The following is a 72,089-nucleotide window of genomic DNA, read 5'->3' on the forward strand; positions in this document are numbered from 1 at the left end:
GCGTGGCCTGGTACATAAATGCATATAAATCAGTCAAGGATATTCATATTGTAACACAATTTGGTACATATGTTGCAAACACTGTCAAGATTCAACATATGCAAGAACATTCATATCAACCACATTGTGGCGCTATAACGGGGACATGTTTATATCTCTTGATCCGTTTGACTCAGAGTGCTGAAATTTGGCACATAATGTCAGGTACATGAGTCTAGCTAACCCACACAATGTCTCAGACACCGCTGGCCTAATTAACTTTTTTTGGGGCGTAAATGATGCGTAGCAATCCATATTTTACTAAATTACACTTATTTGCCCAAGGGGTGTGCAGCATCATTCGTGAGGGACTACATGTTTACTGTTGCCTTTTTTGATCATGGTTAGTGATACACCAAGCAGTCATACGAGACAGAACTTACCAAGCTGTCACCAAGTTCTCTCTCGCAAGACTAATTGGAGAGGTCGTGTAGAGGGCTCTGTCCTTTTTATTTGGCTTATTTCTTTCTTATTTCTATTTTCATTGTGTTCTAAAGCACTGTTATTGTGCCCCCCAATGAAAATCTGAGAGGGGAATATGGATCGGTCTTCATCCGTTCGTACGTTAGTCACACGCAATATCTCAGACACCACTGGCCCGATTTTGACAAAACTTGAGTGAATTATGCGTCTTGCCATAGAGATCAGGCATTTTCAAAATAACACCCATAGGATCAAGGTGAACTGAAACTCAAAACTTTTAACAAGCATATCTCCTGCCTTTTACCTGGCTGTCAATGTAAATAAGATTTTGTTCTTAATTGAGTTGCCTGGTTAAAGTGGAACTGACAGCATTTTAACTACTTTGCAGATATGAAACAAACAATCATAATATCAGTCAAAAATATCAAATTCCCAGTTTGTGCTACAAAACCAACTTTATAAGAGGTTTTAAAAATAGGTTCTATTTTAATCAACATTCCATGATGTACAGTAAGGTATTGTTGGCAGAATAGATGGATGCAGTTCAATGCATGATTAATATAATTCACCAATACATTTCTTGGTAGTCCCAAAAATATTGCTATCAGGTTGTAAATCCCAGCTGGCCTGGTCATTGTTTGCTGCCTCCATTCGGGATGCACTGTTTCAGTTTCAATGACTCAATATTTTGGACAAAAACTGACGAATGTAACTAAGGCTGGGAATGTCAATACAACCAAACTAGCAAGGGCAATGATCACAAGTCAGTCATAACGTGGCTAATATCTAGCGTATCCTTTTATGTAGCAATCAAAAAACACAAAACCTAGCGTTAGCTAGCTAGCTGCTAGGAGGATGTCATGTCATTGCAGGAGTGGGTGAGTGACTGACTGACTTCTTCCCTCATATTGTTTTCTGTGGCTACACAGCTAGAGATTCAGGTGTCTTTTGCTTAGCTAGCAAGAAATGTGAATCGCTTTGCCAGCTAGCTAGCTAGCTATGCTGAACTTGAATGACTGTTACCCAGTTAGCATATCTCTTGCGTTCGCAAATTCCCTCTGGCTATCTACTCCGATTTCAGAGCACTCTCGTCTGAGTGTGCCAAAGCACAGAATAACTGATGAATTTACAAACGCGTAACACACGCTGAATAGGACCGGTGTTAGTAAATGTAGGCAAAAAAAGTAATTGATAGTCATGAATGCTCTAGATAACATATAAACAGCCTAACCAGCTCTGCTAGGTTGAATAAAATGGTCAAAGTGAGGTGTTCTCTGGAAGTAGCTAGCTAGCAAGCTAGTCAGCTTTAGCCAGTTAGATTGGGTGCTTGGTTTGGACAAGCATGCATATGGCAGGCAAGCTGCAGAAAGACGAGCTGGCTATGTACTATTCCCCATTGTTTATCAGTGCAATTTTGACGGCCAACTAGCTGAAAAAGTTTGAGAGGGTTTATCTAATGTTCCTTTGTTAGATTTTAGCTCATCTTCCTCTGGCTAGCATTCGTTGTTCATCTTGTTGTTGTTGATGTGCATAAAGGGAAATATAGCTTACCTTTTTGTGGTTGTTTGATCAATAGGACTGTAAAGTTCCAAAATGTAAGGGGATTCCCGTGTTATTTACATATTTGCAGAAATCCATTCAGGTGTATTTTGTGGCTTCGCCAAATGCGTTCTAATGATCTAAAGTCGCGCTGTTGCAACGGTCTGTAAACACACAGGTCAGTTCAAAGTGAATGATGGCCCTTGTGGCAAATGGCTTGTTTGCGTAACGGCCAACTGTAGCTCTGATTGGCTATTGCGTAACTGTCTGTGTAGACACCTAATTATTTTATTAGGTTTTATTTACTGCAGTGTCTATTAATTGTCCAAACGCACGGCCGCTTTCCCACTCTATATTTTCTCAAATGCCTTAATATACGTAATTTATGAAAAAGTTAAAATCTAAGTGCTCACTTGTCAGAAAATGTAATATATATATATATATATATATATATATATATATATATATATATATATATATATATACATTCTTATGAACAGAGTTTAATAAGATTTAATGTTGCTAAAATGCTGTCAGTTCAACTTCAAGTAAAGGTTAAATAAAACAATATAGGCCTAAATAGCATTATTGATGTTATATGATTACATTTCATTTGCTCTGTTAAACCTACCCTTTGGAATTACTTCGATAGCAACAGTGAATCTATTTAGTTTTTAAGTGGAAATCGCTCAACATCATTCTCACGATAGCATGTTGGTAATAATCAGTGACAAATATCATAGCTAAGCAGGGCTTGGTTAAAATCATGGATGGGAGACCAAAAGGTTGCTGTAGATAGATCAATTCTCCATTAGGAGGTGCTGCCCAGCTTATTGTTTTTTTCTGATAGTGGATTTTACTTTGAAGATCTGACATTTTAAAGGTACAAATTCAAAATATTTTATAGAAGGTTTGTCTATGTTGAAATGTGGTTACCATAATGACATAATCATGTGGTTGAAATGTCACCCTCAAAACAAGTTTACATTGATGACTTTTTCGAATCCAATGTATTTTCCACGTAGATTCCACGTCACAATAGGTTGACAAAACTGGGCACAAACTGTGTTGAAACAATGTTGATTCAACCAGTTTGTGCCCAGTGGGATGTAATTAAACAAAGACAATTGAAAGTCCTTCAACTCACATTTCAAGTGTACCCATGGCAGCTTTTGTTTCACTGTTATGTCATCAGACGTCCAATGAATCTGAGCATTGTCTTTTTCTTAAAGCCATATTTCATATTGGCACATAATACTTCAAAGATTCATGCCTCATATTCTCACAAAATCTGAAAAGGTACTAAATAATGACAGCCAGAACGAAAAGGGAGTAAATCGATAAATAAGGAATGCCTCCACTTTGATTGATGATCATCTGAAGTTATAGGGAAACCTTCCAGGCTACCACTCCTTTAGCATTTTACACTTTTTTCCTGCAGTGAATTGGCTGGATTGCTTTCAAGGCTATCCAAGGGGAAAAATCATTAGTCGAAGAATAAGTCACCTGGCATTTTATGCCAAACACTGGAGCGAGTTGTGCTCTAGGGTTTGTTGTGACTTTAATATATTATTCTGTTGTCGGGCAATGTTGCCTTGTCCAAGTTTTTTACACAGATGAATTGCAAAGGCTCACTCAAGGCAACATTTCTTAGAATGTATGGCTATCCTGCTCTCAAATTACAGGATAAGAAATCCTCTCAATACACTGAATGGAACATCCTAATGAGATATTCTGTGGTTTGCATGAAGCATTTCCTTTTCATAGAAGAGATTGATATTGAAATATAATCTTAACTGACACACTTCCATTTATATCCCTGTCATTTTGTGAATTGGTGTTAATTGACAGGATCTGGAAATAACTTTATTTTAGTGTGTCTCTTTTTGTGCCAGTTGCATCAAATATGATATAATCTAGATTAATTAACCAAAGATCAAATATAAATATATTTATCATACATAGGTTCTCTGATAAAAATAGACATCTAAACTATTTACAGACGGCACATAAAAATGATTTTTATTTAGTGAATGAGCAAATTCAGAATGTTTTCATACATCATATAGACACTGTTTCATAACTGTTCACAAACGACTGCATTATAAAAAATAAAAGTAACAAACATACTAGCCATTGCGTTTATCATGTTTTATTTCTGCATGTCTGAAGTATTGTACAACTCTAATTTTACAAATATGTGAAATAGAAAAGCCTGTGTGGGAATTTAAACTTAAAACAAGGAACATTTGATTTCCTTAGCGTCTCATTTTGCTCTGGACACATGAGGTGGAGTGGGATTCAACAGCAGAGTGTGAGAATAAAAAAAAGGTGTGTTCAATAACAAAGTGAAGGACTTAAGTAAAGCCATGCTGGTGTCAAACCAAACACACTGTTGAGATAACACTTAATTATCAGCAAAGGTTTCACATTTTAAGTGATTATTGAGATCTGTGCAATCTATGGGCAACATATCAGTGATGATATTTATTTCCATCACGGTCAGAAATCAACTCTGTTTCTTATTCTTATCATGTAAGAATAAGCCCCCTTATGTTTCTATGACACAATATATAATTTTACATTAATCCCGATGAACAGAGCTCAACATCATAACAACAACAAAAAATGTCCCTCAGTGCCTTACAAAATTGCTCTTAACTGTAATCAGGTCAGTGTGATAGCAGCACAAGCATCTGTGTAGTTGGACTCCGGCCCCTTATTAGCTACATAATTTGGTTGTTTCGTATTCCATGGAGTTCGGCTGTTTTGCAGAGAAAACCTGCAATGCTGCCTGTATTCGGACAACATCTGTGGTGGATAATTTCAGGCGGTGGCGCAGCAGGCAGGAAAAGAGGTCCAGGAGCTGAGGTCCAGGAGGGGACAGTCTGTTGACCCGGTCCCTGATCTCCAGCAACTGAAGCAGGGCTGAGTCCTGCGATCCCTGAGTGTACGGGTAGTCCAGCTGCAGAATCAGGTCCTGGATCGCTTCCGGGTCAAAGTGCATACTGTAGCCAAACACCTGGATGCTGTTTATTTTCATGTAGCCCAGGTTCTTACCAGGCTCCAGGAACTCTAAAGGTTCGTAGTAGAATGAGGCGTTCCCTAGGGGCGACGGAGCACTGATCCGGCTCCGCAAGTAGAAGTGGACAGTCTCAAAAAATGTTTTCCACTTGTTGCCCAAAGTCAACGTCCAGTTGTAGCAGTCCAGGGGAATGTCTAGTTTAGTCCTCTCCCAGTCGGGGTAGCTGTTCTGGTGTATGGGCATGATCCAGCTCTCAGAGTGACTGCCCCCAAAGGGGTTGATGTAGACAGACAGCACTGGCTCCAGGGTGCTGTTCTTAGTAAGGCAGATCTGCAGGGTCATCCCGAGGAGCATGTGGACGTGGTTGGACTTGTACTTGTTGCTCTTGAGTGTCAGCAGCATCCTCTTCCTCCACGACGGGTCAAACCAGTTGTTGAGCCGGACATCGTTGCTGACGAAGATCCCATGGATGCCAATACGGGTGTCTTTCTTCTGCAGCAGGTATCTCAGCTCCAGGTCCTGCATGTCCATCTCAAAGCCTATGTAGTGGTCTGTGGAGTCCGGCACCTCGTTGCGGCAGACCCCCTGGCTGAGCATGTACCCAGGATTGCAGGTGGCACAGCGGGAGCGGTTGTCGTAGGAGCAGGAGGCGCAGAAGGAGCCCTCGCCCATGGTGCAGGGGATGACGCCCTGGCAGGACGGGTGTTCGTAGGGGCAAGAGCAGCTTCTCGTTTCCTCCAGGTATGAACCTATGTGGTTGTTCTCACTGCAGTACATGATGGACAAGATATAGTTCAGCCAGTAAGGGAAGGACCTGCAAAACACAGACAAACACAATGAGGATAAACTTCCAGACTGTTTCTTTTCTTCAGGAAATGCACTTAGTATGGCCATACACTTTGCAGTTCTGGGAACACTATCTGCACTACGATCAAATAAAATTATATTTGTCACATTGCTTCGTAAACAACAGGTGTTGACTAACAGTAAAATGCTTACTTTGTCCTTTGTAAATGAGTATGTGAATGTGTGTGTGTGGGGCGTCAGTATGTGTGTGTGAGTGTGTGTGTAGGGATGTCAGTGTAAGTATGTGTGAGTGAATACAATTTTATTTGCCACATGTGCCGAATACAACAGTGAAATGCTTACAAGCCCTTAACCAACAATGCAGTTTTAAGAAAAAAATAGATAAGTAAAAATATAAAAATAACAAATAATTAAAGAGCAGCAGTAAAATAAAATAACAGTAGGGAAACTATATTCAGGGGGTAACGGTACAGAGTCAATGTGTGGGGGCACCGGTTAGTCGAGGTAATATGTACATGTGGGTAGAGTTAAAGTGACTATGCATAGATAATAAACAGAGTAGCAGCAGCGTAAAAGAGGGGGGGACAATGCAAATAGTCCGGGTAGCCATGTTTAGCTGTTCAGGAGTCTTATGGCTTAGGGGTAGAAGCTGTTAAGAAGCCTTTTGGACCTAGACTTGGCGGTACCACTTGTCTATGACTAGGGTGGCTGGAGTCTTTGACAATTTCTAGAGCTTTCCTCTGACACCGCCTGGTATAGAGGTCCTGGATGGCAGGAAGCTTGGCCCCAGTGATGTACTGGGCCGTACGCACTACCCTCTGTAGTGCCTTGCGGTCGGAGGCCGAGCAGTTGCAATACCAGGCAGTGAAGCAACCAGTCAGGATGCTCTCGATGGTGCAGCTGTATAACTTTTTGAGGATCTGAGGACCCATGCCAAATCTTTTCAGTCTCCTGAGGGGGAATAGGTTTTGTCGTGCCCTCTTCACGACTGTCGTGGTATGCTTGAACCATGTTAGTTTGTTGATGATGTGGACACCAAGGACTTTGAAGCTCTCAACCTGTTCCACTACAGCCCCGTCGATGAGAATGGGGGCATGCTCAGTCCTCTTTTTTTTCCTGTAGTCCACAATCATCTCCGTTGTCTTGATCACATTGAGGGAGAGGTTGTTATCCTGGCACCACACGGCCAAGTCTCTGACCTCCCTATAGGCTGTCTCGTCGTTGTTGGTGATCAGACCTACCACTGTTTTAGTATTTGGTATTTTATTAGGATTGCCATTAACTGTTGCAAAAGCAGCAGCTACTCTTCCTGGAGTCCACATAAAACATGAAACATGACATAATACAGAACATTAATTAACAAGAACAGCTCAAGGACAGAACTACATAAACATTTTTAAAAGGCACACGTAGTCTACATATCAATACATACACACAAACTGTCTAGGTCAAATAGTGGAGAGGCGTTGTGCCATGAGGTGTTGCTTTATCTGTTTTTTTTGGTTTGCTGTTTATTTGAGCAATATGAGATGGAACAGAGTTCCATGCAATAATGGCTCTATAAATACTATACGCTTTCTTGAATTTGTTCTGGATTTGGGGACTGTGAAAAGACCCCTGTTGGCATGTCTGGTGGGGTAAGTGTGTGTGTGTGTGTGTCAGAGCTGTGTGTAAGTTGACTATACAAACAATTTGGGATTTTCAACACATTAATGTTTCTTATAAAAATAAGAACTGATGCAGTCAGTCTCTCCTCAACTCTTAGCCAAGAGAGACTGGCATGCATAGTATTTATATCAGCCCTTTGATTACAATGAAGAGCAAGACGTGCCGCTCTGTTTTGGGCCAGCTGCAGCTTAGCTAGGTCTTTCGTTGCAGCACTGGACCACACGACTGGACAATAATCAAGATTAGACAAAACTAGGCCCTGCAGAACTTGCTTTTTGGAGTGTGTTGTCAAAAAAGCAGAGCATCTCTTTATTACGGACAGACCTCTCCCCATCTTTACAACCATTGAATCTGTATGTTTTGACCATGATAGTTTACAATCTAAGGTAACGCCAAGTAATTTACTCTCCTCAACTTGTTCAACAGCCAAACCATTCATTACCAGATTCAGCTGAGGTCTAGAACTTAGGAAATGATTTGTACCAAATACAATGCTCTTAGTTTTAGGGATGTTCAGGACCAGTTTATTAGTGGCCACCCATTCCAAAACAGACTGCAACTCTTTGTTAAGGGTTTCAGTGACTTCATTAGCTGTGGTTGCTGATGCGTATGTGGTTGAATCATAAGCATACATGGACACACATGCTTTGTTTAATGCCGGTGGCAGGTCAATGGTAAAAATAGAAAAGAGTAGAGGGCCTAGAGAGCTGCCCTGTGGTACAACACACTTTACATGTTTGACATTAGAGAAACCCTTTGAGTTCTATTAGATAGATAGCTCTGAATCCACAATATGGCAGAGGTTGAAAAGCACAGGTTATGGTCAATAATATCAAAGGCTGCACTGAAATCTAACAGTACAGCTCTTGGAAAATTCCAGAAAATGATGTCATGGCTTTAGAATATTCTGATAGGCTAATTGACATCATTTGAGTCAATTGGAGGTGTACCTGTGGATGTATTTCAAGGCCTACCTTCAAACTCAGTGCGTCTTTGCTTGACATCATGGGAAAATCAAAAGAAATCAGCAAAGACCTCAGAAAAAATATTGTAGACCTCCACAAGTCGGGTTCATCCTTGGGAGCAATTTCCAAACGCATGAAGGTACCACATTCATCTGTACAAACAATAGTATGCAAGTATAAACACCATGGGACCACGCAGCCGTCATACCACTCAGGAAGGAGACGCGTTCTGTCTCCTAGAGATGAACGTACTTTGGTTGAAAAGTGCAAATCAATCCCAGAACAACAGCAAAGGACCTTGTGAAGATGCTGGAGGTAAAGGTACAAAATTATTTATATCCACAGTAAAACGAGTCCTATATCGACATAACCTGAAAGGCCGCTCAGCAAGGAAGAGGCCACTGCTCCAAAACTGCCATAAAAAAGCCAGACTACGGTTTGCAACTGCACATGGGGCAAAGATCTTACTTTTTGGAGAAAAATCCTCTGGTCTGATTAAACAAAAATAGAACTGTTTGGCCATAATGACCATCGTTATGTTTGGAGGAAAAGGGGGACGCTTGCAAGCTGAAGAAAACCATCCCAACGTGAAGCACGGGGGTGGCAGCATCATGCTGTGCGGGTGCTTTGCTGCATGAGGGACTGGTGCACTTCACAAAATAGATGGCATCATGAGGAAGGAAAATTATGTGGATATATTGAAGCAACATCTCAAGACATCAGTCAGGAAGTTAAAGCTTGGTCGCAAATGGGTCTTCCAAATGGACAATGACCCCAAGCATATGTCCAAAGTTGTGGCAAAATGCATCACAAAGCCCTGACCTCAATCCTATAGAAAATGTGTGGGCAGAACTGAAAAAGTGTGTGCGAGCAAGGAGACCTACAAACCTGACTCAGTTACACCAGCTCTGTCAGGAGGAATGGATTCACCCAATTTATTGTGGGAAGCTTGTGGAAGGCTACCCGAAACGTTTGACCCAAGTTAAACAATTGAAAGGCAATGCTACCAAATACTAATTGAGTGTGTGTAAACTTCTGACCCACTGGGAATGTGATGAAAGAAATAAAAGCTGAAATAAATCATTCTCCCTACTATTATTCTGACATTTCACATTCTTAAAATAAAGTGGTGATCCTAACTGACCTAAGACAGGGAATTTTTACTAGGATTAAATGTCAGGAATTGTGAAATACTGAGTATAAATGTATTTGGCTAAGGTGTATGTAAACTTCCGACTTCCGACGAACCAGTAAAAGGCCGCTTTACCATTCTTGGGTAGCGGAATTACTTTGGCTTTCTTCCAGGCCTGAGGACAAATACTTTCCTCTAGGCTCAGATTAAAGATATGACATATAAGAGAGGCTATAGAGTCAGCTACCATCCTCAGTAGCTTTCCATCTAAGTTGTCAAGTTTGATCGATTACAATAATTCTTCCACCTCTCCCACACTAACTTTACAAAATTCAAACTTGCAATGCTTTTCTTTCATTATTATGATTTTTTTATGCATGAATACGATGGCTCACTGTTCATTGTTGGCATTTCCTGCCTAAGTTTGCCCACTTTGCCAATGAAGTAATCATTAAAATAATTGGCAACATCAAATGGTTTTGTGTTGAATAAGCCATCTGATTCGATGAAAGACGGAGTTGAATTTGTCTTTCTGCCCATAATTTCATGTAAAGAACTCAAGTTTTTTTTTCCATCATTCTTTATATAATTGATCTTGGCTTCATAATACAGTTCCTTCTTCTTTTTGTTGAGTTTAGTCACATAAGTTCTCAATTTGCAGTAAGTCAACCAGTCAGATGTGCAGCCAGACTTATTAGCCACTCCTTTTGCCCCATCTCTTTCAACCATACAGTTTCTCAATTCCTCATCAATCCATGGAGCCTTAACAGTTCTAACAGTCCGTTTCCTAACAGGTGCATGTTTATCAATAATTGGAAGAAGCAATTTCTTAAATGTATCAAGTGCAGCGTCTGGATGCTCCTTATTAATCACATCAGACCAACAAATATTTTTTACATCATCCACATATGATTCACAGCAAAATCATTTGTATGATCTCTTATTCACTATTTTAGGACCAGCTGTTGGAACTTTGGCTTTCCTGGATATAGCCACTATATTGTGATCACTGCATCTAATGGGTTCGGATACAGCTTTAGAACAAAGTTCTACAGTATTAGTAAAAATGTGATCAATACATGTGGATGATCTTGATCCTGTAGTGTTTTTAAACACCCTGGTAGGTTGATTAATAACCTGAACCAGATTACAGGCACTGGTTACAGTGAGAATCTTCCTCTTGAGCGGACAGCTTGATGAAAACCACTCAATATTCAGGTCCCCAAGAAAGTAGCCCTCTGTTTACATCACATACACTATCAAGCATTTCACACATATTATTTAGATACTGACTGTTCGCACTTGGTGGCCTATAGCAACACCCCAAAAGAAAAGGCTTTAGATGTGGCAAGTGAACCTGCAACCACAACACTTCAATAACAGTTTACATAAAATATTCTCAAAGCATTACAGTGATATGGCTCTGAATATATACAGCAACACCTCCCCCATAAGCATTTCTGTCTCTTCTACATATGTTATATTCTTGTATTGCTACTGCTATATCATCAAATGAATTATCTAAGTGAATCTCAGAAATGGCTAATATATGAATGTTATCTGATGTTAGCAAGTTATTGATTTCATGAACCTTATTTCTAAGGCTACATATACAGTGGCTTGCCAAAGTTTTCACCCCACTTGGCATTTTTCCTATTTGTTGCCTTACAACCTGGAATTAAAATGGATTTTTTTCGAGGGGGTTGTGTCATTTGATTTACACAACATGCCTACCACTTTGAAGATGCAAAACAAGAAATAAGACAAAAAAACTTGAGCGTGCATAACTATTCACCCCCCCAAAGTCAATACATTGTAGAGCCACCTTTTGCAGCAATTACAGCTGCAGGTCTCTTGGGGTATCTCATCTCTATAAGCTTGGCACATCTAGCCACTGGGATTTTTGCCCAATCTTCAAGTTGGAGGGGTTCGGCTGGTGTACAGCAATCTTTAAGTCATCCCACAGATTCTCAATTGGATTGAGGTCTGGGCTTTGACTAGGCCATTCCATGACATTTAAGTGTTTCCCCTTAAACCACTTGAGTGTTGCTTTAGCAGTATGCTTAGGGTCATTGTCCTGCTCGAAGGCGAACCTCCGTCCCAGTCTCAAATCTCTGGAAGACTGAAACTGGTTTTCCTCAAGAATGTCCCTGTATTTAGCGCCATCCATCATTCCTTAAATTTCCCAGTCCCTGCTGATGAAAAACATCCCAGCAGCATGATGCCTGCACCACCACCATGCTTCACTGTGGTGGGTGGTGTTCTCGGGGTGATGAAAGGTGTTGGGTTTGCGCCAGACATTGCATTTTTCCTTGATGGCCAAAAAGCTCAATTTAAGTCTCATCTGACCAGAGTACCTTCTTCCATATGCAATGGCTTTTTTCTGGCCACTCTTCCTTAAAGCCCAGCTCTGTGAAGTGTACGGCTTAAAGTGGTCCTATGGACAGATACTCCAATAATGGATTTAAAGGTGCTCCGTGGGATGTTCAAAGTTTCTGATATTTTTTTATAACCCAACCCTGATCTGTACTTCTCCACAACTTTGTCCCTGACCTGTTTGGAGAGCTCATTGGTGTTCATGAAGCCGCTTGCTTGGTGGTGCCCCTTGGTTAGCGGTGTTGCAGACTCTGGGGCCTTTCAGAACAGGTGTATGACAGATCATGTGACACTTAGATTGCACACAGGTGGACTTTATTTAACTAATTATGTGACTTCTGAAGGTAATTGGTTGCACCAGATCTTATTTAGGGGCTTCATAGCAAAGGGGGTGAATACATATTCACGCACCACTTTTCCATTATTAATTTCTTTGAATCTTTTGAAACAAGTGATTTTTTTCATTTCACTTCACCAATTTTGACTATTTTGTGTATGTCCATTACATGAAATCCAAATAAAAATCCATTTAAAAACGCCAAGGGGGGTGAATACTTTTGCAAGACACTGTATTAATATGGGCTATTTTCAACCCTTTCCTGTGTAGCTTATCAGGATAGACATAATACTGAAAAGAGCAAACAAAGCAAGATAAAAAAATATACATTCAGCAGTCCATTAATCAATAGGTGTGTGTGTGTGTGCTGCGGGGTTGAAGCTACGAACCCATAGGCTTGGCTCTCTCTTCCCTTCCAGGCTCACATGTGATAGAGAGACACCACTGTCCTCGACAACTGTACTCCCACTGGCTTTGGGCTTTGTCGTGGTAGAAGCTAGCAACTCTTCCTCATTTCGCGTTCAACGGGAAGTGACGTGACAGGATGGGGCCATCACTGTTGTGTCGTCGGCAAACTTAATGATGGTGTTGGAGTCGTGCCTGGCCATGCAGTCATGGGTGAAAAGGGAGTACAGGAGGGGACTGAGCACGCACCCCTGAGGGGCCCCCATGTTGAGGATCAGTGTGGCAGATGTGTTGTTATCTACCCTTACCACCTGGGGGCGGCCCGTCAGGAAGTCCAGGATCCAGTTGCAGTGCGAGGTGTTTAGTCCCAGGGTCCTTAGCTTAGTGATGAGCTTTGAGGTCACTATGGTGTTGAATGCTGAGCTGTAGTCAATGAATAGCATTCTCACATAGGTGTTCCTCTTGTCCAGGTGGGAAAGGGCAGTGTGGAGTGCAATAGAGATTGCATCATATGTGGATCTGTTGGGGCAGTATGCAAATTGGAGTGGGTCTAGGGTTTCTGGGATAATGGTGTTGATGTGAGCCATGACCAGCCTTTCAAAGCACTTCATGGCTACATACGTGAGTGATATGGGTTGGTAGTCATTTAGGCAGATTATCTTAGTGTTCTTGGGCACAGGGACTATGGTGGTCTGCTTGAAACATGTTGGTATTACAGACTCAGTCAGGGACATGTTGAAAATGTCAGTGAAGACACTTGCCAGTTGGTCAGCGCATGCTCGGAGTTCACGTCCTGGTAATCCGTCTGGCCCTGCGGCCTTGTGAATGTTGACCTGCTTAAAAGTCTTACTCACATCGGCTACGGAGAGCGTGATCACATAGTCATCCGGAACAGCTGATGCTCTCATGCATGCTTCAGTGTTGCTTGCCTCGATGCGAGCATAGAAGTGATTTAGCTCGTCTGGTAGGCTTGTGTCACTGGGCAGCTCGTGGCTGTGCTTCCCTTTGTAGTCTGTAATAGTTTGCAAGCCCTGCCACATCCGACGAGCGTCGGAGCTGGTGTAGTACGATTCAATCTTAGTCCTATATTGACTCTTTGCCTGTTTGATGACTCGTCGGAGGGCATGGCGGGATTTCTTATAAGCGTCCGGGTTAGAGTCCTGCTCCTTGAAAGCGGCAGCTCGTGCGGATGTTGCCTGTAATTCATGGCTTCCATGGCTTTTGGTTGGGGTATGAACATACGTACGTACGTACAGTCACTTTGGGGATATCAAGTTCACTAAAATAACCGCAATGTTGGCAGATATTCACATTCCCCAATACAAAGTTCCATCTTCTTTGGGTTCATATCATGATACAGCTGTATTTTCCTGACGAAATAACAATATATTAGGTTTTCCCCTGTAGCATTTTATGTCTGGCCATGTCAGTAGGTTGTCGCAGAGTGTTTAATTCATATATATATGCAGGCAGGGTGTCACGGTATTTTCAAAACCCCAGATGAGACATACTGTAAACAATGATAAATGCAGTATCTATGTGGGTATATGTGCACACAGCAACAGTTTATGAAGAATTGACGACAGTTTATGAAAATATATGGAAGTGGATAAGCAGAAAATAAAATGTTCTCCTTTAAAACGTATCTATAATGGGTTATTTATCTATAAGACATTTGGCTGTGTATGTTAATCAATTCTCTTTATAGCTTCAGAAACATTTATATCTACTGGGCCTGGTCTTGTCGCCCACATGGGTATTGTGCATATCTCTCCTCACTGTTCTCCCACCAAGCCGACCCAAGAATACTTCATGGCAGGGGATATGTAAATACTGCTGGAGTCGTATTGCATGAGAGATGGGGTGAAGTGAAAGAGAAGGTGGGTGGCAACTGAAGAGGTGTTACATATAGCAGTCAGTCTGTCAGTACCAGGGGAGAACGACTGCCCCCTCTCATTGAAGCCACGGAAGTTGAAGGCCGACCGCGGTACTGCAGGCATTGTTAGCAGAAAACAGGATCCCCCCATTATAGTGAATGGAAAAATTGCAACCTTTGTGGTCAATCTTTGTGTAAAAAATAAAAGAATGTAAAGACAATAATGGTACCAATAATTTATTCTAATACACCAGAAAGTATTCACACCCCTTGACCATTTACACATTTTGTTGTTACAGCCTGATTTTAAAATGGAATAAATTGAGATTGTTTTGTCACTGACCTACACACATTACCCCATAATGTCAAAATGGAATGATGTTTTTCAAATTAATAAAAAATCAAAAGCTGAAATATCTTGAGTCAATAAGTATTCAACCCCTTTGTTATGGCAAGCCTTAAATAAATTCAGGAGTAAAAATGAACTTAACAAGTAACATAATAATTTGCATGGATTCACTCGGTGTCCAATAATAATGTTTAATATTATTTATTTTTGTACTTTTTACTCCTTTTTCTCCCCACTTTTGTGATATCCAATTGGTAGTTACAGTCTTGTCCCATCGCTGCGACTCGGGAGAGGCAGAGGTCGAGAGTATGCATCCTCCGAAACATGACCCTGCCAAGCCGCAATGCTTCTTGAAACACTGCTTGCTTAACCCGGAAGCCAGCCGCACCAATGTGTCGGAGGAAACACCGTCTAGCTGGCGACCGAAGTCAGCTTGCAGGCACCCGGCCCCACCACAAGGAGTTGCTAAAGCGTGATGGGACAAGGAAATCCCGGCCGGCCAAACCCTTCCCCAACGACGCTGGGCCAATTGTGCGCCGCCTCATGGGTCTCCCGGTCACGGCCGGCTGTGACACAGCCTGGGATCGAACCTGGGGCCTTAGACCGCTGCACCACTCGGGAGGCCTTTAATATTATTTTTGAATGACTAGCTCATCTCTGTATCCCACACATGCAATTATCTTTAAGGTCCTTCAGTCGAGCAGTGAATTTCAAACACAGATTCAACCACAAAGACCAGGGAGGTTTTCCAATGCCTTGGAAAGAAAGGCACCTATTGGTAGAATAAAAATAAAGAACAATAAAAAAGCAGACATCGAATACCCATTTGAGCATGATGAAGTTATTAATTTCACTTTGGATGGTGTATCAATACTCCCCGTCACTACAAAGATACAGGCGTCCTTCCTAACTCAGTTGCTGGAGAGGAAGGAAACCGCTCAGGGATTTCCCCATGAGGCCAATGGTGACTTTAAAACAGTTACAATGGCTGTGATAGGAGAAAACTTAGGCTGGATAAACAACATTGTAGTTACTCCACAATACTAACCTAATTGACAGAGTGAAAAGAAGGAAGCCTGTACATAATACACATATTCCTAAACATGCATCCTGTTTGCAACAAGGAACTAATGTAATACAGCAAAAAATGTGGCAAAGTAATTTACTTTTTGTCCTGAAATCAAAGTGTTATGTTTGGGGCAAATCCATACCACATTACTGAGTACCACTCTCCATATTTTCAAGCATAGTGATTGCTGAATCATGTTATGGGTATGCTTGTAATTGTTAAGGACTGGGGCGTTTTTCAGGATAAAAAGAAAAACGGAATGGAGCTAAGCACATGCAAAATCCTAGAGGGAAACCTGGTTCAGTCTGCTTTCCACCAGACACTGGGAGATTAATTCACATTTCAGCAGGACAGTAACCTAAAACACAAGGCCAAATATACACTGGAGTTGCTTAACAAGAAGACAGTGAATGTTCTTGAGTGGCCGAGTTACAATTTCGACCTAAACCTGCTTGAAAATCTATGGCAAGACCTGAAAGTTGTTGTTTAGCAATTATCAACAACCAATTTTACAGATCTTGAAGAATTTTGAAAAGAATAATATGAAAATGTTGCACAATCCAGGTGTAGAAAGCTCTTCGAGATTTACCCAGAAAGAATACCAATTGTAATCGCTGCCAAAGTTGATTCTAACATGTATTGACTCAGGGGGTTGAATACTTATCTAATCAAGATATGCATGTATTAGTGTTTTATTTTTCAAATGTTGGAATTTATCTTCCACTGACAGAGTATTTTGTGTAGATAAAAAAAATAACACTAAAATCAATTTTAATCCCACTTGTTAAAATTTTTTTTGGGGAAAAAGTAAAGGGGTGTGAATACTTTCTGAAGGCACTATATGTCCTTGAACCGATAAAAAAAAAAAAGTTAAAGGATAATTTAGTTGCTAATGGCAGCCCGCAGTATCCCGGCCGGCCTTCAACTTGAGTTACTCAATTACATTTACGTCATTTAGCAGTGAGCTAGTATGCACTGAGGGGGGCAGCACTGAGCTAGCATGCAACGTCACTTCCTGGAGTAGCTCAAACTGCGCATGTTATGTCTCCATGAGATGCCATCGTAACCAACTTTATTTGGCTTCAATGCGCAATTGAGTCTTCACATAGGAATGAATGGTGTCACGTGATCAATGGTTTTGTCTATTCATATATACAGTTTATACAGTTTATTGGTCAGCGCTTTTCACAGACACCCAACAACAGAGACAGGGGATGCCTCGGTGGGCTCTATTTTATTACAGTGAGGGAAAAAGTATTTGATCCCCTGCTGATTTTGTACGTTTGCCCACTGACAAAGAAATTATTAGTCTATAATTTTAATGGTAGGTTTATTTGAACAGTGAGAGACAGAATAACAACAAAATAATCCAGAAAAACGCATGTCAAAAATGTTATAAATTGATTAGCATTTTAATGAGAGAAATAAGTATTTGACCCTTCTGCAAAACATGACTTAGTCCTTGGTGGTAAAACCCGTGTTGGCAATCACAGAGGTCAGACGTTTCTTGTAGTTGGCCACCAGGTTTGCACACATCTCAGGAGGGATTTTGTCCCACTCCTCTTTGCAGATCTTCTCCAAGTCATTAAGGTTTCGAGGCTGACGTTTGGCAACTCGAACCTTCAGCTCCCTCCACAGATTTTCTATGGGATTAAGGTCTGGAGACTGGCTAGGCCACTCCAGGACCTTAATGGGCTTCTTCTTGAGCCACTCCTTTGTTGCCTTGACCGTGTGTTTTGGGTCATTGTCATGCTGGAATACCCATCCACGACCCATTTTCAATGCCCTGGCTGAGGGAAGGAGGTTCTCACCCAAGATTTGACGGTACATGGCATCGTCCATCGTCCCTTTGATGCGGTGAAGTTGTCCTGTCCCCTTAGCAGAAAAACACCCCCAAAGCATAATGTTTCCACCTCCATGTTTGACGGTGGGGATGGTGTTCTTGGGGTCATAGGCAGCATTCCTCCTCCTCCAAACATGGCGAGTTGAGTTGATGCCAAAGAGCTCCATTTTGGTCTCATCTGACCACAACACTTTCACCCAGTTCTCCTCTGAATCATTCAGAAGTTCATTGGCAAACTTCAGACGGGCATGTATATGTGCGTTCTTGAGCAGGGGGACTTCAGTTCTTCACGGCGTGGTGTGTTACCAATTGTTTTCTTGGTGACTATGGTCCCAGCTGCCTTGAGATCATTGACAAGATCCTCCCGTGTAGTTCTGGGCTGATTCCTCACCGTTCTCATGATCATTGCAACTCCACGAGGTGAGATCTTGCATGGAGCCCCAGGACGAGGGAGATTGACAGTACTTTTGTGTTTCTTCCATTTGCGAATAATCGCATCAACTGTTGTCACCTTCTCACCAAGCTGCTTGGTGATGGTCTTGTAGCCCATTCCAGCCTTGTGTAGGTCTACAATCTTGTCCCTGACATCCTTGGAGAGCTCTTTGGTCTTGGCCATGGTGGAGAGTTTGGAATCTGATTGATTGATTGCTTCTGTTGACAGGTGTCTTTTATACAGGTAACAAACTGAGATTAGGAGCACTCCCTTTAAGAGTGTGCTCCTAATCTCAGCTCGTTACTTGTATAAAAGACACCTGGGAGCCAGAAATCTTTCTGATTGAGAGGGGGTCAAATACTTACTTCCCTCATTAAAATGCAAATCAATTTATAACATTTCTGACATGCGTTTTTCGGGATTTGTTGATTGTTATTCTGTCTCTCACTGTTCAAATAATCCTACCATTAAAATTATAGACTGATAATTTATTTGTCAGTGGGCAAACGTACAAAATCAGCAGGGGATCAAATACTTTTTTCCCTAACGCAATGGTAAATCTTAGCGCTGGTGGTAGCAATATAGATTCGGGGGTGTGTCAGAAATATTTTTGCTATTTTCACAACCGGAATGATGGGCGTAGTAGCTGGCGGTAGTGTGAAAGGGCTGGGTTTTGATGAATAAACAATTTGTGGGATTGTCGAGGCTTGGCCCCTCACTGGCCAAACAGAACGTGCTCCATGGCTAAATATGTGGTTGCTTCAAGCTGTGTATTTATGGTTTTTTATGTATTGCATTCTCCTCAACCCCAATTAGAATATTAGTCCGTTATAGCCTAGTTTGTTAAATTGCCTGCCCCATATTCGCTAAATATGTCGAACAAATTCTCATTTACAGCAATGACCTGGGGAAAAGTTACAGGGAAGAGGAATGAGCCAATTGGAAGCTGGGAATGATTAGGTGGCCATGAAGGTATGCGGGCCAGATTGAGAATTTAGCCAGGACACTGTGGTTAACACCCCTACTCTTATGATAAGTCCATGGGCTCTTTAGTGATCACAGAGAGACAGGGCTCCCGTTTAACATCCCATCCGAAAGACAAGTACCCTACACAGGGCAATGTCCCCATTCACTGCCCTGGGGGATTGGGATATTTTTTTTGACCAGAGGAAAGAGTGCCTCCTGCTGGCCCTCCAACACCACTTCCAGCAGCATCTAGTCTCCCATCCAGGGATCAACTCTGCTTAGCTTCAGCGGCAAGCTAGCAGTGGGATGCAGGGTGGTACTGCTGGCTAAAATTACAGTCTGGACATGCCAAATGTAGTCAATAAGCAATATTAAATTCACTTGGCTATTGATAAGGCCTGAAAAGACTGTATAATTAAATTATAACAAAAACAAAACAACAACTTGTTTGAAATAGGCTATGTCTAAATACAGTTACAGGCACCATCATTTCTCCCTGTGGGCATATAATATAGACAAGGCAACTTAAACTACGTAGGGTTTAACACACACCCAAACTTTTCACAGGAGATGGATAAAGATCCAATATAAAGAGAACGGGGAAATGTCCACTCACTGTTATACTGCTCGGAAATGTAATGTTTTATAAACATAATGGAACCATCTTACAGATCATATTTGCACTTATCCAGAAATAGCAGCCGAAATTACATTGCATTCGAGCCATGTACCCTACCGTTCAAATGTTTGGGGTCACAATGAGTTTGAATAGGAAATATAGCAAAATGCATAGGAAATGTAGTAATTGACAAGGTTAGAAATAATAATTTTTAATAGAAACAATTATTGTGTCCTTCATACTTTGCATTCGTCAAAGAATCCTCCATTTGCAGCAATTACAGCCTTGCAGACCTTTGGCATTCTAGTTGTCAATTTGTTGAGGTAATCTGAAGAGATTTCACCCCATGCTTCCTGAAGCACCTCCCACAAGTTGGATTGGCTTGATGGGCACTTCTTACGTACCATACGGTCAAGCTGTTCCCACAACAGCTCAATAGGGTTGAGATCCGGTGACTGTGCTGGCCACTCCATTATAGACAGAATACCAGCTGACTGCTTCTTCCCTAAATAGTTATTGCACAGTTTGGAGCTATGCTTTGGGTCATTGTCCTGTTGTAGGAGGAAATTGGCTCCAATCAAGCGCCGTGCACAGGGTTTGGCATGGCATTTCAAAATGGAGTGATAGCCTTCCTTCTTCAAGATCCCTTTTACCCTGTACAAATCTCCCACTTTACCACCACCAAAGCACCCCCAGACCATCACATTGCCGCCACCATGCTTGACAGATGGCATCAAGCACTCCTCCAGCATCTTTTCATTTGGTCTGTGTCTCACAAATTTTCTTCTTTGTGATCCGAACACCTCAAACTTCGATTTGTCTGTCCACAACACTTTTTTTTAAATCTTCCTCTGTCCAGTATCTGTGTTCTTTTTCCCATCTTAATCTTTTATTTTTATTGGCCAGTCTGAGATATGGCTTTTTCTTTGCAACTCTGCCTAGAAGGTCAGCATCCTGGAGTCGCCTCTTCACTGTTGACGTTGAGACTGTTGTTTTGCGGGTACTATTTAATGAAGCTGCCAGTTGAGGACCTGTGAGGCATCTGTTTCTCAAACTAGACACTAATGTATTTGTCCTCTTGCTCAGTTGTGCACCGGGGCCTCCCACTCCTCTTTCTATTCTGGTTAGAGCCAGTTTGCGCTGTTCTGTGAAGGGAGTAGTACACAGCGTTGTACGAGATCTTCAGTTTCTTGGCAATTTCTCGCATGGAATAGCATTCATTTCTCAGAACAAGAATAGACTGATGAGTTTCAGAAGAAAGTTATTTGTTTCTGGCCATTTTGATCCTGTAATCGAACCCACAATTGCTGATGCTCCAGATACTCAACTAGTCTCAAGAAGGCCAGTTTTATTGCTTCTTAAATCAGCACAACAGTTTTCAGCTGTGCTAACATAATTGCAAAAGGGTTTTCTAATGATCAATTAGCTTTTTAAAATGATAAACTTGGATTAGCAAACACAACGTGCCATTGGAACACAGGACTAACGGTTGCTGATAATGGGCCTCTGTACGCCTATGTAGATAATCAATTTTTTTTTAAATCAGCCGTTTCCAGCTACAATAGCCATTTACAACATTAACAATGTCTACACTGTATTTCTGATCAATTTGATGTTATTTTAATGGACCAAAAAATTGCTTTTCTTTCGAAAACAAGGACATTTCTAAGTAACCCCAAACTTTTGAACGGTAGTGTATGTTCTCACCATAAACCAATGGACGGTGAATCTTTCTAATAAGTTTTGTTTTTTAATCAAATTAAATGAAAAACAATCAATCAATCTGTTTTTTAAACCAACAACAATGTCTAAATAGGATCGAGTCAGAAACATATTATAAATCGCTTCTCTCGTTCCATGGCACTGTGTGCACACTTAGGCCTAAATGTCTTTACGCATAACATTCGCACGTCTACAAAAATACTAGGCTCCTGTCAATTGTACCGTTGCCTATGTGCGAGCCAGTTTTTTATTTTTTACGCTGTTGATATGCCATTATAGGAGGACTGAATAGTTTGGAGGAGCATGTCTTTGGTAATCGGACGAGGGGATGGATAGCCTACCATTGATCCACATCAACGGGACTGCAGTAGAGAGAATCACGAGTTTTACGTTCCTCGGAGTCCACATCACCGAGGACCTGTCATGGACAAATAAAACCACCACTCTTGTCAAGAGGGCACAACAGAGTCTCTATTACCTAAGGCGGCTGAAGAAATTTGGCATGCTGCCCTTTGTCCTCTACAAATACTACCACTGCACCATAGAGAGCGTCCTGACCAGTTGCATCAAAAATATTTCAAAGCACTCTCAGTAGACCATTTAAAACCCCTTTATTCAAAGGCTACTTGGCTAATGGCAGGATAAAAAGACGTAGCTATGCGATGCTGCTAAACCAGCCTTGATTAAGGGGAGGGTAGGCTATGCTTGTTTTTTTAATCAAATTAAACTAAATATTTTTTTCATGTTTCTAAATACGAGATTCACCGGCAAAAAAGGCACATCTCTCCTTCCATGGGTACTGTGCATCATGGCTGGATAGGCTGCGCTACCGCTCTCAAAATCCAGTGCATCAGTTTTTACATTATTGCAAACTAACCTGCGCCTCCTTAGCACCAGCCGAAAATAGAGCCCTGTGTCTCTACATCTCTGTGCTGGCACCCAATTCTCTGTAAATAACTGGATTTACTTAATGAATTGCGTCCATGAAACAATTTGGTGAAACACCATAAGGTTGAGAAACCTTATGGGAAATGGAAGGGGCAAAGAAACCTATAATGGAAATGGAAAGGGTAGAGAGCAGCTTGTATTGCTTTACTAAAACCCATTAAGACAAATATGTCAGACTCTTCATGTAAACGATCACTTCTGTGTTAGAGCCCCAATAGCAATAGTACTAGGAGACTAGTACTAATTTTCTGTGGCTGTATTTTCACAGCTTATGAGAACCTCATGGCCACATCCATTATAAGTAGTTTAATAAAAAAATAAGCAAATATAGTCCTTGACAGCGAAAAATAAGAGTAAAAGGAAAGCCATATGAAAAGGATGCTCTCTCAATGGGATTTTGTATCTAAATAATAAACATTAATGAATTATGACATGAATTATGGCTGACCGTATTAGTCAGAGTATCAAGCTAGGTAACTACTGTATTCTCTGTATGTGGTCCTCTGTAGCTCAGCTGGTAGAGCACGTTGCTTGTAACGCCAGGGTAGTGGGTTCGATCCCCGGGACCACCCATACACAAAAATGTATGCACGCATGACTGTAAGTCGCTTTGGATAAAAGCATCTGCTAAATGGCATATTATTATTATTATTATTATTATTATTATTATTATTATTATAGTCTGTGAAAATAAAAGCAATCTCAGTATATCTAATGTATGAAATAGAGTTTAAGTTTTATTAATCAGTCCTCTATGCTTGTTAAAGTTGGATGAATTTTCCCATGACAAAGAAATATGGGCTGATTTTGCCAAGTGAAACGTTTTCTACAACAAATTTAGAAGAAAATGAAGAAAAAAAACACGAGCACAGCAGAGTTTCACCCGACAAGTGGGTTGGTGAAATTGGAGCTGCTATCTCATGTTCTGATTGATTGCCTGTGAACTCTTTTGAACATAAGAAACATAAAACATCAGTTCAGAAATGTCAAAGCAATATGCAGAGTACAGAATTTCTCTCCCCTCACCTATCAACAATGTGTATGTCTGAACAGCAGCCATTTTAGACTGGGACATTCACAACATCCCCGAGTCTATTCAGGCACAAAAGGGATACTCAGGGGGATTGCTTACAGGGCCTGGATGTTTTGGAGGGAGCCTAGACCGGGACCAAGTCATCAGCATCGGAACAATTATTTTTCAATTCTACAAAAGCCCTTCTCAGGTCTCTGCTGAAAGCAAAGTGTCGTGTTTATTACCATGTTATTAGTTTGAAACCCCATCCAGAGATAGCACAGAAATAACTACCAGTTTGAGGCTTGAATCTTCATCCATATTGATGTCATTTAAAGGTCACTAACGATGTTTATCATAGCATCTTCTCACCTGTCTCTGTCACTCTCTCCCCCCCCGATTCTTCATGCACATCCATGCCTGCTAAACATCACTGGCAATGTTTATCATATATCATAATATATTCTCACCTCTCTCTCAGCACAATGACTTTAGGCTGTGTCCGACACCTCTTGCTGAGGGTGAAGAGTTTTTTGACAATTCGTCTGGATTTGGCGATGAGCTGTCTGCTGCTGAGCTCCAGCTGTCTGTAGCGCTGGTGGACGGCCGGCTCCATCTTCCAGAAGTACTGGATGGCAGATGTGTTGAGGGCGTAGAACGTCGGGAGTCTCCGCAAAAAGTTCTGGAACTCCTCTGAAAGGCAGACAAGTGTGGAGAGGTTTAATGGCCCCTCGTCGTTCTGCTCCGCTTATTTATTTATTTATTTATATGATTCTGTTCATTTTGGCTGATAAAGTCAGACGACATTAAGGGATCACTTTAGAGAGAGCACATGGGACTTGGTTTGCCGGGCCGCCATGGGGGAGAATGGAAGTGATACTGTGTGACGCATATGTTAATAGAAAGAGGCAGAACTAAATGTGGGTCTGTGTCTCTGTTTGAAATACCAAGACCCCAGCCAGCTCCTGGCAGAGCAAGCTCATGTGTAGAGGCACAACAGCCAAACAGAAAAGCAGCAAAAAATATTACTTTGCTTCAGGGTAAGTGTCAGGTTTAACGAGTGAAAGGGGGCATCGCAGGAATGAACAAAAATCTATTAATATATACTTTCATGATAGAATTCAATTCTGAAAAATATATTCAACCTAATCTGTAATGAGAAAGTGACAGTGATATTTACAATTAACAGTGATGTTGATTATATCTGATTACAATCGTCATTCGCTCTCAGAGTGATTAGCCATGGTGTAATATGTACTGCTGTGAAATGAATTACACTAACACAACAGAATTTTTGATAAACCAGCGTTATATTAGGAGAGAGATCTCAGATTGCAATTAGAAGAAAACATAGTAATGTCTTTACGGCCATTAGATTCCATGATGTGCTTGGTAAAGGATGTTTACATGTTTTAAATCATCAGCCTCCAGCTGTTGTATTCAGATGAATTAGAGTGCTTCATTGCACCCTGAGTAAACCTGCTTAGGCTGGCACCATTCCCGGGACACAACCAGAGAGAGAGAGAGAAAAAAAACTGTCCGTTCCTGCCAAGAAAGAAACGCTATTTCACTGCAACGACAATGACACCTCATCCCTGAAAGTCAGGCCTCTTCCCACCATTATTATCTTGTCAGCGGCTGAAAACAGCTAGGTAACAATGCTTCCCTCTTAATGCCTTCCCACAGCTCTGCTCTGAGACGAACCACTGCAGAACTACAGGTACTGAACCAGGGCAAATGAAACACCTCACATCAACAAAGCAGCAGGGCAGATGGTGTGGAGGGTATAATTGGTCCAACTGGCTCAGACAGTTACACTATAATGCTGCCAACATCAAGGTTGTGGGTTTAGTCCCTCGCATGGGCCATGTGAATTAAACATACAGTGCCTTCAGAAAGTATTCATACCCCTTGACTTATGTTGTATTACAGCCTGAATTCAAAATTGATTAAATATTATTTTTTCCTCACCCGTCTACACACAATACCCCATAATGACAAAGTGAAAACATGTTTTTAGAAATTTATTGAAAATGAAATACAGAAATATTTCATTTACATAAGTATTCACAACCCTGAGTCAATACATGTTCGAATCACCTTTTGCAGCGATTATGACTGTGAGTCTTTCTGGGTAAGTCTCTAAGAGCTTTGCACACCTGGACTGTACAATATTTGCACATTATTCTTAAAAAAATTATTCAAGCTCTGTCAAGTTGGTTGTTGATCATTGCTAGACAGCCATTTTCAAGTCTTGCCATAGATATTCAAGCAAATGTAAGTAAAACATGTAACTAGGCCACTCAGGAACATTCAATGTCACCTTGGTAAGTAACTCCAGTGTATATTTGGCCTTGTATTTTGGTTAATGTCCTGTTAAAAGGTGAATTTGTCTCCCAGTGTCTGTTGGAAAACAGACTGAACCAGGTTTTCCTCTAGGGTTTTGCCTGTGCTTAGCTCTATTCTGTTTATTTTTATCCTACAAAACTCCCTAGTCCTTGCCGATGACAAGCATATCCATAACATGATGCAGCCATGCAGCCACCACCATGCTTTAAAATATGAAGAGTGGTGCTCAGTATGTGTTGTGTTGGATTTGCCCCAAACAGAACACTTTGTATTCAGGACATTAAGTTAATTTCTTTGCCACATTTTTTGACATTTTACTTTAGTGCCTTATTGCAAACAGGATGCATGTTTTGGAATATTTTTTATTATGTACAGGCTTCCTTCTTTTCACTCTGTCAATTAGGTTAGTATTGTGCAGTAACTACTATGTTGTTAATCCATCCTAATATTTCTCCTTTCACAGCCATTAAAATCTGTAACTGTCACCATTGGCCTCATTGTGAAATCCTTGAGCAGTTTCCTTCCTCTACGGCAAATGAGTTAGGAAGGACGCCTGTATCTTTGTAGTGACTGGGTGTAGAAAAGCAACTTCACCATGCTCAAGGGATATTCAATGTCTGCCCTTTTTGTGAGGCATTGGAAAACCTCCCTGGTCTTTGTGGTTGAATCTGTGTTTGAAATTCACTGGTCGACTGAGGGACCTTACAGATATTTATGTGTGGGGTACAGAATTGAGGTATTCAAAAATCATGTTAAACACTATCATTGCACACAGAGTCCATGCAACTTATTATTGGACTTGTTAAGCAAATGTTTACTCCTGAACTTATTTACGCTTGCCATAACAAATGGGTTGAATACTTATTGATTCAATACATTTTAGCTTTTCACTTTTAATTAATTTGTACTTTGACATTATGGGGTATTGTGTGTAAGCCAGTGTCAGCAAATTTCAATTTAATCCATTTTAGATTCAGGCTGTAAAACAACAAAATGTGGAAAAAGTCAAGGGGTGTGAATACTTTCTGGAGGCACTGTATATGTTTACAGACTTCTCAAGAGTGGCCTGACATTTAATATGAATAATTCAGCCTCTAAATATGCACTACCAGTCAAAAGTTTGGACACACCAACTCATTCAAGGGTTCTTCTTTATTTGTAAAAATCTTTACATTGTAGAATAATAGTTAAATATGTATATAAATATGCTAGATTCTTCAAAGTAGCCACCCTTTGCCTTGATGACAGCTTTGCACACTATTGGCATTCTCTCAACCAGCTTCATGAGGTAGTCACCTGGAATGCATTTCAATTACCGAGTGGCACAGTGGTCTAAGGCACTGCATCACAGTGCTAGCTGTGCCACTAGAGATCCTGGTTCAAATCCAGGCTCTGTCGTAGCTGGCCGCGACCGGGAGACCCATGGGGCAGTGCACAATTGGCCCAGCGTCGTCCAGGGTAGGGGAGGGAATGTAGCTCAGTTGGTAGAGCATGGCGTTTGCAACCCCAGGGTTGTGGGTTCGATTCCCACAGGGGGCCAGTATGAAGAAAATAAAAAAATAATATATGCACTCACTAACTGTAAGTCGCTCTGGATAAGAGCGTCTGCTAAATGACTAAAATGTAATGTAAATGTAATTAACAGGTGTGCCTCTTTAAAAGTTAATTTGTGGAATATCTTTCCTTCTTAATGTGTTTGAGCCAATCAGTTGTGTTGTGACAAGGTAGGGGGTATACAGAAGATAGCCCTATTTGGTAAAAAACCAAGTCCATATTATGGCAAGAACAGCTCAAATAGGCAAAGAGAAATGACAGTCCATCATTACTTTAAGACATGAAGGTCAGTCAATACGGAAAATATCAAGAACTTTGAACGTTTCTTCAAGTGCAGTCACAAAAACCATTAAGCGCTATGATCAAACTGGCTCTCATGAGGACCGCCACAGGAATGGAAGACCCAGAGATACATCTGCTGCAGAAGATTATTTCATTAGAGTTACCAGCCTCAGAAATTGCAGCCCAAATAAATGCTTCACAGAGTTCTAGTAACAGACACATCTCAACATCAACTGTTCAGAGGAGACTGTGTGAATCAGGCCTTCATGGTCGAATTGCTGGAAAGAAACCACTACTAAAGGACACCAATAATAAGAAGAGACCTGCTTGGGCCAAGAAACATGAGCAATGGACATTAGACCGGTGGAAATTTGTTATTTTATTCTGGAGTCCAAATTGGAGAATTTTGGTTCCAATCGCTGTGTCTTTGTGAGACACCGTAAAGCATAGAGTAGGAGGTGTGATGGTGTGGGGGTGCTTTGCTGGTGACACTGTCTGTGATTTATTTAGAATTCAAAGCACACTTAACCAGCATGGCTACGACAGCATTCTGCAGAGATACGCCATTCCATCTGGTTTGGGCTTATTTGGACTATCATTTGTTTTTCAACAGGACAATGACCCAATACACCTCCAGGCTGTGTTAGGGCTATTTGACCAAGAAGGAGAGTGATGGAGTGTTGCATCAGATGACCTGGCCTCCACAATCCCCCGACCTCAACCCTATTGAGATGGTTTGGGATGAGTCGGACCGCAGAGTGAAGGAAAAGCAGCCAACAAGTGCTCAGCATATGTAGGAACTCCTTCAAGACTGTTGGAAAAGCATTCCAGGTGAAGCTGGTTGAGATATTTATACTTTTTTGATTACTACATGATTTTTTATGTGTTATTTCATAGTTTTGATGTCTTCACTATTATTCTACAATGTAGAAAATAGTAAAAAATAAACTTTTGATTGGTACTGTACATGTGAACCCATAGACAGCAGACGTCACACTGATTTCCGTGTTGTGTAAGGTTCTGTGGCATACCTCAGAAGACTGAAAAGATTTAGCATGGGTCCCCAGATCCTCAAAAAGTTCTACAGCTGCACCATCGAGAGCATCCTGACCGGTTGCATCACCGCCTGGTATGGCAACTGCTAGGCATCCGACCGTAAGGCGCTACAGAGGGTAGTGCGTACGGCCCAGTACCGGCGCAGTACATCACTGGGGCCAAGCTTCCTGCCATCCAGGACCTATAAACTAGGCGGTGTCAGAGGAAGGGCCAAAAAATTGTCAAAGACTCCAGTCCCCCAAGTCATAGACTGTTCTCTCTGCTACCGCACCAAGTCTAGGTCCAAAAGGCTCCTTAACAGCTTCTACCCCCAAGCCATAAGACTGCTGAACAATTAATCAAATGGCCACCCGGACTATTTACATTGACACCCCGCCCTTCGTTATTACACTGCTGCTACTCGCTGTTTATTATCCATGCATAGTCACTTTACCCCTACCTACATGTACAAATTACCTCGACTAACCTGTACCCCCGCACATATACTCTATCCCGTACCCCCTGTATATAGCCTCGTTATTGTTATTTTATTGTGTTACTTTTCATTTTATACTTGAGTTTATTTAGTAAATATTTTCTTAACTCTATTTCTTGAACTGCATTGTTGGTTAAGGGCTTGTAAGTAAGCATTTCACGGTAAGGTCTACACTTGTTACATTCGCCGCATGTGACAAATAATATTTGATTTGATTTGACATAGCAGTACATTTGTGCAAGTATCTTCAATGTTACAAACTCTCTATATACGCCTCTGTGAGTGTATTGTCAATGTCATACTTCCATACCCGACTCCTCAAAGTCCTGGTTGGCCATGTTCCAGGTGTCCCTGATGTGCAGTAGGCTGGCCTCCATGGCCCTCAGGTCCACGTCGGGGCAGTTACACTGGGGGAAGCCTGGACTGCAGCGGCACCAACAGTCATTGTCCCGGCACACAAACTGACCCTCCTCGTTACAGCCGATGTAGCTCAGAGCCGCCTGGACGAACCTGGCCCTCAGGTACTCTGGTAGGATGGCCTGGAGACCTGGGGAGAGGACAGAGGAGAGGATATGGTACAGTTTATATATGACAATACTGGCTAAACTACAAGACAAATTACTGTAATAATGTAAACTAGACTCAAATACTGTAGTAACTATAGCCTTTCTACTGTAAGTTACTATAGGACAGAAGAGGAGGTACTCTCTGGTCACTTTATAGATACATTTCCACTGGCTTGTTCATACATGTCTACAAATCCCTGTGATTCACTTAGGAATCCAGGGGTTCGGTTTCCAATGGCAGACAAAGACGGATTGAAGCTATATTCCTTCTGACACTCTGGTGCCTCTTGTCTAACGCTTGGCAGAGAATATAAACTGTGACAATTCCATCAGAACGTCTGGGTGGGTTCAATTATGGATGGCCGACCTTGCAGATGAATCTTGTTTTCAGGGCTCTGAACCAGAACAGAGCTGACTGAGTCCAGGTTGTCATAGTTACTGCATCCAAGAGGGCCTGTCCTGGTTTCGGTCACCTAACGGGAAAGAAAGAGGCACATGGCAATACTCCACTACACTGTGAGAGAGAGCCACTAAAGTCATAAAAAATGTAGGGATGCAGAGCTGAATGTCATGTGGAATGAGATTAACAACAACAATAGTACACTCACTCACTTCCTACCATCTGTACTTCCACAGGACTAAATATTTTACACCTTATTGAGACACGTTTAAATGTTCACATCGACAAACATTACAAGTAGTCTAGATACAGTAGTTTAGTTATTTGGTGTATGATGCAACACCAAGGTTATGCATTTAGACATATTTACTATTCAGTATACTCTGCTCATAGGCCACATGATGTTATATCCAAAAAGTATGGTACATGAAGAAGCTTAAGGGTGAGAGTGGGTTTCTTGTCTATGCAGAGAAAGTGATGACATACAGTAGCAATGCAACCCAAAAGCCCTGTCATCTGACACAGGGGAGAGAAGAATGTGGAGTCTGCAAAAAAGTAAAAGAAAGAACTACGTATGAAGAAAAAGTAACAAAAAATAAAAAAGAATAACTCCTTCCAATTTTGCTTTAAGTCTTGAAAGATGCAGTTACATGCAAGCCTCACATACATATCACTAGATTCACGCTGACAAATCAGAAAGACACGGGGATGTCTGTTCTCCTCTGAGTGAGTGGTTAGATCATTCACAATCACAGCTCAATCATCCTTGACAAAAGGATGATTTAAAGCTCCCGTATATCAAGGTTTCTCTGCCACCCTTCCAAGACAAACTGGCAGCCTGCGGGCCTATCCATCTCCCTCCTCGTCACTTGCAAGTTATTCTCCCCTAATGCCACAGTGGCTCCTTCTTTTAATATTTCCCCAAAGGGCCGATAAAAGTAACCACATCACCAGTGTAGATTAATGAGGAACTATGGTTCTACATCCAGAAGAAATGGGACACTTTTCCTTTCCCTCTGTGGGCAGAAAAGTTAGCATTCTTTGACACCTACTTTAAGGTCACTGGGAAAACAGAGTGAAGGGTGAGACACAATAAAGAAAAAGAAGAAGAACAAAAACTGAACTGTATCAAAAGGTGTGCATTCAAAGCATTAAGACACCAGAACCATGACCAACCTTCATTATATAAGCATCAGTGATTCATTATAGGATAATCACATAATATTATTTTTCATTTTCATTCAACATTGAGGTCTGAGTTACTTTGAAATGGAGAGGGAGGGGGGGAAAGAGAGAGGATTGGTGGGTAGGTGAAAAAGAGAGAGAAAACCACAACTTCAGCAGGCCTATCGACGGCATTTCCATTCTTTTTTTTGTGATGTTTCGACGCAAATAATTAAAATCCGAGAAATGTCTAGAGGGGTGGGCAGATTAATTTCTAACACAGACAGATGTCCGACTTAAAGGGACTTTTTTAAATTTAAATCTGGGTTTTCTATGCATAGCAATGAGACCATCTGCAACAAGGACCAAGCGAAGCCAAGCATATGCACACTTAGTCCTTTCTATAAGAAATGGATTTAGAAAAAAAAAATACTCTTAACAGTTGTTTGTATAAAAGTATGTTCAGTAACTTATGGGGACTTTGGTAGATAGAAAAATGTAAATGAGTTGGGGAGAGAGCGAGTGAGGGTTGTATTAATATGCCATAATCGAGTGCTGACTATCAGAAATTCTAACAGCAGCATTTAATGGGTCTGGTGATTGCTCTTAAAGGCTCTCCTTGAATAGGCAGTTTGTGTTACTTGGTTATGTGATGTGATTGAGACGTGTCTGGTATGCATCATCATATTTTACATTTAAGTAATTCAGCAGACACTCTTATCCAAAACAACTACTAGTAGTGACAGCATATTTTTTTCTACTATTCTTTTCTCTTTGTACTGGTCCCTAGTGCGAATCGAACCCACAACCCTGGCGTTGCAAGCACAATGCTCTACCAACTGAGCCACACGAGACCTGATATAAGGGACCAGCACTCACTCACTCAAACTATGGATGCTTCCTCTGATTAAGGCAGGGACCGGAGTCCCCTGCCTCAACCAAAGAATCTGCCACTTGGGAATTGTTTAAAGGTCTTGCTAGTGTTTAGTGTTTGGGAATAGCTAATGGTTTTAAGCGAGAATGGAGAAAAGATAAGCATATCACAAGTGCTCCAAAGCAATGCAGTAACAACCCTTGTATACTTTTATATGCATGGTGCAATGCCTCAATTGACGAGGAAGCTCAATTATTTTCTAAAGCGTTATTAATATTATCATGATACCACTAAGGCAGAGGCATGGAAACTGATGAAGATCATGCCTTTTGTTAAATCCACCTATGAATAATTCCACAAAAGCATAATAAAATACATAAAATGACAGTAAGTGAGCCCCAGGTGTCAGATATTTAAATAATAATGGGTATTAAGAGGCCTATTCAACAACCTGTTAAAAAAGTATGGAATGCCATTAATGTTTGGGACCGGCGCTTCTTTGGAAATTGCTTTTTCCACGGCACCACAGAGAATCAGCCTGTTTTTAATCACTAGGCATAGCCTTAGTCGATGCCGCATATCCCCATTTACATCCTAGATGTGTTTACGCGTGTTTAGACATTCTTTGAGGATTCCGGCAAGATGTTTTAAAATCACTTTGTTGCACTGGCTTACACTACGATGTCAACCAGAGCTGGGGATCAGCTTATCGACTTGAAGAAAAAATAAACTAGCATGAGATGATATTTGTTCCCCCTAAATAAATGGAGGCTCATTGAAATCCGCAGGGGAGTAGCAGGGGACCTTTAAGAGAAGAAAGTAGGAGTTAATACTGTGGCAAGGGAAACTATGATATATTGTTTTAGATGGGAGTCTGTTTCACCAACTTGGATGGGGCTGAGAGAGAGACTCCTTTTGATTAGGAACAAATTAGTGTCCCTCTTCCCTTCTCTCAGAGCTTAATAATTATGGTGCTCTTGCCAGACAATGTTGCAGAGAGAGGAAACAGAGCTGGCTAAAGGTTAAGATTACTCACAGCTTGCAAATTAGTAGCTTGACTGACGACGACCCAGACAGAGGTTAAAGGGTAAGCGAAGCCGACTGCAGCTCATACCTTTATCTAATTTGCAAAGTTCCCCCAGAGTATATAAGACCTTAATAACAAACTTCCTCTTGTTTTTGCATCTGAGGGTGTCTTTTTCTTGAAGGGGAGGACATCGCAAAATGTCAAAGAGGACACAACAATATAATAATGAAGATGACAAAATCTGTCTGAAATGAATAATTCATTGATACACAAGGGATAAAACAAGACAGAGTGCTTTGTTTTTTATTTATCCCCATCAGATATGTTCTACATCATGAACGACCGCTACCATCATTTCTCACTAGATTTCCTTGATTTCCAAAGCTCAGCCTCAAAATTTCTCTTTATTCTCCTACAAATTAACCATAAGAGGACATGAATGACTAAACACTGCAGTAGCAGGGCAGCAAATTGGGTCAAAAACACTCCTCTGTCCTCTCCCCATCGATGGCTAGTTGTTTTTCAGGGTAATTGTAATAAACCTTAGTAGAAACGGACCTGGATTGTAAATCAAACTTTAACCATTTGATTTATGTCCACCCAGCGCTGTTAGTGTCTCCTGTCAGTGTTCCTTGCTCGCTGGTAGGTTAAAGCACCATTTATTACAGATGGCGGAACCCCAGTATTCTTCATACGTCTTCTATTCATTAGCGTGTGACACCTTAACTCATACCCAAAATGGCTGACAAATGGGGCAAGCTCTCTAAGAAATTGTTGAAATAGAACCGAGGATTCATCACTCTGATGCGTAATTGTAGAGGCACCACTTCCCCTCCCCGCCCCTCTTTATCTTTTTCATTTTCCCCTTCCCTTTATTTTGCACCCGGAGTGTTATAGCTATAGCTCCTACATTATACCAGGATGACAGGCTTTTCTCCTCTTGAAAATCTGTTATCTTAAAGCCGTTGTCCGGTGCTCTCTTTCTAAGAGACGCTTTTGTTTTGCCATCCGTCTTCATCTTGGTGAAGTAAAAATCCATGGCCTGAATTAAAGGCAGCTGTTGCTGTGAATATTTCACATCAGTCACCTGAAACTGCCTCCCAAACAAATGCACCTCAGATGACTTCTGCTCCATTCATCTCAATCAGACTATTTTAGCAGCACTTTGTCCACGAGGACGCTGCCAACGCAGCCATGATGTGTCCTGTTGCCAATTCACTTTAAGGAATATAGGGCCTTATCTGTCTGTGGTGGCCCAAGACGGGAGAGCACCGGGATAAGTCAATGATAAATGGATGGATGCTTTCAAACTGCAAGTGAGTTTTTAACTCTACCTCATCTTAGATCATGTTCAAAATCAGTGCTGAACTGTACAATTGTGTTAGGGACGACTGTCACATGTATTTTAGCACACACCTTCTCCACTTCCCCACATTCTTTAGAAGTGGTTCCCCAAGCCTCAAGATGTACAAAACAGTCTAGCAGTCCAGTTTTAAACCAACACTCTTAAAGAAATGTAAATTGGACACGAGTGGCTCACCAGCTGGTCCAAAACGGCCATTTGGGAAACACAGCTCTAATACAAGGTGCCTATGCATGGGAAATTCCTCAATGATAATCCTGTCATTGCCACAGGTACGTGTAAATAAATCACAGGCTCACATGGAAACTAATCACTCCGAATGCTGAGTCTGACAAAGATGTCCTGCTGTGCAAAGGGCAAACTCAGCTGATCACACTCCTTACTCAGTAATAATGACTGACACAGTGATTAATGGACCCAGCTAGGGGGGGGGTACCTTGATGGCTGTGGATGCTATCTGGATGTGGTGCAGCTTGCGAAGTGTGCTCTCTCTGTCAATGAAGTAGGAGGCAGCCAGCTGGTGCAGGGCCTCCAGAGTCACGGCCGTACTGTTGGCCTCTCTCACCTCCACCATCCTACTCAACCTCCGCTTGTCCACAAAGATCATTAACGACTCCTCCCCTAAACACACACAGGGGCACAGAGTGGAGCAGAATATGCACTGAGAACTGGGCCGGGGAATAGAACAACACATCCAATACAACACCTTTACAGCAAAGAGAGAATTTACTGTATGTGTTTTTGAAGCTGAGCATCAGCAGCATACAGAGGATTGAGTTGAAAGAAAAAAGGTCTTCCAATCATTACACCAATAAATAAATATTATATTATTCTTACCCCCCAGGGTGGCTGAGAGCAGGAAGTGTGTTCCGTACTTCCTGATGATGCTGTCTGTGATGGAGCTGAGGCTGGGCCGTCTGCCCAGGTGCCTGATGGTCTGGAGGAACTCGGGGTCCAGGGGCAGGGCCAGACCATTGTTATTCTGTCTCTCTTGAGCCAGGCTGTTCACTTTCCAGCGGCCAAACTCCCTGCAATGTCACAGACACACATTAGCACGCACACACACATTAACAAACACACACACAGGCAGGGATGTGCATGCGCCCCCCCACACACACTTCATTTGCAAACACCCTCTTTCATAGTCATAGTGAGGACAGAGAGCATGTTTCAGCCAGACACAGCCCACAACCCAATGCAGTCCCCTCTGACAGAATGAAGAGTGGACAGCCCAAGACCAGGACAACATTTATCTGTTTTTCACATTCGTGCTCTGAGTATTGAGAGAAGAATACAACATATTATTCTACTGTTCCAATTACAGAGTGGACAAACGGGACACAGCTTGCCCTGCATGAGCAGACTCATATTTAGATTCAGGCCATGCTGGGTGGAAAATATCATGTCTGCATGCCACGGCCTCTCTGGTGCCATTTGGATCTTTCTGTGCCATTTCTTAAAAGTTTAATGGTGCCACGCTGTTTACACTTTGTTCTGAGAATTGCTCTGCGCCCAACGTGAAAAGATTGTACTTCTCCACTGCTTTTTACACAATGGTGCAATCTCAGGTTATGTAGAGTGACTTGTGAAGCCCTGCGGCTGGACTGGTCTGTAATCACTGGGGAAGACATGCTGCTCGGAGGGCACACACACACTCTCTCTCTCTCTCTCTCTCGCTCTCTCAAGGCTCCTATGTTGAGGATCAGACCCTCTGATAAGGATAAAGGGTATTGATATCCGTGCTGGCAGAACAGGGTGCCAACTGTCTTTATCTAGTGAACTCAGAGAGGCTGCTGCTCGATTCATAGATTACCATGCTGCTCAAACAGCCCATAATAACCAGCCTTTTTTGGTCAAGCCTGTTATGGAGAGAAAGGATCATTGTAAAACTGTCAGACATGAGTGCTGCTGAGGTGTATTATTCCATTAAATGGAATAACACTGGAGGTGATCTACTGTGGGTCGGAATAGCTTATCAGGTCTGTCGTGGAACAATCAGGGAACACACACGCGCACGCACATACGCACCCTCAATTTAACACTAATTTCTTTTTGGAAAGAACCCCCCAGGAGTCCACAGTAGCTGTCAATCAAAATCTCACCAATGAAAAGTCCCCCCAGAGGAAAAACAACAGAAAAAAGAAGGTCATCAGGGCCTGTTTCATGATGCCGTTTCTCCATAACGAGGGTCAATTACTGGTACTCCTGGTACTCCTGCCACTGAGCCGTGGGGGAGAGAAGGAGGGAGGGAGTGGAGCAGAGCTTAACCGTGATTGACACGAAGCCTCGCCGGGCTTCTTGATGTACAGTTACGGATGCTGTCGCAGGTTAGCGAGGGAACACACACACACACACCCTAGCGGGTTAGCTAGCATTAATGCTGGGCAATTCCCCCACTGGCCCCCTACAGGGATGCTAGGACACTAAGGGCTCTATAAAAAAATGTAATAACGCAATGGTAAATCTTAGCGCTGGGAGTAGTGCCATAGGTCAGGTGGTGTGTCAGAAATATTTTTACTATTTTATGGGCGCAGTAACTGACGGTGGCGCAAAAGGGCTGGGTTTTGATTAATAAACAGGTTGAAGGTGGGTCAAGGATGACCCCTCACTGGCCAATCAGAACGTGCTCCAAGGCTAAATACAGTATCTGGTTCCTTTAAGTTGTGTATTAACAGTATTTTATGTATTGTGTTGTTTTCAACACCAATTCAACCAATTCAAACATTACTACGCTATAGTCTAGTTTATAAAATACCCTACAGACACAAAATAACAAAATATAAGCCTATCCCATATTTGCTAAATAGCTGTCACGGTTTCGGCCGAGGCTGCTCCTCCTCCTTGCTCGGGCAGGCTTCGGCGTTCGTCGTCCCCGGAGTACTAGCTGCCACCGTTGTATGTTATCGATGTTTGTTTGGTTTTGTCTTCCTTGTACACCTGTTTCCTTTTAGTGTTAATTATGTCTCCTATAAGTTTATCGTTTGTTAGTCGTGAGTTGTGTGTAATAATTCCGCCTGTCTTTTGGTGCTGCTCATTTTGCCTTATGTATTTTTAGGACAGTCGCACTGTTTTCGTGCTCTGTTAGTATTGAGGTGTTTTACGCACTGCTGCGTAATCGTTCGCCTCTGGGTTTGTTGAGGCCCATTTCGTTGTATTTTTGTCGTCTAGTAAAGTCTGTTGGACGAAGCTTCTGTGTCCTGCGCTTGACTCCTACACCACATCCACATCAGCCGTTTGACAATAGCCTGTTGAACATGTTTGAAGTCTACATTGTTCTAAGTAATTGCATGGCTTCAATAGGCCTATGAAAATATATTGTTTAACATAGCATTGCACTAATATAGGGGCTAGGCCTACTGTAAATTGCATTATGTCTCAGCCATGGACATGCCAAACGTTGTCAATAAGCAAGAAATTCACTATTGATAAGGCCTAAAAAAAAGACAGTGAATAATTCTAATTAAATTCTATAAAAAATTTAACAACTAGTTTGAAATAGGCCATGTCTAAATACAGTTACAGGCACCATACTGTAATTGCTCCCTGTGGGCATATACTGTAATATTAATTAAGGCAACTTAGACTAGAGGGTTTTACGCACATCCAAACTTTTCACAGGAGCTGGACAAAGATTCAATATAACCCCCAGAGTCTATTGATGCAAGTATCTAAGTAACATAATTTAAAAATCCATCAGTTTAAGCTAGCAATATCTGTTTTCTTTGCATGGGCTGGGTCTCAATCCACTGCATCCTCCTATGTCGCCCTTCCGCATCTACGGTGGAAAGTGGCAGAGTCTTCTCAGTAAACCATCTGAAAGGTTTGGCCTACAAACTAATATGAGCCCACAGTAGAAAGGGGTAGACTCTCACAAACACAATGGTATTCTCAGTTTGAATAGGCCTCTCCGCGTTACGGACCGTCTAAAGTTAACCCATACAAATGAATGAAAGTACGGAGGTAGTTTTGGGCCCCAAAAAATAAGGGGTTAAATATGTGTTAAAAAATCAATTAAAAAAATCTGTGTAGATAAAAGGAGAGGAGACAGGTTAAAGAAGGCCTTGAGACAATTGAGACATGGATTGTGTATCTGTGCAATTCAGTAGGTAAATGGGCAAGACAAAATATTTAAGTGCCTTTGAGCGGGATATGGTAGTAGGTGCAAGGCGCACCGGTTTGAGTGTGTCAAGAACTGCAATGCTGCTGGACGCTGCCAACTTGACACAACTGTGGGAAGCATTGGAGTCAACAGGGGCCAGCATCCCTGTGGAACGCTTTCGACACCTTGTAGAGTCCATGCCCTAACGAGGCTGTTGAGGCTGTTCTGAGGGCAAAAGGGCATGCAACTCAATATTAGGAAGGCATTCCTAATATTTTGTACACTCAGTGTATATCTCCTACATATAGGACACTTCAAAACCTTATTTGTTATGATTTATGAATCCATTCGCATTTCGAACCAAACGTTATAAGATAATCCTACCATCACCGTTGATATGGCCTGTGGTGACTTTACCACGTGAAAAGGTAAACAAACAGGTAAATAGCCTATAAGCGTATTCATCACCACAGAAAGCGATCGGAATTCCTGTGATTTGCCAGTTACAGATGCAGGATCTTAATTTGATCACTCTTTTGTTGCTGAGAAATTTCCTGAAAAGCAGGAAATTCAAGCTTGTAGTGTATTTGAGTTTTAGAAAGGCTTCTAAAGTTTGTAATTTCCACATAGAAATGTCAGACTTGATTTATCCCAATTAAAAATGTATCAACCCCTAAAAAGGATAATTAATTATAATCCACATAATAATTAACATTTCCTGTTGCGCCAGGATTCTTTTCCTGCTGCAGCAAACTGGCTCAAATTAAGATCCTACCTACAGATGGTCCAATAGAGGAAAGTGCAAATGCATTTTCTTTTTGGTACAAAAATGATAAAAGGAAAACAATAAGCTTTTTTAATAACTTGATATTCCTAAACAGACTTCCTATAGCCTGTAAAATAATGGTTTATGCCAATTATAACAAATTATTCTAATTTGTTATATGTAAATGTACTTTTACGTGGAAATCAGAGTCAAAATACATTAAATTCACTGTAAATAAACTAATTACAGTTGACATTTTAACAGTTATGGAAATACACAATCAAAATACAGTCATTTCTGATTAAAGTACCTGTTTTAAGATGTAAATTAACTCAAACATATTGTCGAAATACATTCTAAATAGCCAATGTTAGGGGTAAATTACTGTAAATTACAGTTTTCAACAGTAATTCTATAGAAATACACCTTAAAATACAGTAATTTCTGATTAAAGTAGATGTTTTAAGATGTAAATCAACTAAAAATACATCCTAAATAGCCACATTTTGGGGTAAATTGCCACTTCAAAATACAGACATTTCCAATTAAAGTAGGGGGTTTCAGATGTAAATTAACAAGAGTATATTATAAAAACACACGTTGTAAATATAGTAATTTAATCAGAACCTTAAATAATGTTTAGCTAAATGTTTAAACATTAAAGTGGAACTCCACTCAAAAACTATCTTTTGGTATTTTCTTTTCATTAGTCCACTGTTACATTTACATTTTAGTCATTTAGCAGACGCTCTTATCTGAATCATAAGTAAAGCTGGGGTTCTTGCGGATCCAAGAATTCTGCGACCATTCAGAATGGCGACTGATAAGTGGTAATGATTGATACTTTGACTGTTTTATACATAGTGATAGGTAAAGACCTTTTAGAGTTTAATTTGGGAGATGGTAACTCTATAAACAACTTATTCCGTGGTGCCCCAAATCCTAATGAGTTAATTGTTACATGATTCATTTAATTGAGTAACAATTAAACATAGTTAGTTGATTCGATAAATAACAGTCATCATATTAATGAAAGTCACATCACAACAGTTGTACTGGACTGTCAGTTGACTAACTGTAGCCCGTCTGTTTCTCTGCACAATTCGTGTCAGCCTCCTTTGTCCTCTTTCATCAATGACCCATTTTTTACCATTGGCCTGCTTTTGGCTGGATGTCCTTTGGGTGGTGGACCATTCTTGACGCACACAGGAAACTGTGGAGCGTGAAGAACCCAGCAACATTGCGGTTCTTGACACACTCAAACAGGTGCACCTGGCACCTACTTCCATACCCCCTTCAAAGTCACTTAAATATTTTGTCTTGCCCATTCACCCTCTGAATGGCACACGTCTCAATGTCTCAATTGTCTCAAGGCTTGAAAATCCTTATTTAACCTGTCTCCTCCCCTTCATCTACACTGATTGAAGTGGATCTAACAGGTGACATCAATAAGGGATCATAGCTTTCACCTGGATTTACCTGGTCAGTCTGTGTCATGGAAGGAGCAGGTGATGTTTTGTAAACTCAGTGTACTTTCCATTGTATGTATTTTGTAAGTTATAAAGAAGGCATTCTAAGATGTGCAATATTCAGGAAAGCACACCTTCCACCTTGAGCCAGGTGTTGAAAATCTACAACCTAATGACTGATGATCAGAGAGGAATATGTGAAAGAATCCCTACAAAAAGCAGTAACTACGAATTTGATCAAAAATCTTTCATCTGTTGCAATCTGTTCCTGACACAAGAACAAGCCAGTTGATCAGAATATATCATGGAGTATCAGAAATTGCTGTCTGACAGAAAAAGACTTTGAATCCGATTTTGCAGTAAAGAGAACCCAGCCACTAGAGTCCGAAACTCCAGGGCGAAGTCAGAAACTCCAGGGCGAAGTCCTGTGCGGTCCTCGCCCGCCTCTCTACCCTCGGGCGGGTGGTCGAAGAGTTCCATTAATTAGCTCCTCCTTCACTCCAAACCGCATTGGCCCACCCCAGGGCTTTCCCCGAGAGACAGGACTCTAGCGTCTGGGTCCTGGTTGAACGAGCGGGCCCTCATCGACCACTTTCGGTGTGATCTGCGAGAGGACGTCCGAAGGGAGCTAGCCTGCTGGGACACCATGTTGTCCTTCAACCAACTGGTGGACATGGCCATCCGGTTGGACAACCTGCTGGCTACTAGAGGACGTCCCTCCACTTCACCCGCCTCCTCAAGTTTCTTTTTTGTGAAGAAGAAAGATGGAGGTCTGCGCCCTTGCATTGATTACCGAGCACTGAACAAGGGGACAAGACGTTATAGTTATCCTCTACCCCTCATTCCATCTGTGATCGAGTCAATGCATGGTTCGCGCTTCTTCACAAAATTAGATCTCCGGAGTGCGTATAACCTGGTGCGTGTCCGAGAGGGGGATGAGTGGAAGACAGCATTCAGCACCACCACGGGGCATTACGAATACCTGGTGATGCCCTACGGTTTGATGAATGCTCCATCCGTCTTCCATTCCTTTGTGAACTAGGTGTTTCGGGACATGCTTGGTTGCTGTGTAGTGGTCTACATCGATGACATTTTGGTGTTTTCCGCTACGCGCGCCGAGCATGTGTCCCTGGTTTGCAAAGTGCTGGCCCGACTGTTGGAACATGACCTTTATGCCAAAGCAGAAAAGTGTCTGTTTTTCCAACAGTTTGTCTCCTTCCTCGGATACCGCATTACCACCTCAGGTGTGGAGATGGAGGGAGATCCGCATTTCAGCCGTGCGTAATTGGCCGACTCCAACCACGGTAAAGGAGGGGCAGCTCTTTATTGGCTTTGCCAACTACTATCGGAGGTTTAGCCGGGGCTTTGGCAAGGTCGCAGCTCCCATTACATCACTGTTGAAGGGTGGGCCGTCCTGGCTCTGCTGGTCTGCTGAGGCTGACAGGGCCTTCAGTAACCCGAGGGTTCTGTTCACCTCAGCCCCGGTACTGGCCCATCCCGATCCATCACTACCATTCGTAGTGGAGGTGGATGCGTCCGAGGTAGGGATAGGCTCTGTCCTATCTCAACGCTCGGGCATGCCACCCAAAATCCGCCCCTGTGCCTTCTTCTCCAAGAAGCTCAGTCCGGTGGAGCAGAACTACGATGTTGGTGATCGGGAGCTGTTGGCTGTTGTCCGCGCCCTGACCGTGTGTAGGCACTGGCTCGAGGGGGCGAAACACCCTTTCCTCATCTGGACGGACCACCGTAACCTGGAGTACATCTGGGCAGCGAGGAGGCTGAACCCTCGCCAGGCCAGGTGGGCCCTATTTTTCACCCGGTTTGACTTTACGCTATCTTACATCCTGGGTATGAAGAACGTGAAGGCAGACGCACTGTCATGGCTGTACGACCCAGAGGAGAGGCCCATACCCAGAGGAGAGGCCCATAGACAACACCCCCATACTCCCGGCCTCCTGCATTGTGGCGCCGGTAGTATGGGCGATGGACGCGGACGTTACGCACAAAGCCATCTCCACCTCAGTGCCCAGCTGGTCTGCAGTACGTGCCTTCTCTTGTCCGTGACCGTCTGATATATTGGGCACACATGTCCCCCTCCTCTGGTCACCCAGGTATCGGTCGTACAGTGTGCTGCCTGACCGGAAAGTACTGGTGGCCTACCTTGGCTAAGGACGTGAGGGTGTATGTCTCCTCCTGCTCGGTGTGCGCCCAGAGTAAGGCACCTAGGCACCTCCCAGCGGATAAGTTACAGCCCTTACCAGTTCCACAACGGCCATGGTCCAACTTGTGTATTGACTTCCTTACAGATCTTCCCCTCTCTCAAGGTAACACCACCGTCCTGGTTGTTGTGGACCGCATTTCCAAAGCCTGCCGCCTCCTTCCTCTGCCCGGTATTAACCCCTCGTTCCATGTGTCTCTCCTCAGGCCGGTGGTGGCTGGTCCGCTCCAGGAGTCTGAGGTGCGGAAGGTCCCTCCACCCCCTCTGGACATTGAGGGGGCCACGGCGTACTCCGTCTGTTCCATCCTGGATTCAAAGCGTCGGGTGGGGGGGCCTTCAGTTCCTCGTGGATTGGCAAGGGTACGGTTCGGAGGAGCGGTGCTGGGTCCCGGTAAGTTTTGACATGTACTTTTTCAACAACAACACAATATCAGTTTTAGATTAATGGCTAATGGTGTTATAAATGTGCTTTTATCAGGTGCTCCAGAGATGTCCATCATGAGGGGATATCATTTTGCTGGCTTTGAAGTGGAGGGAAGGAGCATGCATGAATTTTGAGTGAGTTCTTTCTCTCCACATGTCTGCTCTGCCACATGTTATGCTCCAATAAAATGAGTCTATCTATGGATTTGCTAACATAGCATTTTATTCCTTATCCACTTGTACACTGCATTAAACTATTGTAGGTTATAGCCTACCCCAGGGCTCTCCAACTCTAGTCCTAGAGAGCTACTGTGCAGGCTTTTGCTCGAGGCCATCACTAACACGCATTTGAAGAATCATGGTCTTAAGTCTGGACAATGCTGGGCTGGAATCTATGACATTTTTCTATCATTTTACAGTTAATGTTTGGCAACCTGTGCTGCCATGCTTTTGACTTGTTTTCTTCTCCTGTACAGGCTGTGCTCTTTTACAAGTTGAAGACTTACATTGTCAAAATCCAAGATGGCGTAGCAGTGCGGTCGTGTTCTTTGTTGTGTGTCCGTTTAAATAGCCAGTTTTTTGTATTTTTCGTACATATTTCCCTATTACACTTTTCATCCTTCTACTAAATATACTTTCCTGCAACCCGCCTCACTCAATGTGGAACGGATTCTATTATTTACTCACCTTTATCTAGAATCTCCAGTTGAAACTAGCTAGCCAGCTAACTAGCTACTTGCTATTAGCCACTGTTAGCAGTTTTCACCCAGAACATCGGATTTTCTGCCGGAATAACTGAACCACTGGACCCTAACACCGGATCGCAACTAGCTAGCCGCAACTGAATGGATGTTGCTGTAGGCTAATCACCACTGCCCCCGAAGCAAGCACCAGATAGCCTTGACCTAGCCTCGAGCCAGGCCCATATCCCGGCTATCTACCTCTTTGTCTACCGGACGGGAGTAGCCAGCTAACTAGCTTCTTGCTATTAGCCACCGTTAGCGTTTTTTCACCATTGTCCGTGGCCTGCACTACCTACCAGCCAGCTCTAGCCTGGACTATTATTGGCCAGTCTGCACTGTCTGCACAGCGCGTTATCGAGCCAGAACATATCAGATTTTCTGCCGGAATCACTAAATCACTGGACCTTTAACACCGGATCATCGCAACTAGCTAGCTGCAACCAAATGGATGTTGTTGTTGGCTAATCAGCCTTGAGCTAGCCTCGATTCAGGCACATCTCCTGGCTATCTACCTCTCTGTCAACCGGACGGGACCTCCTAGAGCGACACGAAGCCCGGCCGATCCATAACGACTGGTCTGCTGACGTAATCGTCTGTGGTTTCAACAGGCTTCCCGTTGCGACGACCACGAAGATCAATCTGCTAGCCCCGGCCCGCTAGCACACGCAAACTACAGCCGTGCTTCCTGCTCGCTGTGCTGCAGCACCAAATCGAACTGCTCTCGGACTCACATATTGCTGTTCACTGGACTTTCTTGATCACTCAGCTGCACAGCTGATGCCTGCTGGACTGTTCCTTTACACGGTACCCTGTCCTGTTTATCTGTTTAGCCTCAGCCCAAACTTTCATCACCATTACCAGTTGTTGTCTTAGCTCTCTCTAATAACACCTGTGTTGCTTTATGCCTCTCTCCCATGTCAATATGCCTTGCCTATTGCTGTTCCAGTTAGTTGTTATTATACAATTTCAATATAGAACCCCAAGTCATTCTCAAACTGCCTCAAATAGCTCCTTTGTTCCACCCCCCATACACCCCGAGACCGGCTCAATTGGTGCCTCCAGTGATGCTATCTCTTTAATTGTTACCCAACGCTTAGGTTTACCTCCACTGTACTCATATCCTTCCATATCCTTGTCCGTACATAATGCCCTGAATCTATTCTACAATGCCCGGAAATCTGCCTCCTTTATTCTCTGTACCCAACGCACTAGAAGACCTGTTCTTAAAGCCTTTAGCCGTATCCTTATGCTAGTCATCTTCTGTTCCTCTGGTGATGTAGAGGCTAACCCAGGCCCTGCAGCCCCCAGTATCACTCCTACTCCCCAGGAACTATCATTTGTTGACTTCTGTAACCATAAAAGCCTTGGTTTTCTGCACGTTAACATCAGAAGCCTTGAGTTTGAGTTATTCACTGCGTTAGCACACTCCGCCAACCCTGATGTTCTAGCAGTGTCTGAATCCTGGCTTAGGAAGGCCACCAAAAATTCAGAAATGTCCATCCCCAACTACAACATTTTCCGTCTAGATAGAACTGCCAAAGGGGGTGGAGTTGCAATCTACTGTAGAGATAGCCTGCAGAGCTCTATCATACTATCCAGGTCTGTGCCCAAACAGTTTGAGCTCCTACTTCCAAAAATCCACCTTTCCAGAAATAAGTCTCTCACTGTTGCCGCTTGCTACAGACCCCCCTCAGCCCCCAGCTGTGCCCTGGACACCATATGTGAAATGATTGCCACCCATCTATCCTCACAGTTCGTACTGCTTGGTGACCTAAACTGGGATATGCTTAACACCCCGGCCATCCTGTTGTCTGGACCTTTGGCAGTCTCTATGGGGGTGCCACAGGGTTAAATTATTGGGCCGACTCTTTTCTCTGTGTATATCAATGATGTCACGCTTGCTGCTGGTGACTCTCAGATCCACCTCTACGCAGACGACACCATTTTGTATACATCTGGCCCTTCATTGGACACTGTGTTAACAAACCTCAAAACGAGCTTCAATGCCATACAATACTCCTTCCGTAGCCTCCAACTGCTCTTAAACACTAGTAAAACTAAATGCATGCTCTTCAATCGAACGCTGCTGGCACCCGCCCACCCGACTAGAATCACTACTCTCCACGGGTCTGACCTAGAGTATGTGGACAAAGCCTCCTTCACTCATGCTGCCAAACATGCCCTCGTAAAACTGACTATCCTACCGATCCTTGACTTCGGCGATGTCATTTACAAAATAGCCTCCAACACTCTACTCAGCAAATTGGATGTAGTCTATCACAGTGCCATCCGTTTTGTCACCAAAGCCCCATATCCTACCCACCACTGTGACCTGTATGCTCTTGTTGGCTGGTCCTCACTACATATTCATCGCCAAACCCACTGGCTCCAGGCCATCTATAAATCACTGCTAGGCAAATCTCCGCCTTATCTTAGCTCATTGGTCACCATAGCAACACCCACCCGTAGTATGCGCTCCAGCAGGTATATCTCACTGGTCATCCCCAAAGCCAACACCTACTTTGGCCGCCATTCCTTCCAGTTCTCTGCTGCCAATGACTGGAACGAACTGCAAAAATCTCTGAAGCTGGAGACTCGTATCTCCCTCACTAACTTTAAGCATCAGTTGTCAGAGCACCTTACCGATCACTGAACCTGTACACAGCCCTTCTGAAATTAGCCCACTCAACTACCTCATCCCCATATTGTTATTTATTTTGCTCATTTGCACCTCAGTATCTCTATTTGCACATAATCTCTTGCACATTTATCATTCCAGTGTTAATACTAATTGTAATTATTTTGCACTATGGCCTATTTATTGCCTTACCTCCATAACTTGCTACATTTGCACACACTGTATATATATTTTCTGTGGTATTTTTGACTTTATGTTTTGTTTTACCCCATATGTAACTCTGTGTTGTTGTTTTTATCACACTGCTTTGCTTTATCTTGGCCAGGTCGCAGTTGTAAATAAGAACTTGTTCTCAACTGGCTTACCTGGTTAAATAAAGGTGAAATAAATAAAATAAAAATAAATTGTGCATTTCTCTTTCAGGGTTTAATCTAATGTGACACTGATCCCTCTGAATGTTCAATGTGCATGCCCCATCAGCAACAGAGGAATAGTTTAGAATTTTTAGACCCAGGAAAAAATATCCTTTTGATTGCAACGACTTCAAAGTCACCACACATGACGCCGAAGTAAACAGCCCCTACATACAGTCGCCCACGCCAGCTTCAAGTCAAAAGCCAGCTCCACATTCAAAGGAGCACAATCAACTTTCCTAATTGAGCTGCTTAATTTGTGTAATAGAGAGCGAGACAGCAAGTTAGAGAGGAGAGAGAGCATGAGAGAGACAAAAGTGAGATGGAGTATTGGAATGGTGAACAGCTATGATCCTAACTGAATAATGATCCCAATAGTGAACATGCCACCAACAACACCAACAAGGATCAAACACTCACCAAATAGAGAATGATTTCCTTGTTATGGTTCATAAAAACAATGTGATATGGATTTAGCGTCATGGCTTTTGGATAGAATTGCACGTATAGTCACTGTAGCGTATCGCTGTATCTCCAGGATGAGGAGCTAATTTTCATCACACAACAGGGTCATTACGGTATTACCCTCTCCCTAATCCCGATCCCAGCCGTAGGTCTTAAGCCTGGGCCACAAAATGAGGCTACTGTCACATAATGGAGGGAGCCTAACATATGTGGATTTAGTACCTGGCCTCTCTTCAATACCGGAAGCAGGTGTGTATGTGATCACCTTGACTGTAATCACTGTAACTTTGTAAACAGCCATCATCATATTGGCCTGGTTTGTAATCTATGGTGTTTGGCAGAGCGGGGTGGAGCTTCACACCATGTTCACTGTTGATCCTCATTGTGTCTCTATTGTCACAACAAAGCAGACGTGCCAGGACCTCATACTCTGCGCAAGCACACATTACTGTAGCGGCGTCTGGAATCTCACACACATACAGTGCATTTGGAAAGTATTCAGACCCCTTGACTTTTTCCACATTTTGTTACGTTACAGCCTTATTCTAAAATTGATTAAATAGTTTTTTCCCCTCATCAATCTACACAAAATACCCCATAATGGCAAAGCAAAAACATGTTTGTAGAAATTGTAGCACATTTATAAAAAAAAAAAAAAAAAAGAATATCACATTTACATAAGTATTCAGACCTTTTACTCAGTACTTTGTTGAAGCACCTTTGGCAATGATTACAGCCTCGAGTCTTCTTGGGTATGACGCTACAAGCTTGGCACACCTGTATTTGGGGAGTTTCTCACATTCTTCTCTGCAGATCCTTTCAAGCTCTGTCTGGTTGGATGGGTAGCGTCGCTACACAGCTATTTTCAGGTCTCTCCAGAGATGTTCGATCGGGTTCAAGTCCGGCCTCTGGCTGGGCCACTCAAGGACATTCACAGACTTGTCCCGAAGCCACTCCTGCGTTGTCTTGGCTGTGTGCTTAGGATCGTCGTCCTATTGCAAGGTGAACCTTCTCCCCAGTCTGAGGTCCTGAGCGCTCTGGAGCAGGTTTTCATCAATGATCTCTATGCACTTTACTCCGTTCACCTTTCCCTCGATCCTGACTAGTCTCCCAGTCCCTGCCGCTGAAAAACTTCCCCACAGCATGATTATGCCACCACCATGCTTCACCATAGGGATGGTGCCAGGTTTCCTCCAGATGTGACGCTTGGCATTCAGACCAAAGAGTTCAATCTTGGTTTCATCAGACCAGAAAATCTTGTTTCTCATGGTCTGACAGTCTTTAGGTGCCTTTTGGCAAACTCCAAGCAGGCTGTCATGGGCATTTTACTGAGGAGTGGCTTCTGTCTCGCAACTCTACCATAAAGGCCTGATTGTTGGAGGGCTGCAGAGATGGTTGTCCTTCTGGAAGGTTCTCCCACCTCCACAAAGGAACTCTGGAGCTCTGTCAGAGTGACAATCAGGTTCTTGCTCACCTCCCTGATCAAGGTCCTTCTCTCCCGATTGCTCAGTTTGGCAGGGTGGCCAGCTCTAGGAAGAGTCTTGGTGGTTCCAAACTTCTTCCATTTAAGAATGATGGAATGTTGGGGACATTCAATGCTGCAGAAATGCTTTGGTACCCTTCCCCAGATCTATGCCTCGACATAATCCAGTCTCGGAGCGCTACGGACAATTCCTTCACACCTCATATTTTGGTTTTTGCTCTGACATGCACTGTCAACTGTGGGACCTTATATAGACAGGTGTGTGCCTTTCCAAATCATGTCCAATCAATTTAAATGTACCGTAGGTGGACTCCAATCAAGCTGTAGGAAAATCTCAAGGATGATCAATGGAAACAGGATTCACCTGAGCTCAATTTTGAGTATCATTGCAAAGGGTCTGAATACTTATGTAATTAAGTTATTTCTGTATTTTATTTTTAATACATTTGCAAAAATTTCGAGTATTGTGTGTAGATTGCTGAGGAAAAAAATCAAATGTAATCCATTTTAGATTAAGGCTGTAACATAACAAAATGTGAAAAAAGTCAAGAGGTTTGAATACTTTCCGAATTCACTGTATATATAAATGTAGGATCTTAATTTGAGCCAGTTTGCTACAGCAGGAAAATAATAATCCTGCAGCAACAGGAAATGTGAATTATTATGTGGATTCTAATTAATAGATTGTTTTTGTAGGGGTTGGTAAATTTTCTGTTAGGGCAAATCAAGTCTGACATTTTAAAGCCTTTTTGTACAAGTTTGCATTTCCTGCTGTTCAGGAAAATTCTCAGCAACAAAAGAGTGATCACATTAAGATCCTACATCTGTATAGCTTATTCACACACACACACACACACACACACACACACACACACACACAAGACCATGCACATAAGCACACACAGCACCAGACTGCCATCAGCACTCCTCACCTCTTCACTTAGCTGCCCCTGAGAGTGAGAGTTCTGTCACCACCGACACACAGTGTAGGCTCTGGACAGACGCTACCATGGACCTCTGCTGCACAAACACACACACACATTGTCGCTATGGCAGAGGTGACACCACCACGGACCTCTGCCCCATATAACTCCCCCATCACACACTTGTCAGGAACCATAAGCCCTGTGCTCTATGAGCTCCTCGTCACGACTCCCCGAGCTACAGGGACACGCTACTGTGACTGTCCTGAGGCATCACTCAACCTTTGGCTGGGGGAGAGGAGAGGTTATCCAGAGTCTATATATTAACCATTTGAAGAGGTGGATGTTCTATGTGACTGGAAAATGGATTTGTGTGGCTATGTTTTGTGATTTTTAGGTGACTGAAAATTATTTCCCTCTTGGAGGACTATTCTATTCTATATTCAATGAGAACTGGCTGTTGCCTTAGGATGGCTCTGAAAATAAACCAGTGGCATGCAGAGTTACAGTAACCAGCCATTGAATGACACTATCGTATAATTCAATATTGTAGGCGTTTATCAAGACACCTCTCAATGCCTCTCCAGAACAAACATGTTTATGTCAGAGGCTATTGGACCTAGGCCTTCAGTGAGAAAAAATATCTTCCAAAACGTTGTATCAAACTCAGAAATCGAGACAAAGTACAGTCATAGCATCACTTTATGCACCCGACATTATATCTAGGTCTAATGCAGAAGAAGCAATGCTTTTTGTTGACATCATGAATTAATCAAACAGGGATTTCACTCGCAAAGAGACATAACAGTACCGGCACAAAATAATGTGACCCGCAACAACAACCACACTGCGCAACCAATTAATGGTAGCCCACACCACCACTATCACACTATCACCAATAGCAACAACAGTCAGTGACACATCAAAGGATGTGACAGCTAGGCTCGTGGTCCTGAAAAGACAGCAACCGTTATACCTGCACACTCCATGTAGGAGATCGCACATTTTATAAAACATAGGCCTATATAGCACGGCCGATAGAAAGACAGCAGTCACACAGCAAAATAATCAAATCATCCCATTCACTCTGACATTTTTCTTTTTTTTAAACGGTCTCACCCGTTGCAAGTCAAAATGCGATTGGTTGATTCCACTGTCAAAGAATTCTGCTCTAATACAGTTGAATGGCAGAGGTATTGAGGGGGTTCGTTTATCTGGCAAGGGTTACCCCGGTGGGAGGAGTTTAAACCAGGTGAAAAGTGATTGCATTCGTTTTGGAACTGGGCTGCCTCCCGGGCGTGAGCCAGGTGCCTTGCTCTAGCCGACAGCGAAGTCGGCTCAAAACAAAAGTGACGTATTTAAGCACGTGGAGTGATGAGTAGGATTCTGTGTTTTCACATGCAAAGTGATTGCTTTTGATAAAAAACTCTTTACATGCCTTCCCAAAGAAAACTAGTTTGAAAATTCAAACATTTATTTTTATGAAAAACAGATGCTGCCTTGTTGATAACATGACAGAGCGGCGCAGATCACCATTTGATTTGAGAAGGGCACTCTTCCCTCCCCGCTTTCGCCCGATGACGTGACGGGCCATTGCCCGGTTCAACCCGGGCCACCATAATATAACTCCCTCCTTCTGTTTGGCATCTGAAGGCCTAGCCAATGGCTAATCTATATAGCTAGATTTATCTCCCCAGAAACCACCAAAGAAAAATCCTAATTGGTTATTTTTTCCTCTTCAAAGTTAACACTTTCCTTTCCAATACAAACTGAAGACATTAAATCAGATAATCATTGAAAATAATAGAATAATCAGAAAACCATTGAAATACTATTGAAAATATATAAATGAAATAGAAATTAAAGCTACATTTGTATTTAAAAAATACAACAATGATTTGATCAATCCTTAGGCCTTCTCTGAAGGCCCTTATGGTTCCTCACTGGTTTGTGTATCTAATTAAACATTACACGCCATCACTTCTTAGATCAACTGGAGTCAAGGTAATTTTCAGCTAAGATGATGTGTTGGAATATGTTTACATCTTAACTGTGGATGGTCGGAATTAAAGCATAGCGATATGTACACAAATTAAAAACAGCTACTGTACTTAAGTTTTTTGGCCACGACACAACAATACAGTTACAAAAGACAGATAATAATGTAATATGTAAAAACTCTTATGGTTGATTTATAGTCTGTACTGCTGCTTAGCTCAAAATAACTATCGCTTGCACACGAGAACGGAGAGTTTCTTACATATCACAGTCCTCAATAAGGGATGAGAATCACTGAGGTGTTGCAATTCTAAGATACTATTGCCCTTTCTCTTCCAGAGTCAGCAGGTGTAGCTCTGTGCTAAGAGTCACCAGCAGGGGGGAGTAAGGCACAGAGAGTGAGAGAGAGAAAAGAGCGAGAGAGACAGAGCTAATACTTTCACAGTCCTCTTGACTCCCTTTCCCTGGTCCTGACTGAAAAGGTCACTGGAGCACTGGAAAATATTTACAGGTTTGTGTGAGCGAGAGAGAGACAGAGAAAGAGTGTGTGTTGGGGCAAGTTACACAGAGCCAGAGAAAGGGATGAGACAGAAAGACAGACAGATTACCAGATCAGAGAGAGAGAGAAAGAGAAAGAGAGAGCGAGAGATCGGAGTAACCAGAGCAGCGCTACATTCCCCATCTGTGCCTGGCCGTGTCAACTCAGCCAGCTGCCAAACACGACTGTGTGTCAGTCAGGACACTTTAGCTGGTATCATATATTATATATAATTATATATCATCCACTATGCTGTTCCAGCAAACCCATGCCACGACAACATCACACACACACACGAGGGACACACGTGCAAAAGCACACACACACCGCACACACACCCACACGCCTTGCACGAGAATGGAAAAATCACAACAAACACTATAGGTATGGACAGGTGACAAAGCATACAGCACTCACTACATCAAACAACCCCAGTATTCACCCCCTGACCTTGCCAGCAGTCAGTGCAGTATATGTTATTGATGAAGAACACTGGTTGTGAGCTGCGATATATGCGGCCACTCTGTCAGACTTTGCAAACTGCCTCGTCCTTCCTGTTCTTTTGAAACTAGAAATGCCAGCTGCAAGGCTAAACCCCTCTGCTTCGTAACACAAACACACTGGCAATCTCACCTGTAACAATGTCACCTGTACAGGTATCTCTAAACCATAGTGTTGATCTTACTCTGAACATTTTACATTTTAGTCATTTAGCAGACGCTCTTATCCAGAGCGACTTACAGTTACAGAACCTTGCTACTCAACAAACTTTCGATGATCTCACCAGTCTCTCTCTAAACCCTGCAGCCATCTTTACTTAAGCCATGCAGCCAGACTCACCTGTATATCTTGTACTTGGTGGTGAATCCTTGCTGGTAGCGCTCCGTAAAGTCAGAAAACTCCTGGGAGTGATGAAAGGGCCCTTTGTCAGACAGGAGCCAGGCGAAGGGCCCCGTGGCATCGCTGGAGCCCGCTGCCCCTGCAGATGCCCCAGCTCCTGCCCCGGCCCTGCTGGCCCCCGCGGCCGCCACCCCTACCACCCAGGACTGTAGGAGGCTTAGAGCTGTACACTCCCATAGAACCATCAGAGCCACCCGTCTAACAGTGATACACCGGCCGCTCATGCTTCCCCCGCACCCGACGACTCCTCATTCTCCCCAAACTTCTCTCCCCCTGTCCTGAAGGAGAGGAGGGAGACAGAAAGGAGGGTTAGATGTTAGAGAAGGGGATGAGGTTGTAATGAGAGTAATAACCAAAGGCTAACATGTCATCACAGTGTGTGTGTGTGTGTGTGTGTGTGTGTGTGTGTGTGTGTGTGTCTGATACTGTGCTTGTGTCATCACAGTGAAAATACTGTAGGTACTAGGAGCTTGTCATTTCTTGACCTTCCATTATCTAGGCTTCCTGACTGTATTTTTCAATAAGGCTTTTCCAAAAAAAGCTGATCTCCTGAATTAGCACTATGCGATTTAAATACTATAGTGTAGTGTGTTTGTAAATTATCTATACGTTTTCCAATCAATAAACAGCCAAATTCATATAATCATGTAAATAGCCTTTTCTACACAGGTGTCAAATTGTCTACAATTAATAGGCTGTTGTATTTTCACACATCCGTGGTATGACATTAGTAGAAAGCCATTTTACCTGATTCTGCTTGCGGTGTGGGACTAAGCTTATCAGTGAAGTTATTGTTACAATTTCTCTCCAGCGGATCTTCTGAGTGGACCGTAAAGTTGTGATCAGCGCAATGCATAAGATAACGCGCATGTGATGGAGACCCAACTGGATAAACCTCCGTTTACATGGTCAGATGCTCATACGCTATATATCACGGCCACGGGAAGTTAGAGAAATAGCGACTGAGCGACATCCACCTGAATGGCTGGAGCTCCCTCTCACCGCATCATTCCTCCAGTGGGTAGGCTACCCTCGATTATGTAAAATCCAAAGGAAGAAGAAGGCAACAGTGCACCGGACAGAGACGAACAAGGGCGCGCCACTCATTCAACCGGAGGAAAAATAATTGCCACCTTCCAGTTGAATCTTCTGTTGTTTTTTTTCCGAGGGACAAGAAGTTGTTTATGATGTTCCTCAGAAGAAAAAACTAATTTATGCATAAAATAGGTGGTTGCTTTCCTCTCAACGTCAAAAAAGCCAAATGGTCTTCTTTTCTAATTTATCTTTACATTTGATTGGAGAGACGCACTTGGAGCACTGGAGTGCGATGCTCTTGTATTCCAGTCAGTTTAGTAGCATGTATTAGAGTGATATTCGCTGGCTTGCTCTCTAGCACCGTTAAAATGTCCAATTTATTCCCAAACCGAGCCCACTCCACTCCCCATTGGCTGAATGGAGATAAGAGAGGCAGGGTTTAGGTCTGGCTGTATAATGTAACGGATGGTCAAGAGATTACCTATAGAATAGGCTCCTCACTTCTGTCAGAATAAATCAGGGGCCATTCGTCGAATACAAATATTTGAGAGGCAAAACATCTGACTGTCGGCTACACAGCTCAGTTGGTAGAGCATGTTTTTTGCAACGCCAGGGTTGTGGGTTCGATTCCCACTGGGGGCCAGTATGAAAAAAAAAAAATATATATATGTACTCACTAACTGTAAGTCGCTCTGGATAAGAGCGTCTGCTAAATGACTAAAATGTCCGCTAAACGTTTATTGTAGGTTACCGGCTTTGAAGATTGTAAGGTTGGCTCAGCCCTTGAAAGCCAAGACTTGCTTATTTTACAAAAGATGTGGAGTTTCAGATCCAAATTATTTTTGAAGGGAGGAAAATACCTCACAGGACAAAAAAAAAGAACATAACAAAACATCAACTTGGCTTGGGCCATTAAAAAGTTACATGCTACATGCAAAAGATTCAAAATGACAAATATATATATATATATATATATATGTTATTTTTTACATTTGAGTCATTTAGCACCCAGGGTTCAAGCCAGGGGAGAATGACTGCCCCTTCTCATTGAATCCATTTAAGTTCAAGGCCGAATGTGGTAAGGCCATATTTAATGTTTCATCAAATATTGTTTTAATATATTTTGGGGATACCTACAGGGGTCCTAAAATTATAAATAAAATAGCTAAATGATCCTTGATATGACCATTTAAAAACAATTACATATGTTAGCTTAGTAACCAGCCCTGGCCCTTAGACCTTTTACAGTGAATGGAAAAATGACAATCTTTGTGGTCAATCTTTGTGTAAATAAACATTTTTTGAAGCCAATCATGGTATCATTAACTGCTTCTAATACACCAGATGTATGTCCACACACCGAAGAAGTTATAAGGATAATTTAGTTGCTAATGGCAGCCTGCAGTACCCCAGTCAGCCTTCAACTTGAGTTACTCAATGAGAGGGGGCAGAACTGAGCTAGCCTGCAACGTCACTTCCTGGAATAGCTCAAATTGTGCATGTCTCCATGAGATGCCATCTCAACTGACTTAATTTGGCTTCAATGCGATATTTAGTCTTCATATAGGAATCAATGGTGTCACGTAATCGATTGCTTTGTCCATTCATATATACAGTCATTGTTTTAGTCCCGCGTAGCTCAGTTGGTAGAGTATGACATTTGCAACGCCAGGGTTGTGGGTTCAATTCCCATGGGGGGCCAGTATGAAAATGTATGCACTCACTAACTGTAAGTTGCTCTGGATAAGAGTGTCTGCTAAATGACTAAAATGTTTAAACCAGGTATAGCAGACAAAGACACTTCCTGTTTGGACAGAGACTATGGATGAGATTTGGCGCCAACTAACAATTCTCATTTCAATAATGATTGCATGATTTGCAAATATAAAACTATTGCAGATGATAAAAACACATGTCATTATAAATATGCAACAAAGATAACAATGAGATGTGCCGAGGATACAATGTCAAAATGAAGGTGCAGGTAGGCCTTTTCCGACTAGCCACCAAAAAAATGATATGAAAAAGACCATGGAATAAAGTGCGTGGATGGATTATGTGAGCAGTGCATATGCCTACAATACACGGGTAAGAGAATACAAACATGTTCTGATGTGTGCTGACATTTTTTCAGCATGTTTTTACAAAAAGATAGATTTAGAGTTAGAAACTTAGATTTTTCCGCAAGGACATACAGTGGGGAAAAAAGTATTTAGTCAGCCACCAATTGTGCAAGTTCTCCCACTTAAAAAGATGAGAGAGGCCTGTAATTTTCATCATAGGTACACGTCAACTATGACAGACAAATTGAGAAAAAAAATCCAGAAAATCACATTGTAGGATTTTTAATGAATTTATTTGCAAATTATGGTGGAAAATAAGTATTTGGTCACCTACAAACAAGCAAGATTTCTGGCTCTCACAGACCTGTAACTTCTTCTTTAAGAGGCTCCTCTGTCCTCCACTCGTTACCTGTATTAATGGCACCAGTTTGAACTTGTTATCAGTATAAAAGACACCTGTCCACAACCTCAAACAGTCACACTCCAAACTCCACTATGGCCAAGACCAAAGAGCTGTCAAAGGACACCAGAAACAAAATTGTAGACCTGCACCAGGCTGGGAAGACTGAATCTGCAATAGGTAAGCAGCTTGGTTTGAAGAAATCAACTGTGGGAGCAATTATTAGGAAATGGAAGACATACAAGACCACTGATAATCTCCCTCGATCTGGGGCTCCACGCAAGATCTCACCCCGTGGGGTCAAAATGATCACAAGAACGGTGAGCAGAAATCCCAGAACCACACGGGGGGACCTAGTGAATGAACTGCAGAGAGCTGGGACCAAAGTAACAAAGCCTACCATCAGTAACACACTACGCCGCCAGGGACTCAAATCCTGCAGTGCCAGACGTGTCCCCCTGCTTAAGCCAGTACATGTCCAGGCCCGTCTGAAGTTTGCTAGAGTGCATTTGGATGATCCAGAAGAGGATTGGGAGAATGTCATATGGTCAGATGAAACCAAAATATAACTATTTGGTCAAAACTCAACTCGTCGTGTTTGGAGGACAAAGAATGCTGAGTTGCATCCAAAGAACACGATACCTACTGTGAAGCATGGGGGTGGAAACATCATGCTTTGGGGCTGTTTTTCTGCAAAGGGACCAGGACGACTGATCCGTGTAAAGGAAAGAATGAATGGGGCCATGTATCGTGAGATTTTGAGTGAAAACCTCCTTCCATCAGCAAGGGCATTGAAGATGAAACGTGGCTGGGACTTTCAGCATGACAATGATCCCAAACACACCGCCCGGGCAACGAAGGAGTGGCTTCGTAAGAAGGATTTCAAGGTCCTGGAGTGGCCTAGCCAGTCTCCAGATCTCTACCCCATAGAAAATCTTTGGAGGGAGTTGAAAGTCCATGTTGCCCAGCGACAGCCCCAAAACACCACTGCTCTAGAGGAGATCTGCATGGAGGAATGGGCCAAAATACCAGCAACAGTGTGTGAAAACCTTGTGAAGACTTACAGAAAACGTTTGACCAATGTCATTGCCAACAAAGGGTATATAACAAAGTATTGAAAAACTTTTGTTATTGACCAAATACTTATATTCCACCATAATTTGCAAATAAATTCATTTAAAATCCTACAATGTGATTTTCTGGAAAAAAATTCTCATTTTCTCTGTCACATTTGACGTGTACCTATGATGAAAATTACAGGCCTCTCTCATCTTTTTAACTGGGAGAACTTGCACAATTGGTGGCTGACTAAATACTTTTTTCCCCCACGGTATACAGGATACGACCCTTCACAACATAACCTTCACTCCAAATCAAAACTCCAAACCTACAACCTGATTTTGGACAAAACTACCTGGAAGGATTCCTACTACCAAAGATTCTTATTTCCAAGGTCTATATAGCAAATGCTCTGGCAAATCATCGACCAGCAAAAGAAGCACAAGAAACCTGAAAACACCATCCAACCTGGAACTGAGTGAGTAATGTTTAGTCTGAAGCTACTTTTAAAGCCAAGAAGAAAAATACATTACAATGATATATTTTACCTTATAAAGTAAAATATATCGGGCCCTGTGTAGCTCAGTTGGTAGAGCATGGCGCTTGCAATGCCAGGGTTGTGGGTTCAATTCCCACGGGGGGCCAGCATGTAAGATGTATGCACTCACCAACTGTAAGTCGCTTTGGATAAGAGCGTCTACTAAAATGTAAATAAGGACTGAATGCTAAGTTAAGGCTACAAAGCTGGCTAGAACAGATCAGATCAATTAGGTGTGAAGTGAGAGGTGTCAAAGCCCTTGAGCCCAACAATGGCAGGAAAGTTTCACAACTTCCCAAAGCAATATTTATCGGATTATTACCAATCCCACAAGGTATGACTCCAAACACCCAGAAAAGGCTACTCTCCTTGATGTTATCCTCACAAATAATCCTGATAGGTTTCAGTCTGGTGTTTTTACAGCCTGTGTTCATAATGGCTGCTCAGTGAAACGACCTGTCCTGATTTGTCATAGACGCTTGCTAAAAAACTTTAATGAGCAAGCCTTCCTTCATGACCTGGCCTCTGTAAATTGGTATAGAATCAGCTTGGACCTTCTTATTTTTTGATATTTTCAGTGGCATTGTTAACAAACAGGTTCAGCCCCTGGTTCGACTGTGATCTGGCAGAGTTACTACACCTCAAGAATTCCATTTGGCGAAAGGCTCGGCACACACATACTCAGACTGACTGTCTCTCATTCAGGCAAATGAGAAATAAGTGCACTCAGGCTATCCGGAAGGCCAAAGTTAGTCACTTTAAGGAGCAGTTTTCTCTCTGTGGGTCTAACTACAAGAAGTTCTGGAAAACGGTTAAAGACCTGGAGAATAAACCTCCCTCCTCACAGCTGCCCATGTCCCTTAATGTTGATGATGTGGTTGTTACTGACAAGGAGCACATGGCTGAGTCAGGATTCCTATTTGACGCAGCCATGCCTCCTTGCCCGTCCAACATCTCCTCATCTCCCACCCCTTCTAATGCGACTAGCCCCGATGCTCCTCCCTCTTATTCCCCTGCCCCGCTACAAAGTTTCTCCCTGCAGGCAGTCACTGAGTCCGAGGTGCTAAAGGAGCTCCTTAAACTTGACCCCAAAAAAACATCTGGGTCAGATGGTTTAGACCCTTTCTTCTTTAAGGTTGCTGCCCCTATCATCGCCACGCCTATCTCTGACCTTTTTAACCTGTCTCTCCTCTCTGGGGAGGTTCCCATTGCTTGGAAGGCAGCCATGGTGCGTCCTTTATTTAAAGGGGGAGATCAAGTTGATCCTAACTCTTATAGGCCAATTTCTATTTTGCCCTGTTTATCAAAAGTGTTGGAAAAACTTGTCAATAATCAACTGACTGGCTTTCTTGATGTCTATAGTATTCTCTCTGGTATGCAATCTGGTTTCCGCTCAGGTTTGGATGTGTTACTGCAACCTTTTTTATTTTATGTTTTTATTTCACCTTGATTTAACCAGGTAAGCCAGTTGAGAACAAGTTCTCATTTACAACTGCGACCTGACCAAGATAAAGCAAAGACGTTCGATAAAAACAACAAACACAGAGTTACATACGGAATAAACAAAATGTACAGTCAATAGCACAATAGAAAATCTAGTGTGTGCAAATATAGTAAGTTATGGAGGTAAGGCAATAAATAGGCCATAGTGCAAAATAATTACAATTTAGTATTACCACTGGAGTGATAGATGTGCAGAAGATGATGTGCAAATAGAGATACTGGGGTGCAAATGAGCAAAATAAATAACAATGTAAATAAAAATATGGGGATGAGGTAGTTGGGTGGGCTAATTACAGATGGGCTGTGTACAGGTGCAGTGATCGGTAAGCTGCTCTGACAACTGATGCTTAAAGATAGTGAGGGAGATAAGTGTCTCCAGCTTCAGATATTTTTGCAGTTCGTTCCAGTCATTTGCAGCAGAGAACTGGAAGGAATGGCGGCCAAAGGAGGTGTTGGCTTTGGGGATGACCAGTGAGATATACCTGCTGGAACGCATACTACGGGTGGGTGTTGCTATGGTGACCAATGAGCTAAGATAAGGTGGGGATTTGCCTAGAAGAGATTTATAGATGACCTGGAGCCAGTGGGTTTGGCGACGAATGTGTAGTGAGGGCCAGCCAACGAGAGCGTACAGGTCACAATGGTGGGTAGTATATGGGGCTTTGGTGACAAAATGGATGGCACTGTGATAGACTACATCCAATTTGCTGAGTAGAGTGTTGGAAGCTATTTTGTAAATGACATCGCCGAAGTCAAGGATCGATAGGATAGTCAGTTTTACGAGGGCATGTTTAGCAGCATGAGTGAAGGAGGCTTTGTTGCGAAATAGCATGCCGATTCTAGATTTAACTTTGGATTGGAGATGCTTAATGTGAGTCTGGAAGGAGAGTTTACGGTCTAACCAGACACCTAGGTATTTGTAGTTGTCCACATATTCTAAGTCAGACCCGCCAAGAATAGTGATTCTAGTCGGGCGGGCGGGTGCAAGCAGTGTTCGATTGAAGAGCATGCATTTAGTTTTACTAGCGTTTAAGAGCAGTTGGAGGCCACGGAAGGAGTGTTGTATGGCATTGAAGCTTGTTTGGAGGTTTGTTAACACAGTGTCCAATGAAGGGCCAGATGTATACAAAATGGTGTCGTCTGCGTAGAGGTGGATCTGAGAGTCACCAGCAGCAAGAGCGACATCATTGTTATAGACAGAGAATAGAGTCGGCCCGAGAATAGAATCCTGTGGCACCCCCATAGAGACCGCCAGAGGTCCAGACAACAGGCCCTCCGATTTGACACATTGAACTCTATCTGAGAAGTAGTTGGTGAACCAGGCGAGGCAGTCATTTGAGAAACCAAGGCTATTTAGTCTGCCAATAAGAATGCGGTGATTGACAGAGTCAAAAGTCTTGGCCAGGTCGATAAAGACGGCTGCACAGTACTGTCTTTTATCGATCGCGTTTATTATATCATTTAGGACCTTGAGCATGGCTGACGTGCACCCATGACCAGCTCGGAAACCAGATTGCATAGCGGAGAAGATACGGTGGGATTCGAAATGGTCGGTGATCTGTTTGTTAACTTGGCTTTCAAATACTTTCGAAAGGCAGGGCAGGATGGATATAGGTCTGTAACAGTTTGGATCTAGAGTGTCACCCCCCTTGAAGAGGGGGATGACCGCGGCAGCTATCCAATCTCTGGGGATCTCAGACGATACGAAAGAGAGGTTGAACAGTCTAGTAATAGGGGTTGCGACAATTTCGGCGTCTAATTTTAGAAAGAAAGGGTCCAGATTGTCTAGCCCAGCTGATTTGTAGGGGTCCAGATTTTGCAGCTCTTTCAGGACGTCAGCTATCTGAATTTGGGTGAAGGAGAAGCAGGGGGGGCATGGGCAAGATGCAGCAGAGGGTGCAGAGCTGGTGGCCGGAGTAGGGGTAGCCAGGTGGAAAGCATGGCCAGCCGTAGCAAAATGTTTATTGAAATTCTCGATTATCGTAGATTTAGCGGTGGTGACAGTGTTTCCTAGCCTCAGTGCAGTGGGTAGCTGGGAGGAGATGCTCTTATTCTCCATGGAATTTACAGTGTCCCAAAACAGGAGTTTGTGCTACAGGATGCAAAATTTCTGTTTGAAAAAGCTAGCCTTTGCTTTCCTAACTGATTGTGTATATTGGTTCCTGACTTCCCTGAAAAGTTGCATATCGCGGGGGCTGTTCAATGCTAATGCAGTACGCCACAGGATGTTTTTGTGCTGGTCAAGGGCAGTCAAGTCTGGGGTGAACCAGGGGCTATATCTGTTCTTAGTTCTGAATTTTTTGAATGGGGCATGCTTATTTAAGATGGAGAGGAAAGCACTTTTGAAGAACATCCAGGCATTTTCTACTGACGGAATGAGGTCAATATCCATCCCAGGATACCCGGGCCAGGTCAATTAGAAAGGCCTCCTCGCTGAAGTGTTTTAGGGAGCGTTTGACAGTGTTGAGGGGTGGTCGTTTGACCGCGGACCCATTACGGATGCAGGCAATGAGGCAGTGATCGCTGAGATCCTAGTTGAAGACTGTGGAGGTATATTTAGAGGATAAATTAGTCAGGATGATATCTATGAGGGTGCCCATGTTTACGGATTTAGGGTTGTACCTGGTAGGTTCCTTGATAATTTGTGTGAGATTGAGGGAATCTAGTTTAGATTGTAGGACAGCTGGGGTGTTAAGCATATCTCAGTTTAGGTCACCAAGCAGTATGAACTCTGAGGATAAAACATTTACACATGTAGGCCTACCAATAGGTGCGAGGAATTGGAAAACCTCCCTGGTTTTTGTGGTTGAATCTGTGTTTGAAGTTCACTGCTCGACTGAGGGACCTTACAGATAATTGTATGTGTGGGGTACAGAGATGAGGTAGTCATAAAACAATTGTGTTAAACCTATTATTGCACACAGAGTGAGTCCATGTAACTTATTATGTGACCTTTTATTCCTGAACTTATTTAGGCTTGCCATAACAAAGGGGTTGAATACTTATTGACTCAAGACATTTCAGCTTTTCATTTAAAAATTAATTTGTTAACATTTCGAAAAACATAATTCCACTTTGGCATTATGTGGTATTGTGTGTAGGCCAGTGACAAAAAATCTAAATGTAATACGTTTTAAATTCAGGTTGTTACACAACAACATGTGGAAATAGTCAAGTTTATGATCACTATGTTTGATGTACAATTATAAGATGAATTATAACAGAATAAGCCTGTGTTTGTTGTATTGTGAAGAAAAGTTGCCATGGACCACGAATCTGAATGCACTCATGACTCCATTCTATGCGAGTCAAAATGATCATCTGCTTTTCTGAATTGCCTTGTGAAAGCCTAACACTGTAATATCGTATTTTATAATTTAGCTAGTCAGGCTGGCAATAGAACATAGATTTATAATGGACAGTTTTTGGAATGCGTAAAAAACAACAATAATTGTGTAAAAGCAGGGATGCAGGGCAGTGTTCCAAACAAAACAACTACAATTGTGCTTGCTCTGGTTCCTCAACGGCAAAGTTAGGAGAGCAACAAAAATGTTTTTTCTCTGCACACCTTGGAGAGGTGTGTGGCCACTTTGATACACCAGTTAGACCTCTAACTCAAACCCTTGTCATATGTACTGTATGTCTTATGTTGCACCTACCCCAAACTTTCCAATAATATTCTTATCATGTTACTGAATGTATACAGAGTATTTTCAGATTTCGTTATCAACAAATGCAGTGAAAAGTACAGTAAATGTAAAATGCACATAAAATCAACTGTGTAATGTTTGGATTCAGTCTTGTGTCAGGTGAACTGTTGTGTCCTCACCTTTAGTCTAATAATTTTCCCATAATCTCCAAACTGTTCCCTTTTCATTTCTACCATGGTTATGCATTTGCTTTTCATACAGTGAGGGGAAAAAAGTATTTGATCCCCTGCTGATTTTGTACGTTTGCCTACTGACAAAGAAATGATCAGTCTATAATTTTAATGGTAGGTTTATTTGAACAGTGAGAGACAGAATAACAACAAACAAATACAGAAAACGCATGTCAAAAATGTTATAAATTGATTTTGCATTTTAAGGAGGGAAATAAGTATTTGACCCCCTCTCAATCAGAAAGATTTCTGGCTCCCAGGTGTCTTTTATACAGGTAACGAGCTGAGATTAGGAGCACACTCTTAAAGGGAGTGCTCCTAATCTCCGTTTGTTACCTGTATAAAAGACACCTTTCCACAGAAGCAATCAATCCATCAGATTCCAAACTCTCCACCATGGCCAAGACCAAAGAGCTCTCCAAGGATGTCAGGGACAATATTGTAGACCTACACAAGGCTGGAATGGGCTACAAGACCATCGCCAAGCAGCTTGGTGAGAAGGTGACAACAGTTGGTGTGATTATTCGCAAATGGAAGAAACACAAAAGAACTGTCAATCTCCCTCGGCCTGGGGCTCCATGCAAGATCTCACCTCGTGGAGTTAAAATGATCATGAGAACGGTGAGGAATCAGCACAGAACTACACAGGAGGATCTTGTCAATGATCTCAAGGCAGCTGAAAGCATATGCCCATCTGAAGTTTGCCAATGAACATCTGAATGATTCAGAGGAGAACTGGGTGAAAGTGTTGTGGTCAGATGAGACCAAAATCGAGCTCTTTGGCATCAACTCAACTCTCCGTGTTTGGAGGAGGAGGAATGCTGCCTATGACCCCAAGAACACCATCCCCACCATCAAACATGGAGGTGGAAACATTATGCTTTGGGGGTATTTTTCTGCTAAGGGGACAGGACAACTTCACCGCATCAAAGGGACGATGGACAGGGCCATGTACCGTCAAATCTTGGGTGATATAGGACTCCTTCCCTCAGCCAGGGCATTGAAAATGGGTCGTGGATGGGTATTCCAGCATGACAATGACCCAAAACACACGGTCAAGGCAACAAAGGAGTGGCTCAAGAAGAAGCACATTAAGGTCCTGGAGTGGCCTAGCCAGTCTCCAGACCTTAATCCCATAGAAAATCTGTGGAGGGAGCTGAAGGTTCGAGTTGACAAACGTCAGCCTCGAAACCTTAATGACTTGGAGAAGATCTGCAAAGAGGAGTGGGACAAAATCCCTCCTGAGATGTGTGCAAACCTGGTGGCCAACTACAAGAAACGTCTGACCTCTGTGATTGCCAACAAGGGTTTTGCCACCAAGTACTAAGTCATGTTTTGCAGAGGGGTCAAATACTTATTTCCCTCATTAAAATCCAAATCAATTTATAACATTTTTGACATGCGTTTTTCTGTCTCTCACTGTTCAAATAAACCTACCATTAAAATTATAGATTGATCATTTCTTTGTCAGTGGGCAAACGTACAAAATCAGCAGCGGATCAAATACTTTTTTCCCTCACTGTATTTATTCTGTAAGAATACAGGCCAATTCCCATGAGTGTAAGGGGTTAAAGTAAATTGTTACTAATATATATTTTTTTATAATCATTAACCTTTTCTGCCTTTGATTATAAATTCCAATTAAATTGTCAAATTACATTCTGGAAAGCCTCAATTGTCATTAAAATAGAAGTAACACGTGACAGAAAGGCAACACAATCTTTCTTTTAATTAAATGTAGTAAAAATATCAAAATACATTAAGCTGTTGTTTATGTTGATTTACAATGTTAAGGGGTTAAATATTATCTGACAAAGTGTTGGTAAAAAATAAATGTATATTCTAATTGGCTGGTCAAAAAGGAGAAAAATATTGTAGAGCGACCAATAAAATGGTTTTCATAAAATGCTTTGTAAACAACAGGTGTAGACTAACAGTGAAATGCTTACTTATGGGCCCTTCCCAACAATGCAGAGAGAAAGGAAATCGAGAAATAATGCACGTAATAATAAATACACAAGGAATAACAATGACTTGGCTAAATACATGGGGTACCAATACCGAGTCGATGTATGAGGTAATTGAGGTAGATTTGTAGAGTACATATGACTAGGAATAAAGTGACAGATAATAAACAGTAGCATTAGCGTACGTGATGAGTCAAAAAAGTTAATGCAAAAAGGGTCAATGCAGATAGTCCGGGTAGCTATTTGGTTGACAATTTAACTAACTATTTAGCAGTCTTATGGCTTGGGGGTAGAAGATGTTCAGGGTCCTGTTGGTTCCAGACTTAGTGCATTTGTACCGCTTGCCGTGCGGTAGAAGAGAGAACAGTCTATGACTTGGGTGGCTGGAGTCTTTGACAATTTTTAGGTTCTTCCTCTGACACTGCCTTTTATAGAGTTCCTGGATGGCAGGGAGCTCGGCCCGAGTGACGTACTGGGATGTACGCATTACCCTCTGTAGCGCCTTGAGGTTGGATGCCAAGCAGTTGCCATACCAAGCGGTGATGCAGCCAGTCAAGATGCTCTCAATGGTGCAGCTGTGGAACTTTTTCAGGATCTGAGGGCCCATGCCAAATCTTTTCAGCCTTCTGAGGGGGAAGAGGCATTGTCATGCCCTCTTCACGACTGTGTATTTGTGTGTGGACCATGATAGATCCTTAGTGATGTGGACTCTCGAACCGCTTCACTACAGCCCCCAGTTTCCTGTAGTCCATGATCAGCTCCTTTGACTTGCTGACGTTGAGGGAGAGGTTGTTGTCCTGGCCATAGCCGCGGGAAGTAGGGGTGCTAAGGGTCCTGCAGCACCCCCTGAAAAATCTATATTAAAACAAAATCTATATTATTTTTTTCTTTACAGAAGTAGTGCACTGAGCCTTTACTAGTCCTGTATTAGCGGACCGATATAGCTGTTTGAATACATTTTTCATCCATACAATTTCCATACAATTTTACCCTCTGTTTAGCCAATTAGAAAATAGGTCATTTTATACTTCACAAACTCCACACGTGCAAGGACCACAGACCAAAACGAATCCATTCTAATTTGGTATCTGTTCTCCATGGATTAGTCTGGCCTCGCCCTTAGCCCTTTGATGATAATGATAATGATGGTGAGCAGAGGAAGAGGAAGATTGATAATAGTTCTTTGTGGTTGATATCATCATCACATGACTTTGGTGTATCTACAGGCCTATGTTATTCAGACCTAATTTGAAAGCTAATCCAGGTCTCAGACAGTAGCCTACCTCTGCTATTCCTCTGAATTGATGCGTTTGACACTGAGCATGTCACACAGAGTTAGAGCAGAAGGGAAGGGCATATAATGCGTTCCTGCAGATGATCAAGAGAGGATTGGATTAGAAAACCAACAACATTGAGTCATGATGAGATATGTTTGCTGTGCTGTTCAAAGGAGAGTTGAAATCCCATAGCCCAGTCTCAAGTGAAAGACTGAGTCGATTCTCTACCATGTCATCAGCTCTCAGGAGGTTGAACTCATAGAAATATAATTCTAACTCTTAAAGCTGTGCCTTCTCTCCAATCCTCTGTAATAAGACTAATGACTTCCGATAGACCTTAAACGATAATAGGGAATCATCTCAAACCCTAATCCCCATAGGCCTAAAGTGCATCACTTTTGACCATAGCCTTGTTTGTGTGCAGACTATGAAAAAGGAACACAGCCAACTCTGTAGCACTGGATCCTTGGATAATGAGACTGATGTTGGATCCTTCACTATGATCCTTCACTTTCCTTTGGTCATCCACCTGCTTCTGTTTGGTGCTATAAAAGGTGACTCATGTACTGACGTGTCTCCACATGGCATAACTACGCAATGGTGGAGAGAACCACCAGGCTATATTTTATTTATAGGTCAGAATCAATCATAAGTGTGACTGGACTATATATGTGTGTGCATGTGTGTGTGCGTGCCTGCCTGTGTGCCTGTCTAACTGTGAGTGTTTATAAAGAAAGATGGTCAAAGCGATTTGCAATTGATTGCCAGTATTGTATCTGATTGGCCATGGAAAGCACAGTTGGAAAGCCAGAGGAAAATCTAAGAGTGTGTCAAAGCAGAGTGCTCATTATAGGGACAGAAAGTCTGTCCAGGTTGCCGTGGCACAACAGAATAACAAGGACTTGTCTGGATAGGTTTGTGTTGCAGGGGCTGCAGTTTGCAAAAATACTGTCCCTGAGCAATTGCAGGTGAGGTGACTTCATATCGTTGTCATATACTGGTAGCACATATTGTTGTCATTTTTCATAAATGCTCAGTTTGTTTGTATTTATTTGATAAATATTGGCAAATTAATAATGTAATAGTGTTTATAAACAGCTTATAAGCAGACCTTCCAATAAAGTGTTACTCAGGTGACATCGTCAGGTATACACAGTATTTTCTCTACACAGACTGCCAAACAGTCATTAGAAGAGGTAAATATTCATTTTAGCCTGAGACTGTTCAATAACACCAGTGAAGTGTCTCTGTGACAAGCAAACAGGGAAGAGATACCAAAGATAATATTTTAATTAGCCAGATACTTGACAGCTTTTGTCACTAATTTGTAAGATCAGTACCATATGTTGTGATTTGTTTATTGAAGACATAATGTTGTCTGGTTACAGTACAGACACTTGAAAATGTATATTCCCGAAATAGACCTTAAAAGTCATGCTGCTATACAGACATAGATGGACTGGTTGGGGTTTACTGCAAGTGGATTCCCTGTTCACCCATGACTGCATGGCCAGGCACGACTCCAACACCATCATTAAGTTTGCCGACGACACAACAGTGGTAGGCCTGATCACCAACAACGATGAGACAGCCTAAAGGGAGGAGGTCAGAGACCTGGCCGTGTGGTGCCAGGATAACAACCTCTCCCTCAACGTGATCAAGACAAAGGAGATGATTGTGGACAACAGGAAAAAAAGAGGACTGAGCACTCCCCCATTTTCATCGATGGGGCTGTGGTGGAACAGATTGAGAGCTTCAAGTTCCTTGGTGTCCACATCACCAACAAACTATCATGGTCCAAACACACCAAGACAGACGTGAAGAGGGCATGACAAAGCCTATTCCCCCTCAGGTGACTGAAAAGATTTGGCATGGGTCCTCAGATCCTCAAAAAGTTCTACAGCTGCACCATCGAGAGCATCCTGACTGGTTGCATCATCGCCCGGTATGGCAACTGCTCGGCCTCCGACCGCAAGGCACTACAGAGGGTAGTGCGTATGGCCCAGTACATCACTGGGGCCAAGCTTCCTGCCATCCAGGACCTCTGTATCAGGCGGTTTTAGAGGAATGCCCTAAAAATTATTGAAGACTCCAGACACCCTAGTCATAGACTGTTCTCTCTGCTACCGCACAGCAAGCGGTACCGGAGCGCCAAGTCTAGGTCCAAAAGGCTTCTTAACATCTTCTACCCCCAAGCCATAAGACTACTGAACAGCTAGTCATGTGGTCCTCTGTAGCTCAATTGGTAGAGCATGGCGCTTGTAACGCCAGGGTAGTGTGTTCGATCCCCGGGACCACCCAAACGTAAAAATGTATGCACACATGACTGTAAGTCACTTTGGATAAAAGCGTCTGCTAAATGGCATATTATTTATATTATTAGTCATGGCTACCCGGACTATTTGCATTGTCCCCCCCACCCCACCCCACCCCCTCTTTTACGCTGCTGCTACTCTCTGTTTAATATCTATGCATAGTCACTTTAACTCTACCCACATGTACATATTACTTCAATTACCTCGACTAACCTGTGCCCCCACACATTGACTCGGTACCGGTACCCCCTGTATATAGCCTCCCTACTGTTATTTTATTATTTATACATTTTTTACTTATCAATTTTTTACTTAACACTTATTTTTCTTAAAACTGCATTGTTGATTAAGGGCTTGTCATTAAGCATTTCACTGTAAGGTCTACACCTGTTGTATTCAGCGCATGTGGCAAATAACATTTTATTTTATTTGAGTACTGTGGCTTTGTTTGAGGTGAAATCATATGCGATTTACTATAGTATTTTGCACATGCACTCCAGTTCACTTTAGTTCCCTGCCGAAGGCTTCAAGACTGTTTAAACCCTCACAATATTTTCAGCACTCCAAGCCAGGAAAGTGAGCTACAGTAGATTCATTCACTCAAGTTTCCTTTTGAAGACAAGAAGGCATAACATGGGCATGGAAGTTAGGCACTACAGAGTCAGCCCAACCCTGCGGATTTTGACTCACCAGTAAAAATATGTTACGCGGAACATAGAGACCTTGCCGGTCAATTAAGCAGAACATTTAATTGAATTACAGTATGCATGTAATTAATGGTTTGGAAAAGAGAGAAAATAAGGATGATATGCTGAACCCGATGATACAAATGGCTTCTTTCTCCTTGTTCATTGTAAATCTAAGAGTAAGAGTAGGCAGAGGGGCAATTAGTAATATCAAAGGCTTGGCACAAGGTGTTTTGAACCTGATCCATACAATTTACAGTTTAAAAGCACACAATTAAGACAAACAACATGATTACAACAAATGTCATGCATAATTAACCACTTCCATACCAAGGCCAGTTACCCAGTTACCCTGCACTACAAACGAAATTCCATCCTCAACAGCATTATGATTCCACTCACATACACAGCTACAGTATCTATTAACAGTTAAGGCAGGATATGTATCAGATGGGAATACGTAACCTAAAATTACCACTGTCCATTAGGCCTTCAGTTTATCCGTGAAGGGGATTGGGGCCCGAGGGCTGGACAAACCAACTGTGGTAATATGCTAAGGTTAAGCCGGTGAACGGCTGCTACCAGACATTCTAACCACCAGGGAATTGAAACCATTTGTGGTCCCAAAATTGTTATTTTAGATTCAGAATCTGTCCACTCCTGTTAGGAGAAACCAATTAATTTATAGATGGGTTGCATAACAAAAATGTTGCATTTGGAGTGGATTAAAGAAGAGGGAATACTAAAAATCAACAGTAATATTTTGTGTTTGGTTTTCGTTCATCTCCAAAATTCCAGGAGTCAAGGATGGTTTAAAACAAAACAAAACAAACAGGATGCAGACTAATAAAGCAACTTTCGAGCATATTTTTCCAGGATAAAAAAGTAGTGTTAGGAGGACTGTCCTACTGTATGTGTGAGCTGTGTGTTGTGGGTTTATGGGGCGTGTAGGTCACTGATAGGAAGTAGTGCTGTCTCCGTGTACAGCAGTAGCAGGTGATAAATGACTTTGGCCCAGAAAGCTGTGAGCTTGTAGGACAGTGGCCTGGCCTTATCATAGAGGTCTGTCTCACAATTTTCCATTTCCCGCTCTCCATGCGGCGGTGAGGCCTGGGCTGATTACTGTAACTAACGGCATGGCTGACTGTCATAATTATCATTACAGCAGTGAAGCTAACAGCTTGCTAGAACCCAATCTGCTCTGATCTGCATCCCACACACCTGTGTGGAATGTGGATGTATCTGAGGACTATATACAAGCAAATCAGAATATTCAACATGTTGCTAATCAAGGAAAAAAAAATGTGTGTGTGTGTGTGTGTGGAAGTGTTTAACTATACTTGTGGGGACCAGAAGTCCCCAGAAGAATGGTAAACAAACAAAAATTGGACCAACTGGGGACATTTTGTTAGTCCCCACAAGGTCAAATGCTGTTTCTAGGGGGTTTAGGGTTAAGGTTGGAATTAGTGTTAGGGGTAAGGTTAGAATTAGGTTTAGAGTTAGGGTTAGGAACTAGGGGTAGTTTTAGGGTTAGGGATAGGATCAAGGGTAAAGGTTAGTTTATGGGGTTAAGGTTAGGGTTAGGTTTAAGGGTTAGGGAAAATAGGATTTTGAATGGGACTGAATT

General features: G+C 42.4%; 1 protein-coding gene across 1 annotated transcript; it reads right to left on the reverse strand.

Moving 5' to 3' along the window:
* Positions 1-4,009: 4,009 nt before the first annotated feature.
* On the reverse strand, positions 4,010-55,111 carry LOC121533932 (BMP/retinoic acid-inducible neural-specific protein 3). Its single transcript, XM_041840297.2, has 8 exons — positions 54,487-55,111; positions 53,680-54,016; positions 35,501-35,691; positions 35,100-35,284; positions 30,203-30,308; positions 29,580-29,816; positions 24,024-24,246; positions 4,010-5,840 (listed from the first exon to the last, which is right to left on the reverse strand). The coding sequence occupies exons 2-8, from the start codon at positions 53,961-53,963 to the stop codon at positions 4,724-4,726; spliced, it is 2,343 nt and encodes a 780-aa protein (XP_041696231.2). The 5' UTR covers positions 53,964-54,016; positions 54,487-55,111; the 3' UTR covers positions 4,010-4,723.
* Between the last annotated feature and the right edge of the window lie 16,978 nt (positions 55,112-72,089).

This window comes from Coregonus clupeaformis, chromosome 20 (assembly GCF_020615455.1).
Source record: "Coregonus clupeaformis isolate EN_2021a chromosome 20, ASM2061545v1, whole genome shotgun sequence".
Taxonomy (NCBI): domain Eukaryota; kingdom Metazoa; phylum Chordata; class Actinopteri; order Salmoniformes; family Salmonidae; genus Coregonus; species Coregonus clupeaformis.

Coding starts and splice junctions, on each gene's coding strand:
- LOC121533932 (XM_041840297.2), bottom strand. CDS start 53,963: ATGAGCGGCCGGTGTATCACTGTTAGACGGGTGGCTCTGATGGTTCTA. Junction 35,285..35,500: donor GCTCTCAGCCACCCTGGGGG/GTAAGAATAATA, acceptor GTGTGTGTTTAG/GGGAGGAGTCGTTAATGATC. Junction 29,817..30,202: donor AAACAAGATTCATCTGCAAG/GTCGGCCATCCA, acceptor TCCTCTCCCCAG/GTCTCCAGGCCATCCTACCA.